The sequence below is a fragment of a genome, unplaced genomic scaffold (genome assembly GCF_019419815.1).
Source record: "Pyrus x bretschneideri cultivar Hongxiangsu unplaced genomic scaffold, Pyrus_bretschneideri_v1 Contig27, whole genome shotgun sequence".
NCBI lineage: Eukaryota > Viridiplantae > Streptophyta > Magnoliopsida > Rosales > Rosaceae > Pyrus > Pyrus x bretschneideri.
The window spans coordinates 2,644,279-2,713,962 of record NW_025999579.1 but is presented as its reverse complement, the minus strand read 5'-3'; the positions used below and the strand labels follow the sequence as shown (position 1 = coordinate 2,713,962).

The window sequence follows — 69,684 nt, the reverse complement described above, 5'->3', positions numbered from 1 at the left end:
ATTTATGACACTCAAAATGAAGTCAACAATCGTATGAGTTGTTTTCCTCATTCTGAAGCATCTTCAAAACTTGACGAACAAATTGTTGGTGGGCTCATTAAAATGTTAGATGAGTGTAATGAGTTGGTTCAATTATTTAGACTTGCAAGGGATAGAATTAATCAACAGTCAGCAAGTTCTTTGCGCTTGCGTTTGTATGGCACAATGAGCAACCATGATGCGCAATATAATCAACCAACATGCGACGGCATAGGAGGGTTAATTGTTGGGGATATCGGTCAATTTCACACCGAAAGAGATATTATTATTGAACACAAAGCCACTGGTCTACAAAGGATAACAAAGTTGCATCCTAAATATATGGCTCTTCAATATCCTATTCTTTTCCCGTATGGTGAAGATGGATACACCAAAGGTCTTCCTTGGAATCCTGCTTTTAAGGGGAAAAAACCCAAGACTGGTGGGGTGTCTATGAGAGCATTTCTAGGTTACCAAATTCAGGATAGACCAGGACAAGATAGCACCCTGTTGAAGGGTGGCAGATTGTTTCAACAATATTTAGTAGATGCATATGCCACACTTGAAGAAGATAGACTTGATTTCATTAGGACAAATCAAAGTTCTTTGAGAACTGAGCGTCTTAAAGGAATTCATGAGGCGTTAAAAAACGGAAATGCAAGTGGTTCAGACATTGGTAAAAGGATTATATTGCCAACTTCATTTACTGGCAGTGCTAGGTATATGATAAATAATTATCAAGATGCCATGGCTATATGTCGTCACTTAGGAAATCCTGACTTATTCATCACCTTTACATGCAATGCTAAGTGGCCAGAAATTATTGAAGATCTACGTGAAAGACCTGGTTGTAAGGCTGAAGACAGACCAGACATCATATCCAGAATTTTCAAAGCAAAACTTGATCATATGATTAAGTATATAAAATCAGGAAAACCTTTTGGCAAAACTGAATCTGGTTAGTTATTCACTTTTCCCAATTCTCAAGATTATTTGTTTGTTTTCTCTTATGAGCATAAACCTTAGGCGCTTCGTTTTCATGTTTTTGTCTTATTTTTCTCCGAACAGTTATTTACACAGTTGAATTCCAAAAAAGAGGTCTCCCGCATTGTCACATCTTGGTTTGGGTCAGTAAAGAGTATAAATGTCATTCTCCTTCTGATGTGGATTCAATCATTTCGGCTGAAATTCCTAGCGAAGTATTTGACAAAGATGGGTATGATGTTGTTGCACAGTATATGATTCATGGTCCATGCGGTCTTGCAAATGAAAAATCTCCTTGCATGAAAGAAAAAAAATGTTTAAAGAAATTCCCAAAACGTTTTGCAAATGAAACTACTTTTGAATCTGATGGTTTTGTCACATACAAACGTAGGGAAATGGAGAATTGTTTTGTTGTTAAAAATGGAGTCAAGCTTAATAACGCATTTGTTGTCCCTTATAATCGTGAATTGTTATTAAAGTATCAAGCTCATATAAATATTGAATCGTGTTGCCAATCAATGCTTATTAAATATCTTTTCAAGTATATAACCAAAGGTGTTGATAGAGCTAGAGCTGTTTTTGAAGATCAAGAGTTTAATGAGATTCTAGCTTATCTAAATTGCAGATATTTATGTCCTTATGAAGCAGTTTGGAGATTGTTACAATTTCATATTCATTTTAGAGAACCAGCTGTTCAAAGATTATGTGTGCATCTACCTTCTGACCAAAATGTTGTCTTTAAAGACAATGATAGTTTAAACTATGTTGTTAACCAACCTGATCTTGAAAACACAATGTTAACAAAATGGTTTGAAATGAATACTCAAGATCCTAATGCACGCCAGTTGTCTTATGTTGAATTTCCTTCGAAATATGTTTGGAATAGTGAGAATAAAGAGTGGACTCGAAGGAAAAATGGTAAATCTCTAGGTAGAGTTGCATATGTTCACCCTGCTGCCGGTGAATTATACTATTTGAGATTATTGCTTAATTATCAAAAAGGTAGCTTTTGTTTTGATGATTTAAGAACAATTAGAGGTGTTCTTCAACCCACATTTCAGGCTGCATGCAACTCGCTTGGCCTATTGGGAGATGACAAGGAATGGAACAATGCAATGTTAGAAGCGATGGTTACCGCATCATCGCATCAATTGCGACAATTGTTTGTTACATTAGTTTTGTTTTGTGATGTTGCTGATCCAGCAACTTTGTTTGAGACACATTGGAAAATGATGTGTGATGACATCTCGATAAAGATGATTAATGCTTTTGGCTTGCAAGATATGTCTAAGTATGAGGATGAACTTAAAAATTCTCTTTTGTATGAGTTAGAAAAGTTGTTTGTTGCTTCAAATAGTTCTCTATCTAAGCATCATCTCCCAATTCCAAGCAAAGATGTCATAGATAGACTTAAGAATAGAAGTTTAAGAGAGGAGTTAAACTACGACACTGAATCATTGAAAGAGCAACATTCACAGTTGGTTGCACAATTGAATAGAGAACAAAAAATTGTTTATGATAGTGTCATAAAGGTAGTTGATCATAATAAGCCTGGTATGTTTTTTGTTCATGGACATGGTGGGACTGGTAAAACTTTTTTGTGGACTACTATCATAGCTAAGATTAGATCAGAAAACCATATTGTTTTGGCAGTAGCTTCATCTGGAATTGCCTCCCTTTTGCTTCCTGGAGGAAGAACTGCACACTCTCGATTTAAAATCCCTATTAGCATTACAGATTGTTCACTTTGTGAAATAAAAAAAGGAACTCATCTAGCACAATTAATTAGTGATGCAGCTCTTATTGTTTGGGATGAAGCACCAATGAATCATAAACAATGTTTTGAAACTTTAGATAGATCTCTTCGTGATGTTCTCAAAGGTTCAAAACCAGGTTTTGACGATTTGCCATTTGGAGGAAAACCAATTCTCTTTGGAGGTGATTTTAGACAAATTTTACCTATTGTCCCAAATGGAACTAAGGCTGACATTGTTGAAGCTTCGTTGACAAGCTCTTATCTTTGGCCTTATTTAACCATTTTTTTTCTCAAAGAAAACATGAGACTTTCAAAAACAGGTTTGAATGAAAAGGAAAAACAAGAGTTGGCTGATTTTGCTAATTGGATATTACAAATTGGAAACGGTAGTGTCGCTAATTCTATTTTGTCAACTGATGAAGAAAATTCTTGGGTTGAAATATCAAAAGACTTTCTCATTGATTTTGAAGACAATCCCATTGAAAACATGGTTTCAGCAGTGTACACAGATTTTCAAAGAAATTTTCATGATGTGTCATATTTGAAAGAAAGAGCTATTGTTACACCGCGAAACGACACAGTGACTGAAATAAATGATTTTATGTTAACTATGGTGCCTGGTGAAAATCGCACATATCTTAGTTTTGATTCTGTGTCTTCTTCAACAGAAAATGTTGAAAATCTTGATATACTATACCCATTAGAATTTTTGAACCAACTTGACTTACCTGGTTTGCCACACCACAAGCTAGCATTAAAAGTCGGTATGCCAGTAATGTTGCTTAGGAATTTAAATCAAAGTTCTGGATTGTGTAATGGCACAAGATTGGTGGTGATGCAATTAACTGATAGAATTGTGGAAGCAAAGATCATAACGGGTAGCAACATTGGTGAAAGAGTTTACATTCCAAGAATCATTACTGAGTCATCACAAAATAAATATCCGTTTACTTTGCGAAGAAGACAATTTCCTCTCAGAATTTGCTATGCAATGACAATTAATAAGAGTCAAGGACAATCTTTGAAGATTGTTGGGCTATTTCTATCTCAAACAGTTTTTTCTCATGGACAGCTCTACGTTGCATTATCTAGGGTCACCTCAAAAAAGGGTCTTAAAATTGTGATTGCTCATGATTGTGATATGCCTTACGGATACACAAAGAACATTGTTTATAAAGATGTTTTGAATCGTTTACATGAAGGTGTGTTGGTTTGTGTTTATCCATTCATTTTTGTTTTTCTCTTTTTACCTATTTTTTTGAATTCTAATGTATTCTTTGTTTCATTTGTGTGTTGTATGATTTTAAAGTTTTTATTTGCTTTTAAATTTACTTTGTATAGATTGATGGAGCATATGCCAATTCGTCTTTTGTTACCATACAACCCAATAAGCAAACTACAAGTTAGGATATGCAGAATTTGGGTGACAAAAAATATTGGAGCTGATCGTCAACCTGCAAGTTTGGACTGTGTCTTTGTTGACAAAGAGGTTAAATCTTTACACTTTTTTTTTCATTATTAAATAGGTACAAATTTATATATGTCGAAATGCATTTATCATACAATTAGTATTAATTCAATTTTTCCTTCTCATTTATTCACATTCCATCTGGTTTTTTATTACAATTTCAATCTTTAATGCATATGAGAAAATATTTAAAATCTACATCATTTTATGCATATTTTTGTATAAATGTCAATCTTTAAATTTTCAAATCTATTAAATAGTAACTTTGTTACTTTGTATGATTTGCTTTTATGCATATGTTACTATATGCTATAGCCATACAAAACATGCTTTATACATTATTTGATATGTGATTTAATGCATTTTTTGCTCATTTAAAAACTAATCGATCTAATTTTGTTTTTCCCATCCAAAAGGGACATGCAATTCAAGCAACCATGAAACCCTGGGACATCCAATTCTTTTTGGAGCATCTAAAAGTTGGGATCGTGTATGAAGTAGATAAATTTCGTGTTATCCGCAACAGAACGTCAAGCAAAATTGTCCCTCACGATGCTATGCTTGAGTTAAACAAAAACACTAGCATAGTCCCTGTTGAGAAACCAAATCAAGTGATACCAATGCATTGGTTTAATTTGATTGAATTTGATAACCTTGACCAAAGAGTTGATAAAGATGTACACCTAACAGGTAAATCGTCTAATTTTCACGATTGTCGCTATTCTAAAATCATTGTTCTTAGTTTTTAACTTAATAAGCTGATTCTTATAACTGTATCGTATGTAGATGTTTTTGGTTGTCTAATGGCTTTACAACCAATTGAAAACATCACTGTGCAAAATATTAGAGTTGAAAAAAAGCGAGACCTGCAACTTCAAAATACTAGGTAAACCATACTTCTCTTAAACTATAATTACATGTTTATACATATATACCCATATAAAAATTACATAAATAGTTTTGACTCCGTTTTGCAATTGTAGAGGTGAACAAGTTACAGTTACCCTGTGGGCAGAAACTGCAACAAACTTTCAAGAAGATGCATTAAAATCACTTTCACCTCCTGTCTTCATTGTTTTGACTTCACTCAAAGTGAAGAAATATAAAGGTTATATCTTAACAAAATCTAAATGTTATCGTTTTTCTTTTGTATTTATAATTGTTTTCTTTGTATTTATAGGAAAACCTGTTCTGGGAACCACAGGCTCAACGGTTTGTATTTTCAATCCTGATATCCCACTACTTTCAGAATATGAACAAAAGTGAGTGCACAAATCTTATTTAATATTTATTTTCGTTTTTAATTTTATAGTGTATATTCTTGGACCTAAAAATTTGAAACTCAGGTTTGAATACCTCAAAACACCCATTGAAACTCTACCAACTTCTGCTGAAAAATATGGGAAAAGTACTACTATCGTTGATTCAGAACAAAAGACAATTGCAGAATTGCTTCTTCTTGATCCGACATTAAACAAGGTCAATCCACCATCACTAAATTATCTCATATTTTGTCAATTGTATTATGCAACTACTTTGCAATTGATTGGTTGTTGTAATTTGGAAATCACATTGTTTCTTAGTCTATACTGTGTTGTGTATACAAAGTGTCATGTTGTTTGTTTGTTTCTTCATTTATAAGCTTCAACACAAAAAATTAAACAATTTATATTTTGTGATTCAATATACATTTTCCAAATGTCATTTCATGACCAAAATCTATATTCTACTTTATATTTTGTGTGTAAATGCATTTTATAGGGTGCAAATGTCATGTTTGTGATTTTGTTCTCAAAATGTCATTTGTATTTGAAAATTTTATATCATACCAGAATACAAGTTTCATGTGTCAAGCAACAATTGTCGATTACGATCTGACAAATGGATGGTGGTACAAGTCGTGCCCGTATTGCCACAAAAGTGTGAGAAATACAAATGAAACCTTTCAATGCTTTGAGCATGGGGTGCTAAAAAAAATGCCTGAACCATGGTAATTTCCTAATTTCTTCTTTCTACATTGTTTACATCTCTTTGCAATCAATATTGTTTTTATTGCAAATTTTTTAAACTGCAAAACACATCTCATGACATTTTCATCTCTTATTTAGGTTTAAGATGAATTTTATTGTGGATGATGCCACAAATCAACTCAACTTTTTAGTGATTGGAAGGACTGCTGAAAAACTTTTGGGTATTTCTTGCCACTCTTTGGTCATAGAAGAAGGCTATGATGACTCTTCTGTCTTGCCACCACAGCTCCAAAAATTGGTTCACAGCACAAAAAAATTCCTGCTCCGTTTTGGAAATCAAAACAATGAGTTTGGCAACACCGACTTTGTTGTTCATGGAATAATTGAGGAACAAACATCAGTTGAACCAAAACTTAGTTCAATTGTACCACGTACACCTGCTAAGAACATTGGAAAACAAGTTATTGATGCAACAACCCCTCTCCCTTTTACTACCCTTGAATCTCAGACTCAACAAATCCAATCAGCTGCAATAAACAAGGGTGTAAAAAGAGCACTATTTGTTGAAAATGAACCTTCAAAAGCTCACAGGTTAATTTTTCCTTTTCAAGTAATGTTGGTATTTCATTAAACAAAAACATCATGTATGCACTTTATAATGCTCATTTCCATATTTTTTAAATTTGACATGTATTCACAGCAAACATGATGAGGGGAGACAACAACTGTCTACTAATTCAACCAGAATCTCAGCAGAATTCTCTAACTTGGTTGTCCCAAAAGTTGAACCTGCAGACAAAAGTCCGATCAGTGCTTTAAGAAGTAGATCACAGGCAAAGAAAATCAAAGACAGGTATAGTGACATATTGTTTACAATAATCTATGCCAACTTGGACAATTACTTACTTTTTTGTTCTATTTTGCTGCTCAGTGTTGGAGATGTTCATTCGCCAAAGAAATGAACTATGGAAGACATCGTGATGGACTACTGCAAAGGATCAAACATATATATTTTTTGCTCATCCCACTAACATGGACATATACTTTTTGCGAATTCGACTACTAAAGTCAACTAATGTACATACCATAAAAACATGTTTATTATGTTTTGCAACTGTTGGAATGATACAAACCCCTGCAGAACATGTATTTTGTCATGTTGTATGAACAAACAAAATATGTGTAAACTGCATGGTACTTCAGTCTCTAATGCAAAGACACTATATTTCGTCCTTGCAACTATTGTCAACGTAAACTTTCATTCAAGTAATTTTGATTGCATGCTGACTCTCAATATTGACTTAATACATAAGCAATGTAAATGAAATTACTTTTTCTATAGATCAATTCACCCATATCTTGCTTTTTCTTTCATTTGGAGCTAACTGTGTAAATATGTGATTTTGTAAACGTTACTCATGTTAAACATACGTTCTCTAACTTGCTACATTATTGAATGCAATTATATTACTAAAGCATTTTCAATCAATTTTCTATGAATATTATTCATCATCTAAAAACCCGCAGCAAAGCGCGGGCATTCATCCTAGTCTTATTCTAAACCAATTTGTATTTAATTTATTTCGACATTTCATTTTCCTTTTTATTTCGTACGTAGCTATTATTATAATTATATTGCAAGCTAAGAATTATACTATTCCCACGTGAAACATTACAAACTAAGGACTACTTTACAGGTCGCGTGAAGGTCAATTGTTTGTCTATTTATCTTAGAATTTACTTTCAAGAATAATAAAGTTAACGATAAAAGCCCCAAATATTTAAACCTTAACAAAAAAAGTACTCATATAACTTTGTTTAATGGTTATGACAAAATTCAAAATTTTCTGTTTTGTTTGTTTAAACAGAGTTTTTGCTTGGTTAAATGTTCATAAAATAAAATAATGTAGTATATTCAACAATGCAAAATCTATTTTTGAAAAAAAAAGAGAGTAAATTCATGAATTTTACTTGGTTAAAAAAATACATAGATTACAATATAAAATATTTTAGAAAATAAAGAATACCTTAATAAATTTATAAGTTATTAATTAGTTGAAAATTAATAAGGTATTAGTTAATTGATAAATTAATAAATTATTAATTAACTGATTATTTAATATTCTCTATATTTATAATTTTTTTTCCTATAGAAGTTTAATTATCGTAACTTGCGACTAGCTGATCTCTTTTGAATTAAAAAAAAAAAAAAAAAAAAAAAGAAGAAGAAGAGAAGTATTCTACCTTTTATCTTTTACAAAATTCAGGCATGTATAGATATGTTTGGCAAACAACAAGATCTACCTTTGTCTTCTTAGAGTTGAGTCTTAGAGTTGAACTCAAATTTTCATATATATGATAATTCATAAATTAGGAGATTGTTATTAGTATTTAGTATTCTAATAGTCATCCTACATTCTTATTCTAATAGTCATCCTACATTCTTTCTTCTTTTACTTTTTATCCTGGAAGAATGCAGAATAACTTTTTCAAATACTATTAAACATGGGGCGGATCTGTGACACCACTTTTTGTATAACTATTGACTCACATTTTTGTGGAACCTACTCTATAATGTGTTTTAATAATTGAAACCATTTATGTTTTAGAACATCATCAATAGATTATCCTTACAAAACATTAGATAAGTCGAAAACCATTAAGAAATTCATTTGTAGCGAAGAAAATGGATGAATACGGCTCTACAAAGAAACCCTAAACCCTTACTCCAACAGTTATATAGGTTCAGATTTAGGTAGTTTTTGGTAGACATGATATTTGAGGGGCAGACCTAAAACATAGACACTTAGTATCGTTGAAATATATTACAAAGTAGGCCCCACAAAAACGTGCGTAAAAATTAGTGTAAAAAAGTGGTGCCACATATCCCTCCCCAATAAGAATTTCCAGAAAAATATGTAGGGTTTACATTTTCATATGATTTTATATCCAAATCAAAAAACAGTTCTTTGAAGTTAAGTCAAGGGAAAAAAAAAAATGATGCTATCATCATGAAACAAAAAAACAAAAACAAAAAAACAAAAAAAAGTATACTTGAAGCAATCCAAAACAAAGGTTTCTTTCTACTCAAAATTTTACTCAAGAAATTGCCACAACATCCTCCTTTGTCCAATTACATTATTGGGAATTTGGAGATTACAAAGTCATAAAAGGCTCCAAATATTTCTTTGATGAAAACAATAGCCTTCCCAAACAACTCCACCTCTGCAAATTTGTTAGTTTTAGTTGTTGGCCAGTCCTTGCATCCAAGACACCAACCGAGAGAGAGAAAGAGAGAGAGAGACCCAATTAAAAAATTTGGGAAGAGAAGAGAACCGACATTTCTCTTCTAATACACACCCAAATCTGTGATTCACACACCCAGTTTCATACCAATTTCCTCTCCCTTGGAGTGCAAGAAGGCTCAAAAAGTTCTTGCAATGGAAAAGGCAGGCAGGATTATCAGAAAATCAGTCCACACATTCCTTCTAAACTACCAATACTTCACCTCAATTGCAGCAGTCATTGCCTTACCATTCTCAGCCTCAGTTCTCATCTCACAAGCACTTCTTCCGTCTAGCTCCGCCCTCTTGCCCGCCGTCTACAACCGCCTGCACAGCCTTTTTGATGCCGCCGGCTTCCCCCCCTCCTTGGAATTCTTCACCATTCTCAACAACAAGCTCTCCCAAACCATCACCTCCTCGATCTTCACATTCCCATTCTCCCTCACCTTCCTCCTCATAACCAAAGCTTTTGTAATCCAATCTCTCAGCCACCACCAAAAACCGAATACCTCGCCACACCCATCGTTTCTTTCCACAATTTCTCTCTACACCCCACTCCTCCACACTCATGTCTACAACTCGTTTTTGATCCTCTCTGCCAATGCAACAGTGTTTTCTCTCTTGTTCATCGCCTTCAATGTCCTCGAAGGACTCGGTTTCTCTTCTCGGAACACCCTCCTCTTCTTATCGGTATCTGGGGCAGTTCTGTACTCCATTGTTCTTGCCAATGCACTCATAATATGCAATCTTGCATTGGTTCTATCAGGTGCACAAAAGAGTGGCGGTTACTTGGCACTTCTCAAGGCTTGTCTTTTGATCAGAGGAAGAACTTCAACGGCTCTCTGTCTTGCTCTGCCTGTCAGCTTAACCCTAGCTGCAGTTGAAGCATTGTTTCAATACCGCATCGTACGAGCTTATCATTTCGCAGGAAAGCTTGGATCTTCCATGGCTATGGAGGGTGTTTTCATTGCTTATTTGTACTCAATTCTTGTTGTTCTTGATACTACTGTGAGCTTTATGTTCTTGCAAAGCTGCAAGCCTAGTTCTCGGCGGATTGAACACAGAGACGACGAAGAAAGTCGTGGAGATTTGAAGGCTGTCAAAAGTGCTTCCATGAAAGTGTTTCCATGAATTTTGGTTCAAGAAATTCAAAGGACCCTTCAAACTTCAAAGTTCAAACCAATCCATTTTTAGTTCTTTCTTTGTTTATACAGGAAAGAATATAAAAAAGGCATTGAAAAAAAAAAAGAAAAAGAAAAAAAAAAAAGCTTATTATTATTTTATTCCAATTTAATTTAGTTGCTTTGTTAAGTTAGACTGTCAACTTTAGCAGTGTGGATGATACATTTAGGTCTCTTTGTTTCTTTATACTTTTTTGTTATTCAAGTTAGTTTTGTGTTGATTTATTTATTTTCTTTTAAATTATGGACCAGCAGTTGACAGATGCTTATAAATCTTGATTAGTTTTGTGTTGGCTTAGCATTAAACGAATAATATCGGTCATATTCCAATGTAAAAGTACTGGAGTGATTGAGCAATATAAAATTTACATCTTGCAACCGTTTATAAATTCTTACAATTCATGCATGAAATTTCATAGATGTTTCGGCCTGCGTAAATTGTTCTCTAATTGTGTCTGCAAAAGATCTTGTGAAAACTCGCGATCGCATTTTTTATGGCATTTTTCCAAAAAATGTAGCGCAAGGATTTTTCATATTGATTTTGCGAAAACTACAAAAATCATTCGAAAACATAATTTGTAAGCATTTATCATTGTTTGATATTTTATAATTTCTGGTGTCTCTCGACCTCGCACCATTATTTTGTAATTTCTCTTTTCTCGGGCTATTATCCCCTTTATTTAACCAAAAAAATACATTTCATGAATGAAGTACACTTTTCGACTAACAACCATAAGGAAACAACAGTCAGTTTCTAAAACCAGCCTATACTTATTTTACAATTACCCTAAAAAATGAAAGAAATTCCCCGTCGTTCGTCTAGTTTCTTTCTGAACCTGATCACCTATACAACGCCTATCACGACGGGGTCTCCTATCCAAAATTTCAACGTAACGAGGAACTAAATTATATGTTACACGAACATGAATTGAATTCTAAACTACAGAGAGAGGGGTTAGCGTGATTTGTACAGGATTTAACGGTACAGCAGGAATGCGGGTGCTTTACAGATCCCAACGGCATCTTCCTTGGTGTGTGCTGTACATTTTATGCCAAACGAATGGTGAAAGCCGAAACCTGATCGCCTAGGCTGAACCGAGACTCAACTTTGCTCTCACAAGGATGCCAGAGGGGACAGATCCGACATCATGATGGCAGCGGAAACCAGATTGCCTCAGGGAACCCTTGCTTCTCAATTAATGGATAGAACTGTCGAGTGAAAGCCAAGGTCCGGTCTCTTTGTATGATATCCCGCATGATTGATCAGTTGGCGTGATCATCCGATTGAACATCTTGTCAAGCATGTATAGTTAAGATTCATGCATAGTTCACAACTTCGAATGCTGCAGGACTCGACCAGTTGCCCTTTCTGCCCTCATCCAAATAAATCTCCAAGGGCTTTCCGTTGCACAAGCTCTGAGAAAGGGATTCCAACCAGGGTCCTCCTTGCAACTAGTTAGGAACACTGCGACCGAACACTGGGTCCTAAAAGCAAGTATGGCAGGAGAGCTCAACTTCCCATGTAGCGATAGAGTGACTATAATCTTCACCTATTTTGGTGGTTTTTTTGTGAGGTTAATGCCCTTGGCCTTTTCCATTTCAGCTTCCTTTTCGACTTTCTTCTTCTCCAATTCAGCCTGTTTGACATTCTCTTCGTGTGCTTTCCGAAACAACTTAACGAAATTTATGAGAGTCACAGTAACTGCAGTCATCAAAAATGGGTTTTTAATATGATGATAGTTAGTTTCAGAATGTCAACATGAAAAAAGTTAATTACAGATTGTGCGCATCCAGAAAAAACCCCGTCCCATAAAAAACATAAAGGTTCCACCGAAAACATAAACTCTCTTACCAAATCCAAAATTTAAAAACTTAAAAAACCTTCACCCCCATCCACTACTAACCTTGCTCAAATGGACAGCGGGCGGGATCCTCACCAAAATACAATGCAAGTGCATCTGCATTTCTACCCTGTCCACCAAAAGCAAATGACAATGCTGAGATCATAAAATACAAAATAAGACCGGCCACAAGGACACAGTTGATAATTAGCGTATTACCACCACAGAATATAGGTTCGTCACAGATACCACTTCGGTCTCAGCAACAGTAATGAACTCTTTCAATGTCTAGAAATTCAACAATAAAAACAAATACCAAAAAAATTGTTAGGGAACCCATAAAGAAACCAGAAGAAGAAAAAACTGGCCTTTTAGCATTAAAAGGGAAAGATTTAATACCTTACGGAAAACCTCTGACACAGGGCCATCATTTTCTGATGCTGTCAGCTCCTGATTGAGCTTTTCCAACCCCTTGATTATGGCTTGCATTTCTTCTGCTAAAGACTTCAATTGTATCTGCATGGAAACAAGATTTGTCACATACAAAATTCAACTAAAATGCTTACAATTAAATTAACACCAAGGAAACAAATGGGCACCTTTGTTGCAGGTTCCAGGCTGACAAGGTCCTGGTGAAAATCAAGAAGTCCCGGTGATTTAGATGCAAGGATCTAAGACACAAGAAAGCCAACCCTTAGAATCAAAATTTGATGGTAAGTTCTGCTTACACAAAAGACACAGACAACATATCCATCTGAGAGAAAACTTGTATCCAAAAACATTTGGCAAGAACGAGAAATTTTGCACGCAATCATCTCTTATTTGTTAGTTCTCATCAGACAATAACGCATGAGTGTCAATATATTCACTCATAACCCAAAAAAAAATAAAAAATGAAACATACCTTACAAAGATAATGCATGAGTGTCATCTTACTAGTAGACGCACGCGTATCATAGAGCTTCAGTAGACTGTCTAACTTAAACCCAACAGCAGCACCTGTACAAATAATTTAACAACTCATATCATTTCACAAAGGCTACAAAAAAATAAAGCTAAGCGCAGATAGGAATTTAAAATGGAATACGAAATAGTTGGTTTCAAATAAAGGATGCTTCTGCCGGTAACTCTTAATTCTCCAGCATGTTTCACATAATTTATCTTAATACTTCCCAGTCTACAATAATACGTTATCTTAAAGTTCTTACTTTAAGCAACATATAAAACAACCTTCCTACATGCTCTAAAGTCAACAAACATAACAAATTCCAATATAACATACCCCTTGCAGTTCCTTGGTTCAATGTGTTCCCTAAAAAAAGAATCTTCTTCATAATCTCCTTCAACTTAGCAGAGTTCCGAACCTAATTTATCAGTAAAAGAGTAGCTGAGTTAATATCGGTATCTATATACTGCAGGAAGTGATTCATTATTAGTACTGACATACCTCCTCACATGCAGAGTTTACTGTGTTCAAACTTCTTTTAAATTCCGAGACCTGCAAAAGAGGTCAAAAATTAGATAATGATGCAAAGAGAAAAACATTGGGTCACATTTACTAACATCAGGAACAAAATAGCACATACTACCAAACCTGAGTGCCGAACTGAATCTTGAAAGAAAAAACTCTCATCTTTGACTCCACCCGAGGCACTTTCATCAACTCCAAAAAATACTGAAACATTACAAATATACAGAGACTTTAAATATCTGACAATTAGTTATAGCTGTAAATATGTAAGGGAGATTACAATCCAATATGCACTCAAAACATCTGACACATAACTGCTATTATTGAAATTCTCCGAGCAACATAAAACATAACAATATTCAAAAACTTAAGTTTATGTAATGCAGAGCACTACTATCACAAAAGTTGGGAATATCCCCAAGAAACTAATCTGAAATGATTCCACCTAACCATTCAATAAAGTTTATGTAGTGCCTCACTAATTTTCTTTGTGGTTTTCCTGTATCTAATTAAGACACCGATTAAACCAATAGAAGTGTAATTTAGCATCTTACACAAGGACAAGCAAATTATATCCCTTAAAACATTACAAAACATATCATTTCTTGGTATTAGATGGAAAAATTCCATATATTGTACGCAAAAAGAATTTGGTCCATCTCAAAATCTTTTATTTTTCAACAGTAAAGGGAAATCATTTATTGATGTTTACCGATTATCAGCCATCTTCAAGTCTTCCATTGCCGCCACATTTACAAGTGTAATAATATTGGAGGAATATTTTTAAATTAAACTGAATAAGTGGTGAATGGACTAATCTCTGTCTCCTTAATATTATAAATTAATAAAGCACAAGATCATGGGGACACAATAACATTTAAGTCATAATTTATAATATTCAAAATCTGGTCAAAGCTTTTTTATATGGCACAGAAAAGGCCAGCGACTTAGAGCATCTCCAATGGGAGATGCACAATCCCTTGAATGTGTAACATACATTTTTGGTTGGCCGGAAAGCTCCAATGGAGATGCAAAATATCCATCTTACCATTGGAGATGCTCTTATAGTCATTAATCTACTAAGACAAATACTTCGAGAATATACTATGATCTGGTTATACCTTTTCACACTTCCCCAGGGTCTCCTTGTCACCAGTGTAGTTCTAAACGACAGAAATCACAAGCAAGAAAATATATAATTGATGAGGAGATGGAAGTCATTTCAGATTGTAAAAAGGGACTATAACTGTGCAAAAGGACTATAAAAATAACCAACAAAATCATTAAAAAAAAAAAACAAATTGTAAAAACGAATAAAGGCCACACCTTAAGAAGTTCCATCTCTTCTTTAGTAGGACAAAATTTAATTAAATTTTCCACCTGATCAACATCTAATACTGAATCATCCATTGCTAAAACGGCAGCCTGAGAATGTGCATATAAATACATAATCAGCTAAGTATGAAAAGTGTTCATTTACAACATCAGCATTAAAAACATTAGGGAAGTAAAAGCCAATTGAGAAGACTCATCGGATAAGCAAATTATCTATATTCACGAACCACAAGTAAGAAGAAATTCAACTGGATCAGCTTACCATCATATCAGGAAGTGGCATCTTAACTTTTGTGAGCATAATTTCTGTGTTGTTTGCCCTTCTCAGGTCAATCTACAATGTGGTACAAAGAGAATCACAGTAAGAAAGTAGAGAAGTAATAGCATCGGACATTATATTGAAAAATGAAGAAAAAAAATATTCATCAGAACAAATCTCTGCTTTAACGAATATAGCCAACACGCAGCATCGTGCACACCCAACTTATTAATATAAGTGCAACTATACAACAAAAACTCTGGCGACATGGAGGGATGGATGATAGATGGTTACATTCTAACAGAATGATCAAATCCCATAACTGGTAGGAAGACCCAGAAAGTATAACAGGAAAAGAATCCCCTTTAACAAGCATAACTTTAAGAAGATATGATTTTACAGTAAAATAACCAATTGTACAAAATTACCAGTTGGACTTTCTCAGGTTTAGAACCAGCAGACTTGCGGCGCCCTCCAGATTTATCTGAGTTTGCAGGCTTTGGAACTATAGCAGAGAAAAGGCTCTCTATCTCTGACACATCAAATTCTGGCTCACTAGATTAAAAGAGAAGCACATTAGTGATTTGAAATGAACAATCCGAAACAAAATACAAGGTTGCATGTGTTAAACATGTAAGATCCATCAAATCGACAACATAACTTTATGGCAGAAAACATGCTGCTAATGGAATGATAAGTTGAAAAATAAGATGCAATACTTTTGAGTCTCTCCATGTCTTTGCAGTTCCTCCCACAGGCTTCCATGCAACGCCCTTGTCACCTTGCTCCAATGTAGTGGTTTACAAGAGGACCGTCGGGGCGCTGTGGCAGGTATCCCACGTCCGCGCCCTCTACCAGCAGTAGCTCCTCTGGCACCTAATGTGGGTGGCGGTGGAGGAGCACCACCAGGAAGTCCAGGTGGAGCAGGAGGCCCAGGAACACGACCTCCTGGAGGTGGTGGTGGAGGTGGTGCTCCAGGCAGTGAGGGAGCGCGACCTCCACTTGGAGGTGGAGGAGGAGGTGGTGCACCATGTCCTGAAGGTGGTGGAGGTGGTGGAGGTGGCCCCCCATGCATTGGAGGGGGCGGTGGACGTGGGGCACCATACATAGGAGGTGGCGGAGGAGGTGGGGCACCATACATAGGAGGTGGCGGCGGAGGGGGGGCCCCCTGCATTGGAGGTGGTGGTTGTGGTGGAGGTGCTCCCTGCACTGAAAATGGTGGTGGGGGTGGTGGAGGTGGAATTCCACATAATGGTGGTGCCGGTGGTGGAGGTGGAGCTCCTTGCATTGGATGTGGTGGGGGCGGGGGTGGCGGTAAAGCTCCACGTAATGGAGGTGGGGTTGGTGGACGTGGAGTTCCTTGCATTGGAGGTGGTGGTGGGGGTGGGGGTCGTGGAGGTGCACCACGAGTAGGTGGTGGCGGGGGAGTAGGTACTCCAACTCCAAAAGGCTTGGATGCATTTGCAGCAAAAGGAGGTGGAGGGGGAGGTGGCGGTGGTGAAGTTCGAGAACTTGCCACCATAACACAAGCAGCTGAAGAGTACCCAACCTTCCAAAGAGATGTAGAAGGCTGTGGCGAAGGGGCAGAGGGAGGTGCAGGGACCAAAGCTATACCAATATTCTGCGTGCTAGATGATGAGGCATAAGGAGGTGGAGGTGGAGGTGGTGGTGGTGGCAGGGGAGGAGATGGGAATAAGGACGAGGCTGAAGAGGACTTTGAGAAGACAGAGTTAGCACTTAGCAGAGGTGGCAGTGGTGGCGGTGGAGGAGGTACAGCTACCTGTGACAATGGGGTAGCTGGTGAAAAAAGCATAGGAGAAGTGTACAATGAAGATATTTGAGACATAGGTGGTGGAGGGGGCGGGGGAGGGGGAGGGGGAGGAGGAGGAGGAGGTGGAGGTGGAGGTGGAGGTGGAGGTGGAGGTGGAGGCGGAGGGGCCACTACTGGTGCATCAATATGTTCTGTTTTAATAGAGGAAGGTTGTGTCTCTTGGATTGGTGGTAGTGTTGATGGCAGGCAGGATGTGGATGCCTCTGTAAGTGTCTCTGGTGCAGACTTTGAATGCTTCAAAGGGTCCACCTTACCATTTTTCAGTTCAGTTTCCACATCCTTTGAAACCACAGTTCCAGAAGAAGCTTTCAATCTAGCATTTGCATTTGTATCTTTTGAAGAAGCAGTACTGGCAAAACCAGCTGGTGCACTATTATATCTTGATGGTGGATAGTAAACATGCATTGAATTAGTATAAGAGCCTTTGTTAGGGGGAATCCACCTAGATACCGCATTTGGTTTTGCTATTTTTGCCGAAGTGCCCTGAGTTTCTTGTTGTTTAGTCTTCTGTTTTGCTACTGTAGTTTCTGCACCTACTTTTGCGTTAAATGAAGGCTGTCTCTTATAAGCAGGTGGCTGCAATCTCTCAGATTTCAGTCTAGAGACCTCAGCACTTGGTTTTGATTGTGCAACCTTGGTCTCTAACCCCTTCCTTGGACAGCAGTCTTCTTCATTAATTATATCTTCCATCTCTTCCAATTTCAGACACCCCTCTTCTACCACTTCCTTAGATCCAGTATGACTCCGCACATCAGCAGCAACTGGGATGAAATTTGACTTCATATCTCCATCATCCACAGCAATGTCTTTCACTGCATCGACATTGGAATCCACCTCATTGAGCTTGTACTTCACATCGTCAACAGCAATGTCCTTCACCGCATCAATATTAGAATTTGCCTTTCTGTTCTTTCTGTGCTTCCCATCATCTGACGTACAGTCTACAAATGCCTGACGATCTAAATCCTCCTTCCAGATTTTTTTCTGATCTATGTCTTTAGGAGTATTGTCGTGAACCATGGAAGTGTCTAAATCCGCCTTCACTTCGTGTGACTCCAATGCATTGCTAAATATCTCTTCCACCTCAAAAAATTCCTCGGGTGATGCATTCCCTGCCTCGCTTTCTTCACTTGCCACAACTGTGGTGATATTAGGCACAACAGCATCAGCGTCCAGAAAAAGTACCTGATACAGATTTGAGTATGCATTTAACTCCTATAGCTTCAGAAAAGGACACCCATATAAGAATAAACAATGACATACCTCTGCTCTAAAGTCCTTTGGAAACTGATCCTTGGCATGCCAAAGAATATCAATATCATCACGACCCAGCATCAGTATATTTGATCGTACAAATGCTGTATGGAACATAACCCGGAGCATCATCTCCTCGCGAACCAGATCTTCATCTAGGTGGATGCATTCAAGAACCACATCCCCTCGAACACGGCAACGAATATCAATTTTCACCAGCACACACTCTGCCTGTGATTAGGATTCATAAGAACGCTAAAAAATATATCATCTTATTCATCAGATTTTGTTGCATGAAGTAGACATTACCTGTACATAGAGGTGGGTATTCTTTTCATTCCTTAAAGTTGGAAAGAGAAGCTTAGAGCTCCTGTTAGCTGGTGTAGAAGGATCTTGACCAAAAACACGTATAAAAGGCCTGCAACCTTTTCCGTCATCAAAAAGCGGTAGATTTCGAAGTATCAGACAATCCAAAAGTAGAGGTGTATCTGATGGAGGCCATTCAGAACCCAAATTTCGTCGCGAAATGTACTGAAGATATCTCATCTGCGAAGGCTGTGGGTTTAAAGGAGATAAAATATTGAGAAGTTCCCTAGGAGCCTGCTTGTAAACCATTTCAAGAGTCTTCTGCTCCCCACTGTATTGTTTACGGTACAACAGAAGACCCGCAAGCATAAACGCGAGAACAGGCCATCCTCCTCTTTCACAGTGCATCAACAACACATTCTGTTGCCCCTCCAATGACAACCAACTCTCACTCGAACGAAGGAAGTGATGAATCATCTCTAGTGGCAACAGCGGGCACCCCTCATATTGCCGAGGGTAATCCATTACTGTCATGTCATACTGCGTAAGCACGTCGGAAATTTGGCTCCTCTTATCCCCTTCTCTGAAGTTAAACACCATGAAAGAAGCATCTGGGAAGTAGTCTTGCAGCTGTGCTACAATGCCACCCAAGTATACTTTGTACTCATCTTCTTCCAACACATCGGTCGAGAAGCAGCAGTCGAAAACTGCAAAATTCGGAGCCAAAACAAGTTAAAATCAATCCACATTACACTAAAAGGTTCACAATTTTGAGCTAAGACAATCCACAAACATATATAATGAGCGAAAAAACAAAATTTGATCGAATTCTAAGCAAATTCAATCGCATTTCAACAAGAACCCCAAAAAAAGACTCTGAATTTCCATCAAATTCAACCGCATTGGCCCAAACATCAACAGATTGAGCACAAAAAGACCAGAATTTGGCAAAATTCTCAAGAAAGACGAAACGGCGACGTACCGTACACCCGCTCGGAGATCTCAAGAAGCCGATCCGGCGGCTTCCGATAGAAGAATCGTCTGAACAGCGCCATCTGATGGCGCTGTTTCTCCCCCGATCGGATCCAAAACGGTAATCGAAACCAGCTCCAATTGGATCACAATTCCGATCCCTAGCAATATACGCAGCCAGATCTCGCCGATTCTTCAACGGTCCAAAACCCGACCCGAACGAGCCAAACCCTTCCGGCGAAACGAAAATCCCGAAAGAAATCGCCAATTGAGAAAAAATCAAAGGGGGGAATTGAATTCCCGAGACGAAGTGAGGGAGTGGGGGTTTTGGGAAGGGAAAGCAAAGGGAATTCTAGAGAGAGAAAGAAGAGAGAGAGAGAGAAGATAAGTGGACTGAGAAGGAGAAAGCAGCTACAAGACCCGACCCGTCTTCTTCTCCTTGTCTCCGTGGGGGCACCTCTGTGTGTCTTCTGCAACTCTCGCTTTCTTTTTTTATTTTTTGTTTAATTTAATTTCCTTCTTTTTTTTGTTTTTCCGTCTTTCGGGTGGGGCAGCGCGGCGGAGGGGGGATCGGCCGGCAGCTGTCCGACGTGGCAAATACGATAGTGGTAAATTAATTAATTGATGAATAAAATTCGTTATGAGATAATTAAGACCACTGTCACTGTCTGAAAAGAGAGAAGATTACGTTTGTGTCGGAAAAAAATTTTCTTCGGATCTCTTCCATCAAATTCATCATATCCATTTAATCATTTAATTCAGATATTTAAAATTTGATCAAACGGTCAAAATTATTATAACTTTTAAAGAAGTTCCCTGTTTGTAGATGTTGGATCAAATTTCAAGGGTTCGAATTGATTGATTAGGTGGATTTGATAGAAGGGATCCGAAGAGAATTTCTTTTCGTTTCTTAGGTCTAAGGTAAAAACTTTTTTTTTTTTGGTATTTACAGTTTAGTCAAACTTATGCTTTCAACATAGAAATTATTATTCATCATGTAGTACTAAGATCTAATTATATTCATTTTTACTTATAAGTGAGAGGTCTTATATTCGATTCTTACTAAAGGCAAGTTTGAACCATATTATTATTAGCCCATTGTGAGATTAAGTTCACCCACTCCCCCTTAATGTAAATAATATCGTTTGTTCAATAAATAAATAAACATAGAAATTATTCATGATTGACAAGCATTGAGAAAGTTTACTTCCTTTTAAGAGAAATGTCAAAGAGACTCTCCTAAAGTTTTGAATTCTTCATAGACTCTTTGATATCTTACAATTTAATATTAATTTTTCTAGCAATCTTATAAAATAATGTGCTGAAAATATGAGACAACAAATTGCGTAAGAAAATTTATTTTTTAAAGAATCTGCTTAAAATTTTTCTCCTTTTATTGCAACAAATTAGTTGGGTTGGAAACTTAAAAGTGCTGCAAAGCAACGACTCAAGTTTATTTCGAAACAATCATTCTCAAGATAAATTAAGAATCACATAATTAATTTGTGTGATCCGAGTTTTGTCTTCTTTTATGTATTCCAACTATGAAGTTGTTTCAGAATGGGACGATTTACTTCGAAATTTCTAAGGTACATAATTATTTTAATTTGCTTTGATTTACCATCCAAGAATTTTCCAAAGTCTAAGTCCCAAATGTTCATCTTTTGAGGATAGTGGAGTAAAGAAATTATATAATCATACCACATAACGTTCCAAAAAAAGGTCATGTCGTCGAATAGCCAATCCCTATGTGCGCGCAGTGCGCTGACTCTCTCCGCTATCTGGGTGACTTTCTTTGTGCCAACATGATCCTCTTCGGATCGTGAAGATTTTAGAAATTTATAAATTGTGTTCGTTTATTATATATTATGTGATCAATTTTTATTAAGATTGTTTATTTTTAATTTTAAATAAAAAGATTAAAAATAATTTCTGACCTTACGATATACGATGAACTGAAAAGATTAACAAATTCTTGGAATCCTCACAAAAATTGACAAAATTAGTTGTGTCGGAAACTCAATAGTGCTGCAAAGCAATGACTCAAGTTTATTTCGAAACAATCATTCTAAAGATAAATCCAGAATTACATAATTAATTTGTGTGATCCAAGTTTTTTCTTTTTTTTTTTATGTATTCCAACTACGAAGTTATTTTCAGAATGGGACTATTTACTATGAAATTTCTAAATTCTGGTACATAATTATTTTCCAAAGTCTTAAGTCTCAAATGTTCATCTTTTGAGGATAGTGGAGTAAAGAAATTATATAATCATACCGCATAACGTGCCAAAAAAACGTCATGTCGTCGATTAGCCAATCCCCATGCGCGCGCAGTGCGCTGACTCTCTCTACTGTCCGGGTGCGACGCTTTTGACACGTCATCAGATCAGATGGCACTTGTCTCATCAAATCAAGACATTTCTTTTTCAGATCGGCTTCTCTGTCATTCCACTTCCCATACACTCTCATTTTCTTTTATTATTTTGTGTAATCACAGTTAAGGTATGTTAATATTTTATATTAATTTTTTTTATAAAGATAATAAGATAAAAAATAATATTAATATAAAATATTAACATGATTTAACCGTGACCGTACAAATAAAAGAAAATAAAATTGTATAAAAAATGAAAGGGTAGAGTAGCTAGGTCCTTCTTTTTCCTTCTTCTAATTGTACGTTTCCGTTTCCCGAAATGCCTTTTACTCGTTATCGACTGTACGACAGCTTTTCAGTCCCGAGGGATGTCGTTTAGCACTTGGAGCCGGAACCACCACGTGATTGCTCTCTCACGTGTATTCGTTTGGACCGTCTAATTTGTTTTCATTCGCGGTCCAATCACCGCCGTCCAATCTTTTACTTTCATCCAATTCAACCAATGGACGGTGACAATGAAATATAGGGTGGTGGTCAAGCAACTTTTGTTATATAGTAATAATCTAAGACACATCATGTCATAAAAAATTAAATCAAAAATCATTGACTGGTTGTTAGTAGCCTACTCTCCAATTTATATGCGCAAGATGAAGCAATTTATCTTGCTGAGCAAGATAAAGCTCGCACGTTATTTTGATTTGTGATTTTTTACCATAAATCATTGACTGGTGCTGATGGATGTTTACTTAGGGATCTCCAAGGCTTGTTTTGTTTGTTCGGATGTTGTTTCTTAGTTTTGTTTGGGATTTTTGACCACATTATTTACTTAAGTTGTTAATTAGAATGTTAATAACTTTAAATTTCCTTGTAACCAAAGAAACATTGTCATTACAGAAATCAGAGGCACATGTTGGGGTGAAAAGCTAGGACCACTAAGGCAATGAGATCCAGATCCAGATCCACGTGGCGTACATGCAATGCAACTGATTTATCAAAGGAGGCAGATTGTCTGCTCTCTTGAATGGGTGCCCTTCCTATCCATTCTTATTTGTGCGATCACGGTTAAGTCACATCAATATTTTATATTCCTATTGCTTTTTATCTTATTATCTCTATAAAAAAAATCAATATAAAATATTTATGTGATTTAACCGTGATCTCATAAAATAAAAAAGGATGAAAATAACACTAAACAGGACGGCAGACAATCTGCCTCATTTGTCAAAACATCAGAAACATGAACGGTGAGATTACAGTGATCATCTTAAAAGGGCCCCACGAAATGATTACAGCCACTCCGTGCATGCCATGTGCACCCTAGCATATTCTGAGAGAATATTTTATCAATTGGGGAGATGATTCGTGAAAGCGAGACCTCACCTTCTAAAACCTTCACCATCATGTGTTTGTCTTAAGGTAATTATTATGGTAACAGTAATCCCAATTGCTTCAATAACTATTTTTGATAACCACTTACTTTAATTCATTCGATGGTACTGATTAGGGATTCGTTTGAAAACGATTTTAGAAAAAATATTGTTGGGTTCTAAAAGTACTTAAAATGTTTCCTGTAAGAAGCATCAGCGCTTCAAGTACTTTTCGAGAATTCACTTGCATTTTTATTAAGACTTTGATTCTAAAAATACTTTCATCAAAAATATTTTTAATCATTTTAAAGATACTTTTAAACGAGTGCTAGTACTAATTATTAAGTAACAGAACGGTGTTTGTAATAAGGACTATTTTGGTGTTGAGCAAAGCAAGGGTGTGAGTGTTGATTGATAAGCCTCGCACATGATGTGCACTGTTAACGACCACGTAGAGGAGAAAAACTTTCATGCGACAAGAATGTTATGGTGATAATATCTTAAGTCAATCATTTTTATGTGATGAGTTTAACGTATAACAATACGTATTTGGCTTGAAATATTGTCATAGAGACAAAAAGATGCAGGTACATTTCTCTAACTAGCTCAAACAATTGTACGTTATGAATTGTACTTTCTTCAAATTAAGCTGTTAACATTGCTCAGCAGTTTCTCATGCGGAATGCGATCTTATTAGTGCCCGTTAGGTGTGGGTGTAAGTGACTAATCATGCATTGTATTTGAAAAAGTCAAAACACATAATAATACGTGATTAACTTAAAATATCGTTACGGACGTAAGTTTATCTTGAATAATAGACTAGCTCTGACAATGATTATGACTTGAAGGGTTTGAGTGGAGGAAAACCAGATAGACCCCTTTTTTATCTATGGCAGTGACAGATTTGGGCCATTGGTTCCTTTTCATGTCCCCCCCTTTACAATCATGGAGGTTGCAGAGCCCTTCACTCATGCTTTAGTTTTTCATCTTACGTTGTTTTCTATTTGTTTTCATCCAATTGATGCAAAGCTTACAAGTTGTAGTTGTAGCTAAGGTTTTGAGATATCTAGTAGAGACTTACATGAGATGGGGACACCAAAGACACATGCTGAAGGTGTCCCGAACTTATCATGTCTCCATATGTTTGAACTTTGTTACACGACGACACATAATTGATTTGAAACACCATCACCTTTACATCATTGTTTCGGTGAAGTTATTCCCTCAATCACAGGTTAAAAGCTACATGAAATCGAGTGCACTCCTTAAGTATTTGTCTCTTTCTTCATGTCTCACGTACGAAGTATATTGTATAGACCTGATTTCAGATAAGTCTCTCTCTCTCTCTCTCTCGTAGGACTTCCATTCCGTGACATGAATACACGGTGATACAACATCATGTAAGTTTTTATTTACATACGGTTGTTTTACTAACACGGAACACCACAACAGCAGTATACTCACGCCTTCGAGGTCTCCATCAAATGAATGACTTCCTAATCCACATGATAAAAATTGGATTGGACTTAAATGTGAAGTTGGATCAGTCTTAAATCTAAACGTGTTTCAGATTTTGGGCCGCCAAATGTTGTATGCGTGCAATAATCTGAGCCTGTCAAACGTTTAAATATGCAAACCTGCTGCGAGCTAAGAATCCTTCCATTTTTGCTGTTCTTTCACTTCAAGACTCTTCTGAAAGCTGAGAAGTTCAGAAGAACCAAAGCTATAACGATACGAAGAGAGGCCTGATGCCCTAACCTACGAAACAAGAAACTGTACATGGCTTTTCCTCGGAAACCATTGCTACGAATCTATACATTAGCCCAACGGGACTTTGACAAAACAGGAAACCAAGAGCTAATCAGGCAACAAACAAAAAGTTTGAACAAGAGAAAGAGACCATGCTTTCCTCCCCTCCCGAATATTCTAAGGTGGATCGGTAGTTTCTCTGCTTGCTTTGTCACCGAGTTTGTGGCGGAGATTTTCACTTCCTCAACTAGTATATGCAGCCACCTAGATGGAAATGCCAGCAACCAAGTTGAACTCTTGTATAATCTGTTTCTCGTCGAGACCTGTTTCCTTTTCTGGTTTACTCAAAAGTCTCTCCATCAGACATTTACTTCCCCTGCTTCTTACCTGCAATTCAAAAGTCACATTATTTAGCCAAAGACAGCCATTGCAATCATCACCTATATTTAGTAAGCTACATGATAATGTAGTAATGTACCCCTCTCCATCCCCGATCCACTAGGTCTGTGGGGAAAACCAGAAGATATATGGTAAGTTAGTAGTGTTAGTCCTGTACCTCTATGAAACCATGAGTTCCGGGTCGCCCTTCTGATGCGGCGCTCATGTCTGTCCAAAAATTCATCAACTCTATACGGTTGAGACAACAAGGGTCCAGAAAATTCAACCTTGTCTCCTTGATCTTGAACTTGAAACCCCTGTTACAAAACCAATATTAATGAGGTTAAAGACGCCAGGTGATCATATATAACATCACCAAAAAGAAAATTTGTTTGCCTTACAACTTGTATTCAACTCGACCAAAAAAATGAGTAACTACGAAAAGCTAAAAGATAAATGAGACGGTATTCTTGTGGTGTTCCAGGTAATGTGAAAACTGGGAGTTGTATGTCGAAAGTCATATAATTGTATCTGACTTCTGTATTTACAAACTTACTGTATCACTTTTAGCTGCCATTTCCTCTCTCTGATAAAGTGCCAATGATAATTCCTGCGAATGGTACTCCTCGGAAGCATCAAAGGAATCTGGATGCTCAAGCTTGCCCCATTGTTTCAGCATCGCAAGCTTTGCAATCTCGTATGAATCTTGCCCTCTAGAATCTGTGCACCCCTTGTACGTAAGTTCCCCATTTTCATGCCTTCTTGGGTCAAAGTTGCTCCTTGTATGCACTGTGATCGAAGATTCTAACGTGTTAAAAATGTGTCCTCTTGAAATAGACCGAGTATGAGATCTTCTAGCCTCATCTTTTCGTCTCTTTGCCCATGCAAAGCCACTTGATGTAGAAACCTCTAATGGACCGGTGAACGGAATGTCTCCTTGAGATGCATTTTTTACATGCGAAGAGTCTTCTGCTTTACCAGCTGACGGCTTTGGAAGCTCCCTACCTACTATTGAATTATCTTCCTTGAGAATATGTCCATTACTGCCATTAATTTTATAAGAACCTCGAGACTCAGCTGCCAAGTCCTGCAAGATAAGGTTGAGATTATCAATAAGAACCTTCAAATGGTTACCATTAAAACACACAGACCCGCGAACAACATACAAGAGAGAGACCTCTGCTGGTGCCAATTTACTAAACCCAAGTGACTTTCTTGCTGGCTTTCGTGTTTCAGATCCACGAACTCGCCCACCAATTTTTTTCCTGAAAATTCAGCGACCGCACTAAATTTCAATTTTCATACTTTGGTGAGGACTACACTAATTTTTTTCACACAAGAGAACGAGAACCACTCACCTATTTGCCTCCTCCCGGTTGTTCGCATCTATCTCCTTGCTAGGTGGGTATATAGGCAAGCTTGACGGATCGCATGCATGAGGCTTCATTTTGAAATACTGAAGTGGGAATAAAGAATACTGTATTAGGAAAACCTGAATGATGAGAACCAACGCATAAGGTACATATTACATTATTTTGCACGTTACCTCGGATGCAAGAGCGGAGGAGGCAGTCCCACGCTTGTGTGGTTCTACAGAAAGGAGAGTCTCTAGTAGGTTCAAAGTGGCTGCAGGAAAATCTTTAAAGGTATCCCGCAGAGAACTATCGTAAGGTTGTTGTGGTTTAAATAGAGTGGCGTGAGGAAGTTTGGACTTTTTCCAGTAATCTTCTGGCGGGGAGCCACAAAGCTTGAAAATCTTGTGTAATTGTTCAACCTGTCAGTGGAAAATGCATATAAGAAATCGAACAGGAGCACCAAAGCAAAGTATGGCAACAGCAATCCTTGTACAACTTTAGATGCTTACATAAAAGAGGACTAATTAACGCATCCGAAGAGAATCAACGTGTTAGTTCTCATAAAAATATGCACTAATTAAGAGAATCAGATCTTTAATTTTTCGATTTATGCAAGCATAACAGAGGACTCCACATTCTGACTATTTTTCCAAGACTGATAAAGAAAAGCAATGTATTTCGATTCGTTAATCACCTCTGTTCTCCCTTGAAGAACAGGTTTCCCCATTAGTAGCTCTGCAAACGCGCAGCCAACACTCCATAGATCTATAAAAGCTCCATAATCAGTCGATCCAAGCAAAAGTTCAGGAGGACGATACCATAGAGTTACAACACGACTGGTTAGGGGTTGCTTATGACCGGTATTACAGAAGTTTGCCAACCCAAAATCAGCCACCTTCAGAATTCCTTCATTGCTCACCAGAAGATTTGATCCTTTTACGTCCCGATGCATTACACCCCGCGAGTGACAATGCTCAAGTCCAGATAACAGCTGCTTCATGTAGCATTTAATCTACAAAATACAGCCAACATCACCAATTTGAGCTTCAACATGAACGGAAAGATAGACGACTACTGTGAAGTAGAACATCATGAAAGATGAATCCTACTAAACTAGCATGACAACTATTCATAAGAGAAATGGAAGCAAACCTGTGCCTCACTGAATTTGATGTCAGGGTTAGACAAGAGTCCGGTAATGTCATGTTCCATGTACTCGAACACAAGGTATATGCTACATGATAATCGGGAAGTAATTAAGCCCTCCAGTTTAACGACGTTTGGATGGTCAAGCCTTCTAAGAATCAAGATTTCTCGTGCCATAAACCTGACGCTTTCAGGCTCAAAATTGTCAAACCGCACCTTCTTCAAGGCAACTATCTTCCCAGTTTCGAGGTCCCGTGCTCGGAACACACTACTGTATGTACCCTGTCCAATCTATTCAAGGAGTTGCGATCGAATAAGAACAGATAAGAAGAAAGATGGTAAACTATCAAGAGTAACAAAACATATACCATGTAGATATAGTTTCTACAATTCACAATCAATTAATACTTGCAATGAAGAATACAAACAATAACAAAAGTTAGATTATAACGATCCTATCGAAAAATATATCATGTAGATATTCCGGGACAGCAAAATTAACCATGTCGAAGGTTTAGACAAGAAAAAAACAGTCACAGAAACACCAGTTTGGATTGGCCTTGCGTTTTACCAAACAATCTGCAAATGGTAAGTTGTTGTAAGCTTACTCCGATGCACGCCATCAATTTCAAGCAAGTGCTTAAAGTGTTTAGCTTTTTAACCAGTCGATATTCTAAACTACTCTAATTTAGACGGGATCAAACACAGGTTCAAAAACTACTCTAAACAAATATGCCAACTTTGTAAGTAAGTGTAAGAAGATGAAGTGTAAATGTCTCACTAGCTACATTGAATTTTAACGTTTGTGCTCAACATTTTTGTAAAATCCAAAACTTTTTTAAACAAAAACCAAACAATCAACAGAAAAACTCAAACTTCGCAAACAAAATCTAATAAAATGAGTGAGAGGGAGAGAGAGAGACTCACTTTCTCTAACTTCTCATAGGCATCGGCACGGAGTGGGACCCACCCTTGAATGGCTTCGCCGGCGACGGCGCTGAGCCAAGTAGGCCAGCCTGCGGCCACCTGCTCACCCTCCACATACTTCTGCAGATTGCTCAATCTAAAACTCAGAGACTCGGAATAATTATTATTGCTCTTGTGACAATTCCCGCCACCGCCGCCGCCGCCGCCATTCGAACTCGCTCTTCCTGACTCACCCAACTCGCTCCCGCTCAACTCAGCCCCCTTCTTACTCTTCTTCTCCGCCTCCCCCAGCCCGACCCGACTCCGACCCGAATTCCCCACATTGTCCCTGAAGGCCCCCGAGTGGTCGAACGCCGGCGTCACAGACACCGCTTGCTTCGAGCTCACGCAACCCATCGCCGGGCGCCGACCCAATTACCATGCACGACCCACCCGCCGAAATCTGGGTGTATCGGGAAGCCGCCGGCTCAGCTCGGGTTGGAAGTCCGGAGCAACCAACTAGGGAACCAACCAACTGGTTTGCTCAAAACATCAAAAATGGAAAATGTAGAGCTGGAATTGAGGAGCAAACAGAAACTGGGTTTTATACAAACAATCCAAAGATAGAATGTTCGTTTGTAATTATATTCATTTCATCACTTGCTTTCTCTCTCTAACTTTTTTTTTTTTGGCTTTTTTGAAAATTTAATTTTCCTTTTTTTTTTTTTGCGGTAATCGCGGGGATGGGGATAGAGGATTTTAATGCGCGGTTTTCTTCATGCAGACGGAACAAAATGTATATGTGCCCTCCTCGTGCTGCCAAAATTTGAGTCTTTTTTTGTTTTTTTTGTTTCTATAACACAGAACGATATTTTATACTAATTTGCGTTAAAGAAAATAAAAAAAATGTTTGAATCTGGAATGCAAGATGTTAAAAGATGAAGATTTTAACTATCAAAGCAATTTACATGCAGTTTTCTTTCGTTTTTTAATGTCGCTTGTACGTGGTATTTCTCCTCACTCCTTAAGGGATGAAAATGTCTTAAACTTAATTTAAATTGATAGCAAGTTTCGTATTTATTTATTATAACTAACTTATTGTGTAGCTTCACACAAATATCTCACTTATTCAGCTAATCATACCGTTGTCTAAAAAAAACGATACTAATCCACATTACGTTTTGATTATGTTTTTTCAAGACGTAAAAAATGTTACTTTTCTTTGCTTTTTTTGTAAACAAAATGAGAACGCGTCATGCGATTGCCAACGGGAGTTTTTGTGGGGACTGTTCTTGTTTTGTTTGCAACCATTTTATTCTCTGCTTTTTGTTTGCATTGCTATTTTTCTTTGTTTCCATTGCTAATTTGTGTGTGTTCAAAGTTATTGAGGTTTGTATTATGTAGGCCACCATTAGGCAGCTACATGGGGTTGCATATTGCGCATGGGAGGGAAATAGACTGGCATTACACAAGTGGGGTCCCAATCAAGTTTGGGGATTGGGAGCTAGTTTAGTGGTTGGGTCATGAGTCATGAGGTCATGAACTCATATATGGGGTAGTTGTTGTAATGTTGACCAATGGTATATGTAATGGGGTTGTGATTGTGTTTTGGGTTATATAAATTGATTTTGAAGCAACTAGTTCTTGGTTTAATGGTAGTTGTATTAATTTAGCTGGTAATGTTTTAGGCTCGATTCTTCTAGGTGCAAGAATAATACATTTCGTAGTTTAATTTAATGTTGATAGTTGTCTCTACTCGTCTTAAGTTCGACTGACTTACTTTATTAGTATTTGTGATGAATTCAATACCTAGTTGTAACTAGCTCAGTTAAAGTAGTCTCCTAACACCTGTCTTCACTTATCTCAAATTCAACTCACTTAGTTTATTAAGACCTATAACGAAATCAATATCTAGTTATTATATAGTTATGACTAGCCAAATTACAGTGACGTAATTTTGTCGCTGGTGTGGTGGCGGTAAAATATTTATACAAAAATCATATATATTTCAAAACCAAATATATCTTATTTTGTAAAGTCTGTTTCAAGCTTTGGCATTGGAGTAGGGGTTGGGTTTGTGGATAGATCCAAGAAAGGGGAATGGAAGGAAAGAAAGGGAGTTGATTAAAGAAGACTTTTGTTTTTTGGTGAACGATTAAAGAAGAATTGGAAAGCAAGAAAAAGGAGAGAGGAAAACTCGAACAAAAGACCCTTCCTTCTCCATGCTGTTCTTTTGCCCATCTCCCACTTCTAAGTTTCTGACATTTCTTATGAGGCCTTCAAACTTCATTAGTCTCATGGCCCCACATGTTGAGTTTGATGGTGGGATCCACTCAATAATTGGGACAAAGCATCTCTATGCTTAATCTTAGTTTAGGAATAAAAAAATGATAAGAAGACTCTCTCAAAAGTGAGATTTTTTTTTTTTATGAACTTTGTGTCATCTTATATTTTTTGCATAATGTTTTATAATGTTAGCACGAAAATTAACGTTAAATTGTTATGTGATAAAAGTCCATAAAAAATCCGACTTTGGAAGAGTGTGCATAACATTTCTCTTTGCAGTTGTAGCTCAAGTTGGTTTGCTGCATCTGCCCACCAAAATGAAGAAATGAATCATCTTAATTATATTATCTGTTTTTATCTCAGTTTGGTAGGAGTATCTAAGTCCCTAAATGTAAAATTTAATATCATAATATCTAAATATTGATGAGTGAGATTGACAACATTTCATTTATTGAAGGAGTACATTTTTTGGGTGCTGAAAATAAATGAATAGTGGGGTTTTCACAATTGACACTTTTCATATGATGATTTGAGGACATACAATTGATGAGATGTGAAAAAAGTAGTTAGCTAAAAAGTAAATATATTTAAGGGCATGTCTGAGAAAGTGAGGAGCAATGCATAAATGTAAAGTTGTGATCTACTCAAACCACATCTCAATCACAAAGTAAATCCAAAGCAATTATGCAGTACAATTGATGTTAAAAGTAATTTTTCTTAGTTTAATATACATTGTCGGCGTATTTTTTTTTTACAATTTAAGGGCTCATTTGAAAGCTTATTTAAAATAATTAAGAGTGTTTTTGGAGAAAATGTTTTTTGGTTCCAAAAGCAACAGGAAATACTTTTCAAAGTTTCACTAACATTTTTACTAATTAAAGATTGGTCTAAAAAACATATTCATCAAAAGCGCTTTCAGCTATTTTAAAAGTACTTCCAAATTAGCCATAAAGTTTCGAGTCTAATATGGTATCAAAGTTTTAGTTTTTTCATGAGGTTTCGTTGTGCCGTGAATCTGTCTCTACTTAAGCTTTTGAGGCTTAGTAGTTATCTAATATGATATTTCATGAGTTTTTGTTGCGTTGTGTATCTTTCTATGGTTAAAACTTGGATTCCATGAGGTTTCGTTTTGCTGTGCATTTTTCTAGGCTTAAGTTTTTAGAGCTTAATCTTATGGAGCACGGCAGTTGTCTAACAATGCTAATCCTTGATTTTCAAGCTTCCCAGTTACAAAGATAGCGAAGCCGACCTTCTTAAGTCTGTTCAGCTGAGGTTTAACAAATACTTGTTGAAGTGAGGGGTCTGCTGCTTTGGTAATCTACGTGCAAAATACGCAATATGTTAGCTTATTTTTTGGTTTCCACCAAACAATATATGCATGGAGTTTCGTACGTTCATATGACATACACAAAAATAGTATAATCTATATCAATTTTACTATTATAATTAGCTAGCTGTGATGCTACAACCTGGACCAATCCATCAATGGGATGTATGTATTAGCTATGCATCAGGATTCTTTCCCCTCGTATTCTCCTCTTCTCCAGTCTCCCCTCTCCCTCTTATTTTTTCTTTCTTTCTCGCTCTATAATGAAGACAACATAAAATGTTGTCGTGGTTTAATCATGATCATTTAAATATGAACAGACTCAAGAAGAGGGAAAATGGAAGAAGAGATAATTCTACTTCATGGCTATAACCTTCTAATTAGTTGGTTAATAAGATTATGATAATCCAACTTTTACGTACTTAAATTAAGAAATTGGCATGTGATGTGTGTGCATGCCAGTTGCCACCACTACCTTGAACTCTGACCCTTAAGGTATGATTGCTGCTTCCCATGATCCAACCAAAATCTCTAGCCACTCATCGATAGCACTCACGCACCAGAAAATATAAGAATTTGGTTATCATATATTTTTTAATTTACAAAAAAATAGGTTATCATATTAATTTGTTTTTATTAATTATCACATTGAGGCAAAGAGCACCACTAGCCCTAGAGCTATTTTTACATTGACCTAAGGCTTACTTTTGAATATTTCTTGATGACCTTGAAACCTACTTTTCGTAAGAAACCCCAAACCCTAATTCTGAAACTAGAATCTTCTTTTGGATATATGACCAATTTTTCTTCAAATGTCTGAAATTTCTAAGTTCAGAAATGAACGGTAAAGTTTTACTCTAAATGAATCAAATGATAAAAATTACTTAAAAAATTAGACTACTTGTTAGACTTGAACTATAAAAGACAAATCCGGAAACCAGATTGCACAGTTAACCTTAAAGAATTAGGGATATTTGATGGGGTAGTTGAAGGTAGGTCTAGTTGCATGTGTGTCACTTACAAAGACCATATAGTTCAACGACTTCACTCATATATAATATGATTAAGATCATGGTGTAAATATATTAAGAGGAGCTAATTAATCAACAGCTATATTTGTCCTTCTTTGGTGAATACATTTTTAATATCTTATTTATAGGCAAAAGATAGAAGAACCAGTAGGACAGGTCCCAGACTAACAACGACAAGACAAACAAATAAGTAGATGTGTGGTTTTTTGGTTCAGTTATTTAATTATGCTTCTGAAACTGTTCACTGTTAATCATTTTAATTATCTTGTAAAAATAATTTTGTTAAATTGAAGAAATCACTAGTTCAAATGGAGAGGTTCATTTGACAAAAATACTCTTAATTTAACAAATATTTTTCACTGAAGGATTCAATTGATTTACTGTGGACAATCACATGGATCACTACTATCGATTTTAAATCTCAAGAATCAAACTAAAGAATTATGCTAATCTCAGAGACCATTTAAGTTAAAAAATATATTTAAATTATTTTTTTACAGATATTTTTGACTCACAAATAATAAAAAAAAAAGAAGAATATATATTCACGAATATGCTTTTAGGTTTGGTTGCATGGACTTATCAAATAATAATACGCTTTTAGGCTGTTAGGTTAGGTTAATTATCATTGTTATAATTAAAGTTACTCTATATATAATGTCAATTCCAGTAGAACATAACGAATATATATATATATATATATATATGACGGATCCGTGATATCATTTTTTTACACAAATTTGGCATACGTTTTGTAAGATCCACTTCATTATGTATTTCAACAATCAAAATTGTCTACATTTTATAACATCATTTATAGATCATCCTTATGAAAAATTAGAAAAATCTAAAACTATTAAGACGTTTATTTAATACCCAAAATTGATGAGACACATTATTAATGCATTCTACAAGTTTTAGTAAACACAAGATTGAGAATCATACTTATTCACATACATGACGAGTAAACGTGCCCTCAATTGCGCCCAAAATCAAGTTATTTTGGTAGTCTGGTATAATCTAGTATCAAACTTGCCAAAAGATATAAGGTTCGCTTGAAAGTGCTTTCAAAACAATTGAAATCATTTTTGATGAAAATATTTTTAGAACCAATTCTTAGTAAAAACGCAAATGAATCTTGAAAAAGCATTTAAAATGTTTTTGAGATTCAAAAATATTTTATTTAAAAACGATTTTAATCATTTTAAAAATATTTCTAGCTCATGCTCTAGTCTCTCCCTAAAATGAGCTTTAAGATTCATGATTGCTTGGAGCTAGACTTGTACCGCAGTCGATGGGTCAATGAAGAAGGTAGGTCTCAATGGAGACATGACCCATTATTCTATTATGTCCCCTCTACATAATGTTCCTACTATTTATTTGGTTTAAACTTTATTCCAACAACCTTCAATGATTAGACGGTGGTGTAGCATCAATCGTGCATGCTTAGATTTTTTATTTTATTTTTAGAGAATTTTTTTTGACAATTTCTTGATTTATGCGTGTCATCTTTGCGGAAAGGCTATGCTAATTTTCTTTGTATCGTTCCAATTTTATCAGATGTCCCTAAAGGGACTGCATGCTTAGACCTTAGAAATGCTTGAATTAGTAATGTCCCATTCACTAATCATGTATGCTAAGATTTTATTTAACTAAGTAGGAAGTTATCTCATGTATGTTAAGAGGCGGAAACACACATGAAGGAGAAAACAAACTTTAAGAAAATATATGGAGTATTTAGAACTAACAAAAGATATAACGCAAAACTGAGTGAGTGGTGTTTTATGATTCATACAGCTGACCTCACTTAGTGGAATAAAGCTTGGTTGTTAATTGTTGTTGGAAGAGACGGAAGTAGACACGAAGGAGAAAAAGAGATGTGTTGTAATCATTTTCGTAAAACAATGAGTGATACTTCAACCGTTTCCATTGACTTAAGCAAGATAAGAAAATTGCCTTGATGGGGGAAGATAAATTCCAAACATTATGTCAATGGCCATGATGGTACAAGGAAAGTTAAAATTTGATTAACATGTCTAATCAGACATTATACAAGTTGACCCAAATTTGTGTGCAGGGTCACAAGTTGAATTGATGAACTCACTTTAAGTCTTAAAAACTAGTAATTGGGTGCTAAAGAGCCCAACCTATGGCAACTTGCAAGCAGCTGTTTGGTCTTTCGACTTGTGCTGTCCAAGCATCTCGGCTACAGTTCTGCATCGGCATTGGTTTCCTGGGCGGATCACGTCACCATATACGGCCATTTCGATTATGTCAAGCGCCTTATCTGCAAGTAAAAGAGATGTGTGATCATGAGATACGAGTCTCACCAGTTCTAATAACGAACTAGCTTCCAAGTAGGCCAGAATGAACACCAAAATACCACTAGGTTGAAAGCAATGTGCCAACAAAGAAAATCACAACTGTGTTGACTCGGATAGAAAGGCAATCAGAAGTTCGCACAAATGCTTTTTGAATGCTGAAAGATTCAAATTACTCAGAAGGTTCCTCCTCTTCTCCATCATTTTATGAAGTAAATCTTGCAATAGCTGGGGTCTTGGAGAAAGCGGCCCAAGTTGAAATTTTCCATTCCCTTTTCTTTAAATTTGGAATTCGTTGAATGATTTACTTTGTATAATGAACAAATAATCAAATCTAGGTTTATGAAAATATTCCGATAACAAGATCTGCTGCTCTTTATGTTCAAAAACAAGCACTAGGAAGTCAAGGATATGGGGAAGGATCAGGGGAAAAGGTTTTTCTGAGAATAATTGCAGAAGGTAATTATGAAATTAAGTGGAATCGTCGTTATCAGAAAAAGTTCAGAGCAAAGGTATAGCCTAAACTACAGTGTGGCATTTTCACTTTGAATATAAGCTAGAGACAAAGTGCATCCCGCCCTTCTGCTTAGATAATTGATCATGAGTTAATGTCTCTAGACATAAAGCTCCGACCTTTTTCCATAACGAAAGGCATACTAGAACAGTAGTACGAGTGAACCTGGGTAATTTGTATTTCTGATTTCATATTTACACCAATAAGAATATGATATGATGTCAATTCTCAATCGGGAAAAATGATGAGGTTATGTAGCTCAACAAAGACCAAGCTAGCCAAACTTAACCCTTCAGTCCATCCTATAAACTAACCCACAACCCTGTTAGCACACCTACATTGTGAACAGTGACCCCCGACTGGAACATTTACAAAGCATTGGACATACTGAGACATAAAGTCCTAGTACCATGACTAAAACCAGTATTGTACATATGGACCTAAAACATATATTCTCATTGCGAATCTTTGGACACTTTAGATCAGAAAAACAGGTTATAAGAATTGTTCAAAATGGTGACAAATTCCGGATGACACCCATAATTGTTATCAATGGAACGTAGGAGCATCAGGTCACGTAGATTCACGAAACACGTTCTAAACTTTGATTATAGTCATGTGCACTTGACTTGAAAACAATCACCCCTAAAATCATTAGATACGAACAACAATGATGAATTGTGTTTATGATTCAAAGACAAAACCATTATGCTCGACCCAATAACCACAATTCTGGGTTCCAAACTAAATAGATCAGAACTCCGAATCTAATATTAACAGTGAAGAAGAGAACGCGAAAAACTTACCTGTAAACTTGACATCACAAGAGTAACCTTTCAATATATTTGTATCGATTTTGTCTTTGTCGGATTTGAATCTGTTTACCCTTGTTTGAAGAATCTGACAATTTTCTTCTGTGGATTCACCACCTACAACACAACCCCAAATCTCGATTAACTCAAACACCAAATTGGCTGACAGATTAAAGCCCACATTTGCATGTTTACTGCTGAGGAACAGCAAAGAAATAACTTCCGAAATTTTTTGCCTCATAAAACGCCACGATTTGAATTTGAACAATTCAAAAAGTGAAAAAATAATGTAAATTACATATCAATTAGAGTCAGCTAAGAGGGCAAGTGATTTTCAAAAATAAAACCCAATAAAAGCACAAATAACAATATCGAAATTCAGCTCAATTAAGTAGTATATGCACTAAAATGCTAAATTTCAAAATACCCAGTTCAAAAATCATCAAAAACCAATCAAATTATTGAAACTTTGCAATAAAATTGCTAAAATTCAAGATACCCAGTTCAGAATTCATGACAATCAATCAAAAAATTGAAACTTTGCGGAGAGAATTTGAAACTATCTAGTTGAAAAGAGAGGAAGTTCTGACCTTTGGAGAAGGGAACGATGTGATCGTACTCGAAGCAGAGGCAGCCCTGGCAGTTGCAGAAGCGCTTACAGACGACGTTGCCGGCGGGGTCTTGCCGCCACCGCTCAGGGTGTCGACCCGGCACCACATCCGCGTTTGCCCAGCACTTGCTCTTCGTTTTTGAATCGAAGAACCGTGGTCTTTCGTCACCCTTGCTCTTCGGCGAAGAACTCATCCCCCCCTCTCTCTCTCTCTCTCTTCTTGAACCGGAAGAGACACAGAATTTGAGAGTTTCTACAGAGAGAATTTTTGCCATGTCAGATCGCTGACGTGGTCCCGGCCGCCAATCATATTGTACCACTTGTAATAACCTCCCGTCACTTTCTTAGTTCAGATCTGATCCAACGGTTAAGGATGACACCCTCAGTCTCTCCCCTCTTTTGCTTTTTCACTTGTTTAGAGCAACTCCAGCGTTGGAGCCCTCCCTCCTGGCAATTCACTATTCAATCCACCTAATGAACAGTAATTGCCCTTAATGAACAGTAAGTAGCCCTGGCAATAGATTTTGCATCTCCACCGTTACACTTCTATAGCCCTGGCAATAGGCAATAAAATATTAGTATTTTTTTTATTTATAAAATTAATACAAAATAATTTTAAATGTAATATCGGATAAGATTTTTAATCGTTGTCGGTGCGCCACGTGTCATTATCCTAAGTATTATTAAATAATACAAAATAAATAATTATAATATGGATTTCTGATAAGATTATTAACCAATCACGTCGCGCCACGTGTCATAATCGGTTCACAATCTTTGAGGATAGATTTCCATCAGATTTTAAACGAATGACGGCATGCCACGTGTCATAATCTGTTAACAATCTTGAGACAAAGAAAGGAATGTGATTGAAAGTGGTTGAGAAAATATGAAATTGTTGTGAAGGTAGATGATAATGAGAAGGTATTTATAGAAAAGTAAAAACAATTTTTTTTACAATTTTTTTCAGATTTTTTTTTGAATTTTTTTGAATTTTTTACATTTTTTTTTGAATTTTTATTCAATTAATTAATCTCTGCCGTTGGATATAAAAAAATTTGAATTCCAACGCTCCAGATTGTGCCACGTGTCACAACGGTAACTTTTCAGATTTTTTAAACTATTTTTTCATTTATTTTTTAATTTATAAAGCATTTTAATATCCACCGTTGATCTCAGATCGAACGGTGGATATTAAATCTGACAGTTTTAAAATTTTTTACCGTTGAGATCTAACGGTCCACATTAAGTGATCGTTAAGATCTAACGTACCGTGGGAAGCCACGTGGCTTCCCAACGGTAACAGACAAAACTTTTTTTTTTTCTGATTAAAGTGTCAGGACGCGCCCCCACGCGCGGGTGGGGTGCACGCGCCTGACACAAAAAAAATTAAATAATAGGCTGACGCCACCCTGGCGTCAGCATGGCGTCACTCCCACCCCGGGCTCAAGGCCTGTCAATTCCTCACGGGCTTGGCCCTCGGGCCTTCCCCTTCCCCCCGGCTTCCCAACGCTGGAGCCGATCCACCTTCACTCGGGCCTCCGTTTTGGAGCTCGTCCCCCGAGCTAAACCCCACGCTGGGGATGCTCTTAGGGTATGTATTTACTTACAGAGAATAAGAACTGAAATCTGATTAATTCTTGCGTTTTCTGCGTTTATTAAAATAGAGGTAAGTGAACCACTCCTTAATTTTTTTAGTATTTACTTACAAGTGTATCATAAAATTTTAAGTTTTTTCTTGAAATCCCTAATCACATACTTAAAAATTAAGAATTAAATTGACAAGAGATGACTAGTTGATTTGAATCTCCTTCCTTACTTCTCCTATTGTTTGCAAATTTTGTTGCGCAACGTGATTTCTGCACATACTTTTTACCGATAGTTTGAACATTCTCTCTTAAATTCTTGTCCAATCTGATGAAAAAGCTAGGAGTCTGCATGAATCATTTTCTTTTTATTTTATTTCTTCAGTTTCGTTTTGTTTTGTGTTCACAAGTTTTGCATATCTGAATAGTATAAAAAGAATCGCCTGTCACAATTCTTTGTTTAAGATTTTCATATTTTCCAAAATATAACGAGTGTAAATTCGAAAAATTTCGCACATCCTCAAAGTTCTTCTACTCGAACGGCATCACTGATTCACTGGGCATTTCACAGGCATCTTTCGGCCTTGGTTTCTTCACACCGTCACCGAACCACACTACAAACGTGGATAATGCATATCTAGATGTGAGTCACATGTTGAATTTTTAATGTGTGTATATATATGGAGATGGATCCATGATACTATTTTTTTACACAATATTTTGACCCAAGTTTTTCGAGTTTCAATAATGTATTTCAACAATCCGAACCGTCTTATATTTTAGGTCTCCCTAAAATACCATTTCTACAAAAAATCATTCAAATATGACACCATATAACTATTAAATTAAGGGTTTAGGGTTTCGTAGAACCGTATTCGTCAATTTCTTCACATTAAATGAATGTCTTCATGATTTTGAATTTGTCTAATTTTTTTTGTAAGGATGATTTATGAATAACATTATAAAAAACAGAAGGTTTGGATCGTTGAAATATATTAAGAATTGGGTCATTAAAACTTGTGTCAAAAGTTGTGCAAAAAATATGGTGCCACAGATCCATTCCCGTTGTATATACCATTAATTACTAAGAACAATTGGACTTAGCACATAAGTGCGCAGGCATATTCTTGTTGTCCATCTATATGTCACATTGTCCAACTACATTTGTTGCTCCCCATCTTTAGAACACAGAAGTGTTTAAATTCTGCCGAACGTTTCTGGCGATCAATCCAAAGCACTGGCGGAACATACACAGGAGAACCTTCGCCTTATTCTGCAGCGCATCCTCCAAAGCAAATAAAACAATGTTTCATTCCATCATTAATCCCCAGAATTCACATCAACTTTTCAGGAGATATAACTGACTGGGAAACATGGGGGAGACTGATACAAAACCAATTGAACCAGTCCAGGCTGCATTGTCCCTGTTTGAAGAGAAGAACGATCATCGGAAAACCCGGCTTTCCGGCACAGATGTAAGTGATCGTGTGTGTACACATGAACTGGTATGGTAACAGCCTAACAGCTCAGTTCTATAGGAAGATCCTTCCCTTTAAGTTTGAGTTGTAAAATATGCAGATGGTTTCCTAGTCCAAACTCATAGCTTCATTTTTTTTTTCTGTTTATGCAATTATGCTGTGTAGTTAAAGATGTGATGGCATAGTCAATTTGGATATAGCAATCTGCTCGTACTTTTGTAACTAAGTTTAAATCTCACTCTTCGTCATTGGATTACATTAGAATATTGCTCGAATAAAATGAAAACAAGTGATGCATGATCATTATTAGGTAATTTCTAGAATTAGTAGGGTTCCAAATGTGAGGATAATTCGCATCGGAAATTTAAAAGTCTTGCAAGAGTTTATAAGGAGCTAAGCTACTCCCACTATTGTCAATTGTTAAGGAGTTGTGCTCTATGTCACCCCAGTAAAATTATTCATGTATTAAGCTTGAAATTTTTCCACGCGGGAAAGGGGATGTGAAAGATTTGAACGATTGTCAGACATTGCAAGGTTAAGAAACTTTGCAACAGTAAAACCTCAACTTTCTTTACCAAATTTGATTTGGTAGTGCTTATGGAAATGTATATTTGAAGATGGTAATTAATACCAGAACTGATTTACTAAATAAATAAGGACAATCTGGTAGTTTGTATGTAACCATACTCTTGATAGGCTGTTTTGGCATGCAAATATTGTTCTTAAGTTTGTTGATTCCGACAATATTTTGCAGAAGGATAGTGAGAAAGAAAGAGAGCTTGAAGGTGTGTTGAAGGATTTGGCCAATTACAAGGTGAAGCTGGAAGCAAAAGATGCTTCCTACATGCAAGCCCTTCTCAAGCTGCAACACCACGAGTACACAGCGGACGAACTCCCTGCCCTCCTTGAAAACATCGAGTTCGAGAGAGATAAGTGCGTCGAGGAATGTAAAGAGGCTCGGGCGCAGATATACCATCTTGAATCCAAGGTAAAGGAAATGGGGGATCAGCTAACTGAGACTCAAAAGGTGAGAGAGCACCTCATGCATGTTTTTAGGGAGTTGAAGGCTACACAATCAGAGCTGCTTGGCATGGAAACAAAACTAGCGGACGCTAGAGATTCGGAGCTAAAAGCTCTAACTCAAGTGGAGCTAATGGAAACAGATTTCGTGATGGAAAATGAGAGGGTGGAAGAGCTTCTTAAACATGTCTCGGAGCTAAGTGAAGCCGTGGTTAAGTCAAAGGTTGCTGCTAGTGAGACAGATAAAGAGAAGTTGGCGATATTATCTGCGAAGGATACTGAGATTGAGTTAGCTACACAGGCTGCTCTTCAAGCGCAGGAGCAGCTCGAAAATTCTAAGAAACAAACGGTGAAGATGGAGGAGTTGGAGGATCAGCTACTCGCCAAGTCTTCGTTCATTGAGATGCTTCAGCTGGAGATTAAACAGGTGAATGAGAACCTTAGTTTCTCTGAGATGGCGTCTTCTGACGCGATGAATGACTTGAACCAGCTGGAAAAAGAGTTAGAAGAGAAGGAAAGAAAGATCTCGGATCAGGAAGGTTTCATCGAGGGGCTAGAAATGGAACTGAATCAGTTAAAATTGGAGCTTAGTGATGCAAATCAAGTGGCCAACAGCCTGAAGCACGACATTGAAGTTCTTACTGAGGATTTACAGAAAGCTAAAATAGAGCTTGATGAGATGGCGGAAAGGGAAAACAATGCGCGGGTTGAGATAGCAATGCTGGAATCTGAGCTGCATAGAGGGAGGTCAAAAATTGCAGCAGCAGAGGCAGCTGAAGCAAGAACCGAAAATGTTAAATCGGGGTTGTACCTTGCGATTCATCAACTAGTAATAGAAGCCGAGACTGCCAAGATGGAAAACAGAATGTTAAAGCAAGGAGCAGACAGCGCAGACGAAGAAACTGACGAACACTCTCCCCTTTTTTATTCCAATGAAGATGCTGAGGTTTCCAAAATTGGTGAACTTAAGGAAGAAGCTGAAGAGCGAAAGGAAGAGAATGATTCCCATGTAACAATTTCATTGAAGGAATACAAGTACTTGGTTAAGAAGGCTGACCAGGCTGATCAAATTCCTTTGTCATTGGTGGAAGCCTTTAGTCGTCAGTTGAGCTTCAGCACCGCAGGAGATAAGTCTGAGTTGGAACATTTGAAGAAGGAGTTGGAAGCTGCAATGGAAAAAGTTGCGCAATTCAGGAACCGGGCTGAGCAGGCTACTACTAGGGCTGATCTTGCCGAGAGAGCGAAAGAAAGACTAGAGGACCGGATAAGGATTTGGCGAAAGGTGAGGCAAAAGAGAAGAGCTGCTCTTGCTGCGCTTAGGGAGGTGTCTCTTCCTAAACAATTTAGCCCTCCCGCATATGAATCTCCAGATGAAATTAAGCCTCCTGCATATGAATCTCCAGATGAATTTAAGCCTAATGCATCAGAAGAAATACAAAAAACATATCCGCAATTGTGTGACGTACTTAAAATGAAATTCTAGCTGTTTTTCTTAAGATTAGACTTAGCTAAATAATTGTTCATGTGAGAAGCACATACTGCTTGTTGAATTCATGTATTCAGTTATCATTGTTAATTACCATTTGCTTGTTTCTAATGTGCTTTTCCTTTCCAAATGTATTCCTTACGCTTCCGTTTGCACGCGTTCGTCTTCCTTTCTTATTTTTAAGTGATCCGTTTCCTATGTCAGAAGGTTCATTCAAACATTTCAAACGATTGACAATTTGAGTACTCCGTGAACCCGGCTGCTATTGAAGCCCGAATGGAAGCAAGCCGAATTCGGGAACTAGAAGAAAGCAAGCGTGTTCAAAACATAAGCCAGTCGGAATAGTTACATTATTGTTCCAACTTTGTACAAAACCATTGAAGATTATGATTACCATCACAGGTCAACATCTGCAAATATCAAATCGTACTTGTGACGTGCATTCCCCTTTCTCGAAGTTTGACTAGAGGTTCGTTTCCTTGAATCCAACGTAATTTGCAGAAAAAATTGTAACCTCAGTTCATCTTCACAACCTGTCACATTGATAAAACCTACCACAGCATCTTTTACCCTATTAGGGAAATCTAAGCCGGAACGGATTCAATCTGAGGATTAGGAATTGCGAAAACTTAAACCCAAAAGTGAGTTAATAGATTTGGGCTTAACTAAGTTGACTAGAACAGTGCACTTACTTTTACACCTAAATTCTGATTCTCCTTCTCGTAGTTTACATGAATTTAGCGTTCTATCATTTGTCAAAAAAGGAAAAAGTCGACGTGGGTTTTGGGTTTCGGGTTTCGAGCTGTGACTAGCAGCGTAGCAGGCACGTAATTGGTAGGAGCCCTAGTGTGAACCTGTGAACTTAATTTTTCTCCATATACTACTACTGACGTCAAGTCTTATAGAAAGTTTGAACTTGGAAGGATTTGGAATGCAATTTTTAGACCAGAAGGGTCTGAAGTTTCTGCACACGGGTAGTGTGGGATTTGTTTTACATGCTTGACCATACTAATTACGTTGTATTTTGACTGGGATAGTCGTGACCCCACTGTCGTGGTAAGGACCAAGGAAAAAGGATGCATTAGCACTCTTCTTTTCTTTTTCTTTTTCTTTTTTTGTTTTTAAGAAAACCTTGACCAAATGACAGAAATTTTATCAATAACAAAAAAAAAAAAAAAGCTGCACTTAATCATGGGGACATGAACTTAACTTGTCATGGTATAAGAAAAAATATAAATAAAAAAAATAGATAAGGAGGACATAAATTTACCCTTTTCGCTCCCTATGTCTCACTCTCCATCTGTATCTCTCCCTCTCTCTCTCTCTCTCTCTCTGCCAATCTTGTAACAATCCATATGCCTCCTCAAATCATCACCATATCAGCTCTAATTCAAGCTCCACTGTACTGATTTAATTCAACAATCAGTCATCAAACCATTGAGTGTGTCTGTGACAACTGGGTTGATTTGTTCATTGTATTTTTATTTTTAATTAATAGTTAACAAGGTTAAATCGCGTTAATTAGTTTGAGGACATGTGTCAAGCAATGAGTTAAGACACGTGGAGATCAGAAAGAGTTTTGGAGGCCGAAGGTTTGGACTCGTTGATTACCTTGTAATTTCATTTTCCATAATTAATTAACAAATACCTACAACTTGGGGGTGCATGCTGTCACTGTAAGCGTGTGAGATTTTAGTATAAATAAATTTACTTTCTGTGATTCTAATTTCTATGACCTTTGTCTCCTGTTGTATTAGTATCTTTGTTGATCTTTCTTTTGGCTTTTATTTTTCGACCTCAGTCCAAAACCATATTTTTGCATGGAATTATTAAATGGCCAATGGCCGGCCATCAAAATTCAAAACCCAATTAAATATTTTCTGGAACTTTTGGCCGAGAGCGTAAAAGTAAATTGAGCTGCAAATATATATGATTCAAATCTCTAAATTCATTAAATATAAGAGAAAAATAACCCATTTCTGTATGTCCAAATTCTATTACATCATCATCTGTAGAGGATAAGTGCTTCAATTTTATTTTTATTTTTTATTGTGTTGTTTTCATACCCTTAATTTCTTTTTCTTTTTCCATGAAAATTTATGCAGGCAAATTTTAAAAGAGCTTCCTTATGTGCAACAAATGGTTCTCTTATTTTTATCAGACTTATTATATGCTTGAGCTTGACTACATTGTGCTTGGCATTTTCTTTTATTTAACTTATTTATTTGAATGAGTTTGCGATAGTTGCAGTGATGACAACATAATTTTTTTACTTTATAACTGAGACGCGTCCAATATTAATGAGTAATAAAAAGTAATATAGAGTAATAATATCATTTACATCGGTGAAATCCTTGTGTGAAAGGAATATTTTCAGTTATATAAAGATTTTCCAAACCACAACACGTGTGACTAGATCGGAACAAAGGTTATCTGATGCTCTTCGTGTCACACCATACAAAGATAATACATAGTTGACAATAAAAGTCTTCACTTTGACTATGAACTTGTTAATTACTCAACTAGAATATGATAATCAAGCAAATTAGGGACCACCCCACGTCCCTTTAAGTACATGACTATGCTGTGAATCCAAATCCACGATCACGACCGCTGGCCGACCCACAGATGCCTTTGAAAACCTCCAAGCACGAGAAATTGTTCGGTATCTTGAGAAGATAGTCTGGCATTTCAAATATCAAAATACAATTGAGTGAAATTTTTTTTTCTAAGTTTTTAACAAATTGTGTTATAATATTTGTAATATCAAGCTGTATTCTTAACACACTAAAAAATCTCCCTAAATACATGGGCTTGTTTTCGTAGATTCCGACCGCGCCCTGGCTTAGATAAACTAATTAGCCCATGAAAAATGAAAAAGTAGATTAAAAAAATGTCCTTTGACCGGTCAATTTTATTTCTATGGATTTACATTAAGGAATTAGTTTCCCTTTGGATTCTCACACCGGAGATACCGGAGATCAATTAATAACAATCCTATCATCAAAGATCTTGCAATTACATTTTTTTTCATTTATATTTTTCAAGCAAAACGAGCTTGCCTTGCTATTAAAAATATAAAAAATATTTAATTGTGATCATACGATTTTTGATGAACAGTTGGTATTAATTGAACTCCGAAATCCCTAATGAAAAGATTTGGAGAGTATCCAATTCCTTACATTACGTGCAAAAACAGTTTATAAGAACCCTAGCTTTATGTCGTTTTCTTATTAGTTTTCTCTAATCTATATGGGAATTTTTGCTTGTTTTGTACTTAGTACATGTAATATTTTTGTTTTATAATAAAGTACTGGTATTAGGACATTTTGGTTTTGATATTTAATCCCAAAAACGCGAAACGAGCATATTTTTTTTTCCACACAAATTGTAATTCGAGAACCACCACATTGTGGTTGGGAACGAATTTCATATTCGTATTCTATACAGAAGTCCTGAGTTCGATTCCTAGTACTGATGTATCACACGATCGTGGTTAGAAAAAGCTGAAATACTATGTAAGTCTTTCTTGTCTCTGAAAGAATGGACACTGGTGACGAAGCCACCTGTTATTATTATTATTTTTTTAAAAAAAAAAAAATTGTAATTCAAGTCTCATCTTCAAAAGCGTTATAGCCTACACGAAGTGAAAAATCAATGAAAAGTTTGTTCTAATCTCTTATTTATAAAAGTAAAATAACATCCCTAATTGCCCAGCTCTATCAGTGTCTTGAAAAAATTTTTCCCAGACTTGGATTGTCACATCCCGGCCTGGGCCCCTACCACATCCTGGGCTCGACTCCACCGTAGCACGATATTGTCTGCTTTGGGCCCCGACCACGCTCTCACGGTTTTGTTTCTGGGAACTCACACGAGAACTTCCCAGTGGATCACCCATCCTGGGAATGCTTTCGCCTGAACTCGCTTAACTTCAGAGTTCTGATGGAACTCGAAGCTAGTGGGCTCCCCAAAAGGCCTCGTGCTAGGTAGAGATGGGAATATACATATAAGGCTTACATGATCCACTTCTTTGGACGACGTGGGATGTTACAAGGATTGCATGAGCAAAAAGACCAACAAGCATATATGTGCTCCTTCTCACATTGTAAGGGTCCCATATATTAGATCCCGAAGTTGTTGGGAAATACCTAAAAGCTTAGGGTTACGAAAAAGAAGGTATTAGTTATCTCATAATTAAACAACCAAAGGTTCTGGTTTTGAGTCTTTTAACCATACCATTGTTGGCTTCAAGTTTTGGACAAGGATCTCTCAATGGTTTTGGGACTTCATCATTTAGTCTTGCTGGATAGTTGAAAATTTTGAGTGCCCAGTGGGTCTTTTTATTAAATTGATTGATCGAACGACTGCTCTCACATTCCATAACTATCTTACAAGATATGCATTTGAGAAATCATTGTTTCTATTGCTACCACAAAAGAAAAAAGTGTAAACCATTTCATTTTCTTTTTGTATATTAATAAACTAATAATTTCATGTTTATCTTTATAATTTGTTAGGTGAGCCACCACCATAGCACACGTTAGTTGTAGCCTTTTGTTAATAAAGCTCCAATCTGCATATTCAAAGTTTTGTCCTCTTAGCTTGCAGTAAAAAAAAAATTATTTCAAGCCTTCGTGTGGAGATGTCCCCAGCTATAATTGTTAATTTAATTAACATTAACTAATACCAACTTTCGTTCTTTTGCCAACATCATTGACCAATGCAAACAGCTTATGGTACGCATAGCAGATTGCAAGTTGGTTCATGTCTATGGGGAGAAGAATGTTGTTATGGATTGCCAATTGGAATTATAATATAAACCTTGAGTATTATTATTTTGAGAATCCATCCGAATGAATTGAAACTCATTTATTTAATAATATGATCAGAGTCTCTGGAACCTGAATTGTTTGCAATAATTTATTGAGTTGGTTTTAGGGTCATCTACCCCTTATGTTACCTAAATTTTTTTTAGAGCTTAATCAACAGTTAGGAACCGGGTCTAACTCGACTTCTATATGGATAAAATTTGAGAGTATTAAGGGGGTACTAATTTTGTAGAAGGTTTTGCATCAAATTCCAAAACCATGGGTGCCCTTTTGACTTTGAAAAATATTATTCCCTTTATTAGTAATTTTGCTTGGATTATTAAAGCAAAACATGCCAAATGTCAAATCTTAGTATCCAAACAAACGAATGATTTTTCAATGCATTCGTAATATAGGGTCGGGCATCATATGCTACTATGGTAGTATTATTTACATATTTCTTTTTACTTTTCACACACATCTGTTAATTTTTGTCAATGATTTTCTTCAATTTTTTTTTCATCTCAAAAACGGAATTTGAGAGCGATGGTTGAGAGGTAAAAATAGGCGTATAGATAGCACCACCTATGTTATTATCCAAGTGGACGGAAGTTTTTTTTTTAAGTATCTCTTAATTTATGTATCACAAATAACGTATGTGTCCGTATTCTAGACATTCTGAAATCTCAAACAAACCAACGTGAAAGCATGTAGACATGGACTAATGGACACCTGACCGGACTCTTCTTTCCGTCCATCTTTTTCTCTCCCGAGTGAAATCCCAAAGCCGGTTTAATCAAACCGGTCAACATGGGCGGCTCAACGGCCCCCAGCAAACTGTATTAGCAGAGAGATTTTAAGCTAATCAACGCAATCAAGCAACGTCGTTAATATTTTTAACCAATAATTAATTGTTATATTAAATCACTTAAATATAAAATAAATACAGAAGAAAAATTCTTTGTTTCAAATTCTGCTTTCGCTTGTATACGTATTGCAGACTGTGTGCCTTCAAAGACATTCCTCCGACATTTTCAACCTTCATACATTCTTCACCTGTAAATAAAAAAAATATTCTTTAATCTCTACGAACACATTTTTCATTCGATTCTAGCGCCTAATCAAGATTCAATATCAAAGTTTTGCAAGTAGCGAGCAGCGCAGAAAATAAAAAAGTTTGCATCATGTACTCATCGATCACGAAAAATACTTCATGGCGCGCAGTGTGTTCTATATTCTTGGTCTTGGTTGTGATCATGATCACAGGTACTTACTCCAACATGTTGCAGACTATTAAAAAATCATTTTTTTTGTGGTAAAATTTTAAAAGAATCTTTGTCACGGGTACTTTTGTTTTTTGATTTTAAATTCACCCGTTTTCCAAGGATGATTATGTTGATTTAGTTTTTCGAGAATGATTCTGTCATGTGTAATGAAAAAGTGTTTTTCGAGGACGATTATTATTTAATTTACTAGTTGCTAGCCCGACTTTGAAATCTTAACAGTTTTATCGTTTTTCGCAGGTGCTTTCATGGTAGCCGGAGATTCTCTGGACACAGACAGAGAAGTTCTGCTGAGCCTCAAAGCATTTCTTCAGCAAACCAACCGCGTCAACCAAGGAATATACTCGCAGTGGAATCAGAATAGCAGCAACCCGTGCGAGTGGCCCGGAATTTCGTGCAACCATGACAGCAAGAGAGTCAGCGGCGTTCAGCTCTCCAACCAACAAATCACCGGTGAGATTTTCCTAAACTTCTCTGCACTGACAGCACTTTCGCACCTCGACCTCTCGAAAAACACGATAACCGGAGCCCTCCCGGAGGACTTGAGTCAATGCCACAGCCTCAAATACCTCAACTTGTCACATAACACTATAGACGGTGTGCTGAACTTGAATGGTTTGAATCAGCTGGAGGTTCTTGATTTGACTGTCAATAGATTTTACGGCGATCTGGAGATGAGCTTTCCCGGAGTTTGCAGTAACCTAGTGGTTGCCAATCTCTCAGCGAATAATTTTAGCGGAAGGATTGATCACATGTTTGATGAATGCTTCAATTTGCAGTACTTGGATTTGAGCACCAACTATTTTAGTGGTGAGATATGGAGTGGATTCGGTAGGCTTACGGAGTTTTCAGCATCAGAAAACTATTTCAATGGCGCTATTTTGCCTTCTGTTTTTGCGAATAATTGTAGTCTTGTCGATTTGGACTTGTCCGAAAACAGTTTTTCTGGTGCAGTTCCTGCAGAGATTTCGAAATGCCAGAGGCTGGTCAAATTGGATCTATGGGGGAACAAGTTTACGGGGCCAATCCCGTCTGAGATTGGATCAATTTCGAGTCTGCAGGCCTTGTTCTTGGGCAAAAACAGCTTTTCAAGAGATATCCCGGAATCCCTTTTGGATTTGAACAGCTTGACATTCTTGGATTTGAGCAGGAACAATTTTAGCGGAGATATACAAGACATTTTCGGGAGACTCAGACAGGTGAAGTTTCTTGTGCTGCACTCAAACTGGTACACCGGTGGGATCTATTCCTCTGGCATTCTCAAGTTACCTAATGTTACAAGGTTAGACCTCAGCTACAACAATTTTACTGGTCCTCTGCCGCTTGTTATTTCTCAGATGCCGAAGTTGGAGTTTTTAGTCCTCGCTTGCAATCAATTCAACGGAACTATACCACCGGATTACGGAAACATTCCAACCCTCCAAGCCCTGGACCTTTCCTTCAACAGCCTAACGGGAGCAATTCCAAGCACCCTCGGAAACTTGAGCTCTCTCTTGTGGTTGATGCTTGCGAACAATTTCCTGACTGGTCCAATTCCACACGAATTGGGAAATTGTGGTAGTTTGCTGTGGCTTAATCTCGAGAACAACAAGCTCTCCGGGCCAATCCCATCTCAACTGACAAAAATTGGGAGAAATGTTAAGCAAACATTCGACAAAAATAATCAGGACTATGATAAGGTCATAGGGGGATCAGTAGAGTGCTTGGCGATGAAGAGATGGATTCCTGCAGATTACCCACCATTCAGTTTCGTGTACACGATCCTCACTAGGAAGAGTTGTCAAAGCATATGGGACCGGCTGCTTAAGGGAAACGGCCTATTTGAAATATGTGCGGCTGGCTCTTCTGTACGGACACAACAAATCTCGGGTTACATTCAACTGAGTGGGAATCAGCTTTCGGGTCATCTCCCACCAGATATCGGAACATTGCGCAATTTTAGCATGATACATTTGGGTGTCAACAGATTCCAAGGCGAACTCCCTGCAAATATCGGTCAGTTGCCACTTGTAGTGTTCAACATCAGTGCGAACAATTTTTCGGGTCAAATTCCGGAGGAGATTGGGAATATTAAGTGCATGCAGAATCTTGATATGTCATACAACAATTTTTCTGGCACATTTCCTTTGAGCCTAAACGGCTTGACTGATCTAAGTAAGTTCAACATTTCGTACAATCCGCTCATCTCCGGCGTAATTCCTTCGAGCGGGCAGTTGGCAACGTTCGAGAAAGAGTCCTATCTCGGTGACCCCCTCCTGAAGCTTCCCATATTCATCGACAACTCCACGTATCCAGCTAAAAAACCATACAGGAATCCGAAAAAGCCTAAAAAGCTTGCTGCATATGTTTTGGTCTTGGTTTTGCTATTTGCTGTCTTGGTATGTGGAGTTTTGTCACTTGTAGCGTGCCTATCCGGAAAGAGCCCGCCACAGCCACCAGGATACTTGTTGCAGGACATCAAATACCGGCACGACTTGGCCTCGAGCTCTAGCAGTTCATCCCCGTGGTTGTCGGATACTGTTAAGATCATTCGTTTGGACAAAATGGCTTTTACACATGCTGACATTTTGAAAGCTACACGCAATTTTTCGGAAGATATGATTATAGGGAGGGGAGGGTTTGGGACAGTGTACCAAGGAGTATTGCCGGATGGGAGAGTAGTAGCGGTGAAGAAGCTTCTAAGAGAAGGACTCGAAGGTGAAAAGGAGTTCCGAGCTGAAATGGAGGTTCTTAGTGGGAGTGGCTTTGGCTGGCCTCACCCGAACCTTGTCACTCTTCACGGCTGGTGTCTCTATGGGTCCGAAAAAATACTAGTCTACGAGTACATGGAAGGCGGGACCTTGGAGGATTTTATAACTGATAGAGTAAGACTGACATGGCGAAGGCGAGTTGATGTGGCAGTTGACGTGGCTCGAGCCTTGGTGTTTCTACACCACGAGTGCTTCCCTGCCATCGTGCACCGCGATGTGAAGGCGAGCAATGTGCTGCTAGACAAGGATGGAAAGGCGAGAGTTACAGATTTCGGGCTGGCTAGAATGGTCGATGCAGGGAATACTCATGTGAGCACAATAGTGGCGGGGACTGTTGGTTATGTCGCGCCCGAATATGGGCAGACATGGCAAGCCACGACAAAAGGAGATGTGTATAGTTACGGAGTGCTGGCAATGGAGTTGGCAACCGGGAGGCGAGCGGTGGATGGAGGAGAGGAGTGCCTTGTGGAATGGGCAAGAAGGGTAATGGGAAATGGACGGCAAGGATTCAACCGGTCTGTGATGCCGGTTATGCTTATGGGATCGGGGCTGGTTGATGGGGCGGAGGAGATGTGCGAGCTGCTTAAGGTTGGCATAAAGTGCACGGCCGAGGCACCACAGTCAAGGCCAAACATGAAGGAGGTTCTAGCTATGCTACTCAATATATATAATGACGAAATGTTACATATATAGTTCACAAATAAATTAACTTTTCTACTCGGATTCGTTTATGTAAATTCTTCTTGTAAAGAAACGAAAAATCCAATCAATTTTGCCCCTTCTTAGGTTATTGGATTTTTACCCATGCTTTGCTGGTTCGAATTCCCCTTCTTTAAATTATTGTAATAATTTCAAACTCTTCCTCTTGTCTTAATAATAGTAAAAAAAAAATGGAAAAAAAAAAAGAAATTATCTTCCCCTACCTGAAAAATGCAATGCATTGACCAAATAAATAGCATACCTGGAGTGAGTCGAGTTAGCTAAAGCAATGTACTCCCTTTCTTTGCATTCAAGTTCGAATTGTCCTATAATTTAAAATATTTTAGTGTAAATTATCCTATCGTTTGTCAGGAATCTACCTAATAAGTAATGTTTGATGAATGACTTGTTTACTTGCGTAAGTAATATGGAAGATAATGTCTTGAACAGAAACAGAGCACGCTGAATTGCCTAGTAACAGAATTTGCTACTCAATCAATTACCCCATATATAATTTAGATTTATCACCGGCAGTTTTCACCTTCAGATAATATGATCAATGCTACTCAATCATGGGTTAAAGTGGTGCAGTCTGCCTTTTCACCAACTTCCAAACTATATTCAATCAATACTACGGTTTAGTGAGAGCATTTTTAACAATATTAATTAAATTTTTGTTATTGTAGATAGCCAAATGACTCAAATGTTAACTTTTCTTTTTCTTATTTCTTGTTTATTATTTTAAATGCTTCGTTCAAACTTGGTAAGTGACGTTATTTACTTTGAATTGATTTGTGCTTTGTTTGTTTACCCTAATAGAAGGAAAATATATGTTAAGATTATATATAAGGATGTGGCATGCGAAGTTATAAACAAATTTGGATCCTCTTTGGACCTTCGTACTTAGAGTCTAAGGATCAGGAAATTCGAGTATTTGGTTTGTGTGAAAGAGAAATCGGAGCCCTTAATCTGTGTAAAGTGAGTCCATGGAATGAGTTAATAAAATTGTCGAATCCAATTAGAGTGGTCCGAATTGCTTGATCCTTGAACGTAGGATAGATCCGAGGAGGATCTCTGTCCGTCATAAACTACCTTGTATAGGCAGATAATCTGACATGCCAAGTTGAATAATTGGAAAGGGGCCCTTCACACTTTCTTCTCCTATATATACAAATCCTCCTTATTAGTCCTCTCCTACAAGAAACTCATTGAAACAAAGCCAGTCATCAAATTACATAATTTCCAACGACGCCATGGCTGGCAAGATCTCCTCCTTCTACTCCTCCTACGGCGATCCCTGCCTTGATCTGTTTTTCCATGTGACACAAAAATACTTCAAAGATAACACCGAGCAGGCCTCACATAATTCCGGTTTGCTTAACAATCTGAAGCAACTGCTGCCCTTAGCCTGGTCTCACAATCCCTTAATCACACTCGACTCAAGCTCATCAGCAACCTTGACTCTGGAAAACTTTATGATGAAGCGTTCTTCTCCGCCGTGTTTTGGCTCCACCCCAACCACCCACAGACTCTACTACGTAACGTTTCGTTTGAAGACTCGTATGTCCTTATTGACATTCTCTACAGCCTTCTGCAAGGCCAAGACGCCGCTGAGAGGCTGCGCAGCAATCCGGATTACAGGTTGTTGCAAGACCGGGTGATGGATCTTTTCGTGAAGAGGTTGAAATCTGATATTGGAAAGTTGAAGCAGAACAAGCTGAAACTTAAGTTGAATGATGATGTTGGCAATGATAGTGATGATGATGTTTTCGTTACCGAGGCTCAGCGTGGTGAGTTAGCGCATACCCCTCGGTATCCAAAGATACCTGCGCTGGTTTGCTGCGTGAAAGCGTTGAGAGGAGGCTTTTCCCGCATCAATCATCAGTTCATTCACAAGAGTGGAAGCGGCTGGCGAAGGAGGTTTTGGAGCCCTTGACCAATTACTACAATCTTCGAGACATTGTCGGACACTAGCGCCCTGATGATAAGAAGTATTTGGGGGCAATTGCAGCAGGAAATTTAAGTGGCATAAAGTACGATACTCTCCTTCCACATCAAGTCATACTCTACGCCGAAGATGGCAGTGATGTCAAGCAAGCGGCTGAGCTTCAGTGGAAGACAATGGTGGAGGGCATGCACCTGAAGGGAAAATTCAGAAACTACTTCACTGTGTATCACACCACCAAATACGCGGACAGGGGAGTTGGAGGAAGGATGATGCTGGGATTGGCACTTTTGCTGTCTCAATTGAGCGAAGGGCCATGGAAAGGCAAGGTGATCGTTTTTGGTAATTCGGCCAAAGATCAGCCGCTGCTATGTCCGATACAAGGCAAAGATCTCAAGTACAAGTGCGAGTTTATGACAACAATGGAGTCCGACTTGTTTGTTGATTACGAGAAGTTGTTTGATATTCCGGAAGTGGCTGCCATTGCAAAGGGGAGTGTGAAGCCAGAGCAGATGATCAAGACGGTGTTTGTATTCAGCGAGTCCCTAAGATTTAGCCGCATAGACGAGAGCCAGTACGACAATACGGAGAAAGTTTAAGGACAAAGGGTACGGAGATGATACGGTGCCACACAGTCTGTTTTGGATTTTTGGGGACTTGGAAGATCCATCGATGCCTCCTAAACAACATCCAGGAGTTTATGAGTATAATTTGGTCAAGGTCTTCTTGGACAATGGTGGGGAAATTGTCCCACGCCATCTCAGGGAGGCTGCCCTCTCGGACAAAGATTACCAAACTCTCGCTGTTGTCGACCGAATTTCAACTGATCAATTAATCCTCAATCCATTGGATTTGGGTTGGATTGGTCTGATCTCATTTACTGTTTTTGTTTTTTCTTTTTTGTTGATATTTCGTCACAGATTACATTATTTATAGTCTCGATATTCATGGTTCTCTAAAATGAAAACCCCAAAACTTTTTAAATTTTGCTTTCGTTGTGGCTTGTTAATTATACAGCAGTCACTTGCCCTTCAATTCGTCTAGAAATTACTAGCAATTACGTTCACTGGGGAAGTAGATAACTTTTACAAGTTTATTTCTTAACATGAAAGAACACTATTTGGTTGTAGATTACATGGGAAAATTGACAAACGAATCATTTTTTCTTGCTTTTAATAAATGTGTTGTAGCAAAAGGAAAAGCACTTAAATTTTTGCCGAAAAGCAGAAGGAGAAGCACCTAAATTAGCAAAAAGTCGCCATTCTTGTCTAAGATGACTGGTTCTATCTTTTGCAACGAATATTGACGATTTTATGGCCTTCAGTAACTAAAAATCCTTTTAGAGGCGATTTATTTCGTTGCTAGCCGCTACAAAAGGTCTCTTTAGCGACGACCTCTGTTGTTGCGGCTAAAAGTATTCTATAGCGACGATAATTGATTCCGCCGCTAAAAGTTGTAAAAGAAAATTAATCTTCTCCCGTCCCCGTACCAATTAGGTTTTTTTTTCATACACAGTGGGAATTTTGGAATCTCCACCGGTATGAACAAGAACACAATTTCTTAATCATTCGTAATTACAAACTTCACATTACATTTTTACACTTCGAATTGTTTTTGGGTTTTTGCAAAAATTCGTGAAGATATCTAAAAACAGTCCCTATAAAGCCAGTTAACAGCTTCCCAAAAAGATTCTTGACGGTTGAAACGCAAAAGTTTCAGTCCCGTGATATATTCTGCTGCCAAGCTGCATCGAAAACATTGATGTAAGGGATGGAACACCATGGAAGTGAGAATCAAATTGTAAACAGAGAATCCACTACAGTTTATATTCGAACTTGCTCTCCAGCAATGTTATGCTTTTTAATTTCTCTTGATGGTAACAATCTACCGATAGCATACTTAATGAAGCGGGGTTTTTCTGACCTTGGGCACGAGATCAGTATAGCATTAATGCATTGGTCACCAACTGTCTACATTATAAGATCGTCTCCACAAGAAAGGCGGCAGCTTAAACCTGCTAATCAAAGTCAAGGGAAAGTAAAAACAAACCAAAAATGAAAATCTTCACCAGAAAGCAAATGAATGAACTCATAGGTCCCAAAACTGATGGAACAAAAAAAGACAGGAGATTCGAAAACACATACATCCCTTTAAAATGAAGAATTGCACAGCTTCGTAAAGGCGTAGACAACGTTGAATAAGCGAGCCTATGTACCTAATGTCCCTTGCACCAGGGGAAATGACAGAAAAAAATAGAGAAAAGCATCAAAAGCAGGACTGAAAATTGTATAAAGCAAGACAAAATAAATTCATACTATTTAAACAATTGAAAACAATGATAAGATTACTGAAATTTCATGTCGAGTTCAACAAAGAAGGCTCTCATACAAGTTGACCATTAAAGATCAACATGATAGATACGGCATGGGCAAACACAAAAAAATCCAGTAACTGGAATAATTCATTACGGAAACTCATCAGGAGACCGAGAAAAATAAAATAGGAACTGAGAGTCAGATTCAGTCCAGCATAAGCAGATACCTAAAGTTGGTTGGAATTGAGTTCTCACTTATATAACTTAATATCTGTGTTGTTGAGCGCCACCAGGAAGTGATAATGCATGACTAGTGGTCTTGTCCTCCGCTTTTCCATTTCCTCATCCAATTCCTCTGTTGATCCTCTTAACTCCTCCTCCACAACCTCGCATGTTCGTTTCCTCTCTTTCTTAACTGAATAATCTTCATCACTCTTCGTGATCAGCCTCTCAACTCCATCATCCCTATGTCTATCTGACCTGCTGCTACTCCTTTCTCACTTTCTCTTTACGTTATCCTTGTGATCTTTCTTACACCGTTTCCTATCACTCTCCTTATCTCTAGTCCTTCTATGACTATCTCTCTCCCTATCTCCTCAATGCCGCTTCTCTACATTGTACCTCTCGTCCTCAGAACAATCACAAAACTTGTCTCTCACGGAACAACTATCACAATCTCTCGTATTTCTATCTTCCCCACTATAACGCCTCCTCCTCCCATTTCCTCTCCTTTTCGCCCTCTCTATCTTGAAAACCACTTATCCTCTTCGATTCTCACTCCTTCCTAGGTTTATATTTGCCCTCTACCATTGCAGTTCCTCCTACAATATCAATAGTCCTCTGCAATTCACACATAAAAATCACTCCTTTTTCTGACTTCTATACAATTCAGACCTACCCAATCAAGCAACAGGAATCCAATTCGAACAAGAAAACACTAAACAAAACGAACCCTAAATTCAAACCGAGTCAGAAGTAAAACAAATTCGTCTGTTATTTTCCAAATTTAAGAAATTTCGATACAGGAGAGATTTATTACCTGATTGTGATAAGGGGGTAAACGCAAAATTAGGGCAGATTGATTTCTTCGGCTCAACTGAATTTGATCGAAACCGGGTCGGGTTTTTTGTTGGGTTACTTAGTTGGTAGGCCTATTTTGGGTTAACAATTTTAAATGACTTCACTGTTCCTCTCTAGTCTTTCCTATAGAAAGTTAGTTTTTAGTGACGGGATGTAGAATTTGAACTTATATTTTTTTTTTATGGAAATGGATTCTCTGAATCTTTTTCTCCTAATTCACTAAGTTTGAGGATTCGGACCATTAAAATTTGATTAAATGGTTACAAACAGAAATCCACTTTAAAAATTATAATAATTTTAGCGGTTAGATTAAATTTCAATAATCTAGATCCCCGAACTTAATAGATTAGAAGGAAATGATCTGGAGATGATCATTTTCCTTTTTTTAGCATATTAGAAAGAAAAGCCACTTAATATAACGATTTAGTAGTATTTTGTACTAAGTGGCTTTTCTTTTTAATATGCTAAAAAAAGGAAAGAGATTATCTCCAGATCTCTTCCTCTTAATTTACCAAGTTCGGGGATTCGGATCATTGAAATTTGATTAAACAGCTACAAACAGAGATCCACTTTAAAAGTTATAATAACCTTGGCCGTTGAATCAAATTTCAATAACCTGGATCTCCAAACTTTGTGAATTAGGAGGAAATGACCTGGAGATGATCCCTTTCCTTTTTTTAGCATATTAAAAAGAAAAGCCACTTAGTACAACGGTTTAGTGGTATTTTGTACTAAGTGGCTTTTCTTTTTAATATGCTAAAAAAGGGAAATGGATCATATCCGGATCCCTTCCTCCTAATTCATCAAGTTCAAGGATTCGAACTATCACGCGAGAGCATTCCCAAGATGAGTGATCCATCAGGAAGTTCTCGTGTGAGTTCTCAAAAACAAAACCTTGATGACGTGGTTGGGACCCAAAACGGACAATATCGTGCTACGGTGGTAGAGCGGGCTCGGAAAGTAATCTGCTCCGGGTCGGGATGTGAGATTTACTAAATTTTCAAAATAAGTATTACAGCGTAAATTAGAATGTTTATTCATGATAAGTGAAACCGTATGTAAATTCAAACTTAGTATGACAAAATAGCATTAACATGTATATCATGCATGCATCTTAAAACAAAAGTTGTAGTAAAGATGCATGAGATATATGTGAGATATCTGGCAGAAAAATGTCGGTTCCAAAATTTAATCAAGCGGCTACAAACAGAGGACCACTTTAAAAATTATAATAACTTTAGTCGTTGAATCAAATTTCAATAACCTGGATCCCCAAACTTGGTGGATTAGGAGGAAAGGATCTGGAGATAATCCCTTTCCTTTTTTTAGCATATTAAAAAGAAAAGCCACTTAGTACAATGATTTAGTGGTATTTCTCTTCACTTGTAAGTAAAAGGTTTTAGGCTCGATTTTCATCAAAGGCGAATTTGAACCACATTATTGCTAGGTTATTGTGAGGCTAAGCCCAACCCCCTCCATGTTAGTTAATGTAGATAATATTGTTTGTTATAAAAAAATAAAAATAAAAATAAAAAAAAAAGATATCATCGTATCAACGATTTTATATTCTGAAAGAAAAGAGTTTCCCACCGAAAGCCAAATAAGACATGTCACAAATGTTAAGAAAAATGTGGGGTTGAATAGCATTTTACTATAATTAGACAGTCAACGAAATTGTCAGTCATTTATATTGAACAACTGCTAGACGTCGCCATGGATGAAACATTACCATTTTACCGTTTAATAATTTATTACTCTTGATCCCACTATTATTGAAGGGGTGCTCAGCAATGTGATCGATAAATATAACATAAATATTCACACAGTTTCTCAAGTTCACAAATTAGTGGCTACAAATAAAAGAATCTTAAAAATAGAGAGCTCCAAAGTAGTAGTGGAGCTAATATGGGATTATTGGTTGCCCATGATCCAAACAACTTAACAATTGCTATGTATATTGACTGTGTAGTTGTATTTGATCCTTATAAACTGTCATGACAAACTAAATCATAACTTCCGACTTATTTTCATTTTGTTTTCGTTTATCATCCACGTCTTCCTTTCTCTCTTTTTGTGTGGAACTCTTTTGTGCGAACCAAGTGCTCAATGAAATGCTTCATTTGACAAGCTATGGCGATCTTCAAAGTTACTCGACAGTTTCCTACAGCTGCCCTTGAAAAGCCTCTATATTCATAGTATTTGTCGACATACATTGGTGTAAACTTTTGGCAAATGTCGGGAGGAATTGGCAACTACCTATCAAGTGCTTGAGAAATGGTCCAATGAAGTATTTTTTGGTCAAAATTATGATTTCATTATTTGAAAGTCCTGACTCCGCCACTGCTCCGAAGTAAAAATCGTTTAGCCAAAACTATAGTTAACATCAGAAAACGGCCAGAGAGAAAAGGCAAATAGAAAGGTAAAGGGAAGAAAACCCAACCAAAAGCTAAAGATGAAGGATGATGATGAACATGTATCCAGCATGGGCAAATCAATCATTAATTTCACTGCACCAAGAAGGCAAAAGAACGGCAAAGCAAGAAGACACAAAGAACACTTTCGCCATTTCATAGTTAATGAACAGTGTCGGGAAAAACTGAGTTTTAGTATATGTAATATTTCATTCTGTATCTTTCAAATCATAACTCGTTTAGTTATGTAATTATGACTTGATAAAAAATGATCTTGCAATATTAACCTAAAAAAATATTGGTTTAGATTATGAAAAATATTTTGGAGCAGGCCGAGACAAGTGGTTAGCATCATATTAAATTGCGAACTATTTAGCGTTTTGCACATGTCAGTGAAGTATATATATAGAATGAAATCCTTAGATTTCAGTTTCAATTTATGAACACAATTTTATTATGAGATCGAAAACTAAGCCATATGGTTTCATCTTGATCTTCTAGTTGCATTGCGTGCATCATCTCATCAATCATCACCATGAATGAAAGTAGAAAAGCTACTTCTACAAAAGCACTTGTGGAAAGATGAATCAGAGATGATAGGGTCTACCACTACATTAATACCAACCCTATTGGATTTTACAGACAGCAGCTGTTCTTAAAATGGCAACACCTTTGGAGCACGAACGTGATACCAACAGTCCCTAAAGCCTTTCGGAGATTCGCGATCATAGTAGCTTTTCCTGCAACCACATTATATATTTTTCATTTTGAAATATTTTAAATAACATATGTTAAAGGCTTCACAGAAACTGAAATTTGTTGAGAGTATCAATACCACATTGGAGAAATGAAGGATCATGCATGTACTTACAAGTAGTTTGGCTATTCACCATATTGCCAATTTATTTTATGGTAGAACTTGAACCCTATTCATGGTATCAGAGCAGGTTGTCCAATATCGGAAAAAGGAGGGAGGAGGGGTTTTGCAAGCGTATTGAGAGTATATATCAATCCCAAATCGGGAAATGAGGTAGAAGGGATCTTGCATGTTCTTATAAGTAGTTGAACTAGATTTTGTGAGCATATTGAGAGTATCAATTTCATATCCGGAAAAAGAAGTAGGAGGATCCCACTTCGGGGATAGGAGGTAGGAGGGATATTGCATGTGCTTATAAGTTTACTTAGAGCAAGTCCAACGTTGTTAAAAGCCATGGGGACCGGCTGCTCAGCAACCCAAATCACCAGCCTTCCTTGCTCCAGCCCATGCGGGCAATTGGGCTAGGGGCGGGCTTGTGGGAGAAGGGAGGCACGAAACTTAATGAGTCTTGCATGTTCACCGGCAAAAATTAATTACGTTAATAAAAATTTAATAAAAAATGTCAAAAATTAATAAAAATTCCAAAAAATGTTTAAATTTTAAAAAAAAAAAAGATTTTTTTTTCTATAAATACCTTATCATTATCTTCCACCTTACACCACAATTTCATATTTTCTCAAACTCCTTCAAACACATTCCAATCTTTATCTCAAAGTTTCTACATACTTTTGTTTCCAACCTAATCCTTGATAGAGCACTAGTGGAAATTGAAACAAGCTCAAGAAAATTAAGTTCATTTAGTGTGTTTTTTTTTTATTTGGTGTGTTTATGTAAATTTAGCAAAATCACGAGACGGATTAAAAATCCTATCAGAAATTATAAATAAAATTATTTTTTATAATTTTATAAAATAAAAAATATTAATATTTTATTGCCTATTGTCATGACTATTTAGTTTAATGGTGAAGATGCAAAAGGCAATTACTGTTTATTAAAGATAGTTACTATTCATTGAAGGGGACTCAATAGGCAGTTGCTCTGGGAGCCTTCCAACACTGGAAGTGCTCTTATGAGTAGGACTAATGGGTGGGCGCCAACGCTTAAAGCATATGCAAGCAAAAAACTTTTTTTTTTTTTCTCCCTTTTACACGTTTTATTCTGCAGAATAGGCAATAGCTTTGCTGGTTGGGTTTTTTGTTTTTTCAACTTAGACACGAAATGACAACCATAGAGGATTTTGACAACAACAAAAAAAACAAAAAACAAAAAAAAACAGACAACCATAGAGGATGATATGAAATATTCCAATGCTTTGTCTGGATGCCTTTCAAGTTTCCGATTCTGATGTCGTAAATTGTCCTAGTTCTTATCGCAATTTCCGGATTCATATAACAAACACACAACCGATGATGTTTTTGTGTTTTTGATTCCACAAAAGAGTGAGAAACCAAAATATTTTGTGATTGTTATGAAATCTAAAAATATACTAGCTAGTGAAATTGGTGGAGGATAAATTCAAAACGCCATGGAACAAAGTTATAGATTCTAAGGATTTGAGACTAGCTAGATTCTATAAAGAAAGATTGCCTGCCATAGCCATAGGTCGGGGATTTCTTGTGTGTAGACCGGTCCCTATATTAGTATCTCTCTTATCACGTAGTAAAAGAAATATTTTCTTAATTATAATTTTAAAACATTCCCATTATGTGACACACGATATTAGTATCTCACTCATCACCTCCCGATTTTTTATTAGATTTCTCGCATTATAAGAGCCAGGTGATTTGGACCAACTAATAAATAAAGGATAATGTTAAGGTGACCAAAACTTTAAACCTAATGATCTGTCACTAATAAGAAATAAACATGTTAATAAACACATAAGTAATAATTCAATAATCAACCATCATATCATTTGGTTTACAAATTTAGTTTAAAAGCTTTGATCTCACTGACATTACGTATAAATAAAAGTTTGTAGATGGGAAATGTAAGTGATTTCACGTCATGGATGAGAAGGTTGGGAACTTGGGACATGTTTTGTGCCATACCTGAAATGATTACTGTTTTGAGGGGAACACTCAAGTGCCCCATCCACTATACCAAGTTGTGCTTTTAAAAATAGGTAATACTAGAGAAACTAAATTTAAAGACAAAATTTGTAAATTAAATTATGGTAACACTCAAGTACCCCATCCACCATACCCTTCAAAAATCTCTCTCTCTCTCCCCCTCTCTCCATTTGCTTTAAATTTGGTTGTGTTGCATGAAAGCCGAAGTGTAGAGGAGAGCCAGTAATATTGAAAGAGAAATGGGGAGTTCTCATGAGCTTGCAAGAAATGGTCATAAAGATGTTTCACTTCAAGAACTTAGTGATAGGCTTGCTGAGTTTGCTCAAGTAAGAGGATGGGAACAATATCACAGCCCCAGAAATCTCCTTCTAGCACTAGTAATCACCCTCACCCATTTAGAATCTTATCTATTTATTTACTTTCTTATATGCGATATTTTTTTTTCTCTCATATCAGACATGAGGTAGGTCAGTTGCCAGGTCAAAGTAGTGAGTCTACCGCTTGCCTGTAGACTATAGTAGTTTAGAATATCGTCATGTTAAACAGATAAAAGAACTTATATATGGCATGTGTTTGTGCAGGTGGGAGAGGTTGGAGAACTGTCTGAAATTTTCCAGTGGAAAGGTGAAGTTGCAAGAGGGCTGCCTGACTGGACTTCTGATGACAAAGAGCATTTGGAAGAGGAGCTCTCTGATGTTCTGCTCTACCTGATTCAACTCGCAGACGTTTGCGGACTTGATCTTGGACAAGCAGCTCTCACCAAGATTGTCAAGAATGCAAGAAAATACCCCGTTGCCGAGCAAACAGCAGCTTCCACCAACTAGCTAAGCTCAAAATTAAGAACCAGCTCTATATGTTTGGATCCTCTCTTTTTTTTTTTTTTTTTTTTTTGGGTAATGTTAGGGAGACCAAAATTTTAAATCAAATTTGCAAGTCAAATGATGTGTCATCAATAGGACATAAGCACATTATCAATGCTTAAGTAGTAATCCAATCATCAACAATCACATCATTTGATTTGCAAATTTGATTTAAAAAATCTGGTATCCCTACCATTATCTCTTTTTTCTATATGTATTTTGGTAAACTCTTGCTGCTTATATTTTCTCGAGTTAGATTGTCAACTATGATCAAAGTTTTGTATTTGGAGGAATCTACTTCCTTATCCTTCTTAATAATATCTGAGCTGGACTTATTTTTTATACAAACAATATTCTATCATAAACTCATCTAAACTATGGGGAGGGAGATTGAATATGGGTGCGGAGGGAGAAACACATTGATCCAGCCAACTTGAATAAACCTACGTCTGCTAAGCTGGAGTTTAAACCCAAGTGTGCCAGATGGATTAGTTGGACATTGTAATGATTTCATTTTACTGTTATTATATATATTGGTTAGGGTTGATAATCTGCAGTGCAAAACTGATGATGCAGTATTTAATCTCGGCCATTACTTTAAGCTTAGCAGAGTAATTAGCAACAACAACAACAACAATAAAGCCTTTTTTTTACTAAGTGAGATTGGCTGTATAAATTTAAAACACCATTGCGCTGAAAAATGTGCCACATCTTCCGTTAGATCCAAGTAATCTAAGTCTTTTTTAGAATCTCTTCCAAAATCTTCCAAAATCTTCCTCTAGAGTTTAGATTTCCTTCTTTATCCAAACGGTATGTGAGCGCAACTTGACAGATTGTCCTTGTGGTCATTTTAGTTGCCTTTTGATTAAGGGCCAACCATCTAAAGTGGAGCAAATATTACATAGGTTAGGCTAGCTTATGATCACAGATTCACAAGCCACAACGTGTGTCTACCATGTTGTGATTAGTGAAAATACATAGATTATGATCTTATCCCAATATAGTTAGTGTGTGGTGGGCTTCGATTTTAATTAGTTTATATTGTTGTGACAGTATTCCAAATTAATAATGTAATGTTATGTGTTTTAACTGTCTTATGTGATAATAGATTATTAATTTGAGATACTGTTATAATAGTGTACCTAGTGTAAAGAAGCCTCCCTATTTGCCAAGTGCCAAATAATAGGGAACGAGCTTTGCGGCCTCAAAACAAAACGATCGTCATCGTCCCTAACCCAATCATCCCAAGTGAAGCAGGTATATAGGTCATTGACCATCGCTTCTTAGTATTCTAATCAACGCATTATTAATTTGAGATACCGGTCTAATAATGTATTTGGTGTAAGTAAGCCTATTTGCCAGTGGCCAGGCCGATCATCCAAAGTGTAGCAAATATAGGTCGTTGGCCACCGCTTCCTAGTACTCTAATTAAAAGGGTTGTCTACGATTACCATGTTGTGATCATTGAAAGCCAGTGGGATAATGAAAACCTTAGCCAACAAAGTTAGTGTCTGGTGGGGAAAAAACTTAGGTTAGCTAGTCCCACTTTATCCCACCTTGCTCACTCACATTAATCTCATATATGTTGTGATTCATCCAACCCCGTATTGACTCCATTCGTGATAATGTGAGAGCTTGTTGTTTGGCAGTCACACAAGTTTGATTATATAATGTCTTTACTAAAAAAAAATTTGACTTGACGGGGTAAAATTTGGATTGATTTCTTTGGAGATACAAAACTGCAAATCTAAAATTTAAAGTGCAAGTGTAAAAGAAAAAAAATTGTATTAAAAAAAAAGTGTAAAAGAAAATTAAAATCATAAAGTGTACAATCTTCTTTTATATTATCTATAAAAAAAAAAAAAATTTACATTGTCATTTTTTTTTTTTTTTGCTTAAATGGGGAACAACCGGTGGCGAACTACATTATTCCAACCTTTTCAGGCCCAGAAGATGCTAGTTGGGAATTGCATTTTATCCATTGCAACAACTAAACAGATTCACAGCTTACAAAGTATCGAACCTAAAACCTTTTTTTTTTTTTTTTAAGATAATTGTTTGCACTTTTTACTGAATCACTTGTCGTGGTTACATGCTGACAATTTTGAGCATACTTAAATTTTTCCGACCACGAAATGATAGAAAATTGTTGTTTGTCACTTTGAAAAAGTCATTACACAGTCTTTTAAATTTAAACGCGGTTAGAATGCCGAATGAGTATTTCAAAACGTTATTAATAATTTCCAAAAATTAAAGCTTAAAATATGATTTGCTTAGGGTGTGAGTTTCAAAAGGCTTAGAGCACTCCCACCGTTGCAATTTGCTCGGGGGACCGGCTCCAGAACAAAGGCCCGAGGGCCGGTGGAAGGCGTCCAGCGTGACGCAGGCCGGGGGACGGGGGAGGCCCGAGGGCCAGGCCCGTGAGGAATCGACAGGCCTTGAGCCCGGGGTGGGAGTGACGTCATGCTGACGCCAGGGTGGCGTCAGCGTATTATTTTATTTTTTTTGTGTCAGGCGCGTGCACCCCACCCGCGCGTGGGGGCGCGTCCTGACAGTTTAATCAGAAAAAAAAAAAACTTTTGTCTGTTACCGTTGGGAAGCCACGTGGCTTCCCACGGTACGTTAGATCTTAACGGTCACTTAATGTGGACCGTTAGATCTCAACGGTAAAAAATTTTAAAACTGTCAGATTTAATATCCACCGTTCGATCTGAGATCAACGGTGGATATTAAAATGCTTTATAAATTAAAAAATAAATGAAAAAATAGTTTAAAAAATCTGAAAAGTTACCGTTGTGACACGTGGCACAATCTGGAGCGTTGGAATTCAAATTTTTTTATATCCAACGGCAGAGATTAATTAATTGAATAAAAATTCAAAAAAAAATGTAAAAAATTCAAAAAAATTCAAAAAAAAATGTAAAAAATTCAAAAAAATTCAAAAAAAAATGTAAAAAATTCAAAAAAATTCAAAAAAAAATCTGAAAAAAATTGTAAAAAAAATTGTTTTTACTTTTCTATAAATACCTTCTCATTATCATCTACCTTCACAACAATTTCATATTTTCTCAACCACTTTCAATCACATTCCTTTCTTTGTCTCAAAGTTTGAATCCATTTTTTTTCAACAAAATGACCACTGGTGCAGGTACGAATTGGTCGCTTATTGAAGATGTTGCGTTGTGTACTAGCTGGGTTGAAGTTACTCATAGTTCGCTTACGGGTAATGAGATGCAGTTGCGAGAAATGTGGAGTCTTATTCATACCAATTATCTTGAGAAAATTGGTGGGAAAAGAACCAAAGAATCGATGTCCAGTCGTTGGAAATTACTTAGCCAATCGTTTAGTACGTGGAGAGACGCTTTGGCACAAGCTAGTAATAATATTCGAAGTGGGGAAAATTACTCGGATATGGTAACAAGATATTATTATTTATTGTTTGTATTCTTTATTTGTTACGTACAAAATTTATTATTTATTGTTACTTATTTGTTACATTATAATTATGTTGTTTGTTACATTATAATTATGTTATTGTTACTTATTTGTTACATTTATTTGTTACATTATAATTATGTTGTTTGTATTATTTATTTGTTACTTATTTTCATTAAAATTAATGTATATATATATATATATATTTGTTAATTATTTTCATTATTTACTAAACTTGAAGCCTTCTTATTTGCTTTGTTACTTATTTTCATTATCTTTGTTACTTATATATATATATATATGTATATATTTGCTAGTTACTTATTTTCATTATAATTATTTATTTGTATTATTTATTTGTTACTTATTTTTATTGTGTAGGAACTTCAAGCACAAGCTTGGTATGCTGCCAAAACCAAAGGCAAAAATAAATCATTCAACCGGTGGGAATGTTGGAATATTGTCAAAGATTGTCCTAAATTTAGAGTTGTGCCAGTTGGTCCAGAAGTGCACATGAACAGCACCCCTCTAAACTCTACACCCGATCATGTTCATGAAGATGATGCAGAAGAAGTGCCCGAAACGCCCCTCCCTGAACAAGCGTCGGGTTCGACCCGTTTTCCAATTAGGCCTCAAGGTAAGAAGGCTACAAAGAGAAAAGGGAGTGCTTCCAAGAACGATTATGCAAAGTTCATGGAAGAACTTACTCGCCAAGGTGAATTGACTTTGGCGAGGGAACTGGCGAAAGATGAGGCTGATAAGGCTGATAAGGCATCAAAAGCAGCAGCTGTTGAGAGAGAATTTTATGCTAATGAGAGAGAAAGAGAGCTACTTAGGCAAGAAAGGGAACATGTTAGAGAAGAAAGACGAGCTCAACAAGATCGTGAGATTATGAACATGTCTTTAGAAGGGAAGTCTCCAAATTCTAAATTTTTTTGGAAGTCAGAGAAAGCGGACGTGGTGCGAAGGAGGCGTGCAAGAGAAACAATAGCAAGCCAAGGTGGTTCTAGCACCGCAAGAGAAGATCATCCTAGCAGCACAAATTGGTTAAGTGATGATGAATAGAGTACTTTTTGTAATCGGAGCCCATAATTTTCCAATCACTTTGGGTTGTAATTTATTATTTATTGTTTGTATTATTTATGTTGTTTCCATGTTCATGAATATTTATTCAAATTAATTTGGTAAGTTATTTATATTAAGAATTAATTTGGTAAGTTATTTAATTTGGTAAGTTATTTATGTTGTTAAAAGTCCATTAAACATAAACATAAACATACTAAGAATTACATAAACATAAACATAACAAAATTACATAAACATAAACATAAACATACTAAGAATTACATAAACATAAACATAAAAAAATTACATAAAAAAATTACATAAACATAAACATAAAAAAATTACATAAACATAAACATAAACATATACTAAGAATTACATAAACATATACCAAATTCAAAATAACACACTAAAATGAACTTAATTATCCTCAGCTTGTTTCAATGCCCACTGGTGCTCTATCAAGT

General features: G+C 36.9%; 8 protein-coding genes, 1 long non-coding RNA gene and 1 other non-coding gene across 16 annotated transcripts in view; 5 read left to right on the top strand and 5 right to left on the bottom strand.

Moving 5' to 3' along the window:
* LOC103962959 overlaps positions 1-7,537 on the top strand; it is a 13,991-nt gene extending 6,454 nt beyond the window's left edge. Inside the window, exons 3-12 of the mRNA XM_048587639.1 lie at positions 4,100-4,247; positions 4,643-4,916; positions 5,013-5,112; positions 5,210-5,334; positions 5,407-5,488; positions 5,573-5,705; positions 6,059-6,216; positions 6,335-6,787; positions 6,897-7,049; positions 7,128-7,537. Of these exons, the coding sequence (XP_048443596.1) occupies positions 4,104-4,247; positions 4,643-4,916; positions 5,013-5,112; positions 5,210-5,334; positions 5,407-5,488; positions 5,573-5,705; positions 6,059-6,216; positions 6,335-6,787; positions 6,897-7,049; positions 7,128-7,158 (1,653 nt within the window). The 5' untranslated portion in view covers positions 4,100-4,103 and the 3' untranslated portion in view covers positions 7,159-7,537. The remainder of the gene's footprint in view (positions 1-4,099; positions 4,248-4,642; positions 4,917-5,012; positions 5,113-5,209; positions 5,335-5,406; positions 5,489-5,572; positions 5,706-6,058; positions 6,217-6,334; positions 6,788-6,896; positions 7,050-7,127) is intronic.
* Positions 7,538-9,636: 2,099 nt separating this feature from the next.
* Positions 9,637-10,611, top strand: LOC103931867. Its single transcript, XM_009341409.2, has one exon. The coding sequence runs from the start codon at positions 9,637-9,639 to the stop codon at positions 10,609-10,611; it is 975 nt and encodes a 324-aa protein (XP_009339684.2).
* Positions 10,612-11,358: 747 nt separating this feature from the next.
* Positions 11,359-20,527, bottom strand: LOC103931860 (formin-like protein 20). 6 transcript variants are annotated; one of them, XM_048587496.1, is made up of 17 exons: positions 19,941-20,518; positions 18,962-19,665; positions 18,662-18,883; positions 16,287-18,583; positions 15,996-16,122; positions 15,571-15,642; positions 15,300-15,398; positions 15,095-15,136; positions 14,097-14,177; positions 13,950-14,000; positions 13,785-13,866; positions 13,407-13,501; positions 13,102-13,173; positions 12,902-13,018; positions 12,722-12,790; positions 12,566-12,632; positions 11,359-12,363 (listed from the first exon to the last, which is right to left on the bottom strand). In XM_048587496.1, exons 1-17 carry the CDS (start codon positions 20,011-20,013, stop codon positions 12,212-12,214), a joined length of 4,422 nt encoding a protein of 1,473 aa, XP_048443453.1. In that variant the 5' UTR covers positions 20,014-20,518; the 3' UTR covers positions 11,359-12,211. The 6 variants fall into 6 exon arrangements, 2 of the variants coding, with proteins under 2 accessions (XP_048443453.1, XP_048443454.1); XM_048587497.1 differs by lacking the exon at positions 15,095-15,136 and having other exon boundaries at positions 19,941-20,520; XR_007259624.1 differs by lacking the exons at positions 11,359-12,363; positions 12,566-12,632; positions 12,722-12,790; positions 12,902-13,018; positions 13,102-13,173 and having other exon boundaries at positions 13,441-13,501; positions 14,092-14,177; positions 19,941-20,526.
* A 4,774-nt stretch (positions 20,528-25,301) lies between these two features.
* Positions 25,302-30,018, bottom strand: LOC103931137 (protein IMPAIRED IN BABA-INDUCED STERILITY 1). The gene is made up of 9 exons (XM_009340552.3): positions 29,229-30,018; positions 28,308-28,592; positions 27,850-28,167; positions 27,347-27,574; positions 27,159-27,256; positions 26,978-27,065; positions 26,357-26,887; positions 25,979-26,117; positions 25,302-25,809 (listed from the first exon to the last, which is right to left on the bottom strand). Exons 1-9 carry the CDS (start codon positions 29,622-29,624, stop codon positions 25,790-25,792), a joined length of 2,103 nt encoding a protein of 700 aa, XP_009338827.2. The 5' UTR covers positions 29,625-30,018; the 3' UTR covers positions 25,302-25,789.
* A 5,306-nt stretch (positions 30,019-35,324) lies between these two features.
* LOC125479061 lies at positions 35,325-35,427 on the bottom strand. Its single transcript, XR_007259769.1, has one exon. It is a non-coding gene; the product is annotated as a U6 spliceosomal RNA (small nuclear RNA).
* Positions 35,428-35,785: 358 nt separating this feature from the next.
* On the bottom strand, positions 35,786-38,398 carry LOC103931130. The gene is made up of 3 exons (XM_009340542.3): positions 38,089-38,398; positions 37,493-37,615; positions 35,786-36,138 (listed from the first exon to the last, which is right to left on the bottom strand). The coding sequence occupies exons 1-3, from the start codon at positions 38,381-38,383 to the stop codon at positions 35,999-36,001; spliced, it is 558 nt and encodes a 185-aa protein (XP_009338817.2). The 5' UTR covers positions 38,384-38,398; the 3' UTR covers positions 35,786-35,998.
* A 1,344-nt stretch (positions 38,399-39,742) lies between these two features.
* On the top strand, positions 39,743-43,789 carry LOC103931851 (myosin heavy chain, clone 203-like). Of its 2 annotated transcripts, none has more exons than XM_048587574.1 (3): positions 39,743-39,777; positions 40,879-41,169; positions 41,927-43,789. In XM_048587574.1, exons 2-3 carry the CDS (start codon positions 41,068-41,070, stop codon positions 43,673-43,675), a joined length of 1,851 nt encoding a protein of 616 aa, XP_048443531.1. In that variant the 5' UTR covers positions 39,743-39,777; positions 40,879-41,067; the 3' UTR covers positions 43,676-43,789. The 2 variants fall into 2 exon arrangements, with proteins under 2 accessions (XP_048443531.1, XP_048443529.1); XM_048587572.1 differs by lacking the exon at positions 39,743-39,777 and adding an exon at positions 39,840-40,337.
* Positions 43,790-49,469: 5,680 nt separating this feature from the next.
* On the top strand, positions 49,470-53,441 carry LOC103931120 (probable LRR receptor-like serine/threonine-protein kinase At1g74360). The gene is made up of 2 exons (XM_009340534.3): positions 49,470-49,752; positions 50,010-53,441. The coding sequence occupies exons 1-2, from the start codon at positions 49,671-49,673 to the stop codon at positions 53,210-53,212; spliced, it is 3,285 nt and encodes a 1,094-aa protein (XP_009338809.1). The 5' UTR covers positions 49,470-49,670; the 3' UTR covers positions 53,213-53,441.
* Positions 53,442-56,629: 3,188 nt separating this feature from the next.
* LOC103931115 lies at positions 56,630-58,583 on the bottom strand. The gene is made up of 3 exons (XR_664812.3): positions 57,308-58,583; positions 57,087-57,177; positions 56,630-56,907 (listed from the first exon to the last, which is right to left on the bottom strand). It is a non-coding gene; the product is annotated as an uncharacterized LOC103931115 (long non-coding RNA).
* A 5,453-nt stretch (positions 58,584-64,036) lies between these two features.
* Positions 64,037-65,065, top strand: LOC103931104 (dCTP pyrophosphatase 1). Its single transcript, XM_009340518.3, has 2 exons — positions 64,037-64,234; positions 64,439-65,065. Exons 1-2 carry the CDS (start codon positions 64,097-64,099, stop codon positions 64,679-64,681), a joined length of 381 nt encoding a protein of 126 aa, XP_009338793.1. The 5' UTR covers positions 64,037-64,096; the 3' UTR covers positions 64,682-65,065.
* The last annotated feature ends 4,619 nt before the right edge of the window (positions 65,066-69,684 follow it).

Coding starts and splice junctions, on each gene's coding strand:
- LOC103931867 (XM_009341409.2), top strand. CDS start 9,637: ATGGAAAAGGCAGGCAGGATTATCAGAAAATCAGTCCACACATTCCTT.
- LOC103931137 (XM_009340552.3), bottom strand. CDS start 29,624: ATGGGTTGCGTGAGCTCGAAGCAAGCGGTGTCTGTGACGCCGGCGTTC. Junction 27,257..27,346: donor CCTCCGCTCTTGCATCCGAG/GTAACGTGCAAA, acceptor TTCCCACTTCAG/TATTTCAAAATGAAGCCTCA. Junction 26,888..26,977: donor GTAAATTGGCACCAGCAGAG/GTCTCTCTCTTG, acceptor CTTATCTTGCAG/GACTTGGCAGCTGAGTCTCG.
- LOC103931120 (XM_009340534.3), top strand. CDS start 49,671: ATGTACTCATCGATCACGAAAAATACTTCATGGCGCGCAGTGTGTTCT. Junction 49,753..50,009: donor GGTTGTGATCATGATCACAG/GTACTTACTCCA, acceptor CGTTTTTCGCAG/GTGCTTTCATGGTAGCCGGA.
- LOC103931851 (XM_048587574.1), top strand. CDS start 41,068: ATGGGGGAGACTGATACAAAACCAATTGAACCAGTCCAGGCTGCATTG. Junction 41,170..41,926: donor CCCGGCTTTCCGGCACAGAT/GTAAGTGATCGT, acceptor AATATTTTGCAG/AAGGATAGTGAGAAAGAAAG.
- LOC103931130 (XM_009340542.3), bottom strand. CDS start 38,383: ATGGCAAAAATTCTCTCTGTAGAAACTCTCAAATTCTGTGTCTCTTCC. Junction 37,616..38,088: donor CATCGTTCCCTTCTCCAAAG/GTCAGAACTTCC, acceptor GTTGTGTTGTAG/GTGGTGAATCCACAGAAGAA. Junction 36,139..37,492: donor TTGTGATGTCAAGTTTACAG/GTAAGTTTTTCG, acceptor TTTTACTTGCAG/ATAAGGCGCTTGACATAATC.
- LOC103931104 (XM_009340518.3), top strand. CDS start 64,097: ATGGGGAGTTCTCATGAGCTTGCAAGAAATGGTCATAAAGATGTTTCA. Junction 64,235..64,438: donor GAAATCTCCTTCTAGCACTA/GTAATCACCCTC, acceptor GTGTTTGTGCAG/GTGGGAGAGGTTGGAGAACT.
- LOC103931860 (XM_048587496.1), bottom strand. CDS start 20,013: ATGGCGCTGTTCAGACGATTCTTCTATCGGAAGCCGCCGGATCGGCTT. Junction 15,137..15,299: donor AAGAGATGGAACTTCTTAAG/GTGTGGCCTTTA, acceptor TCTGTCGTTTAG/AACTACACTGGTGACAAGGA. Junction 13,502..13,784: donor GAACCAAGGAACTGCAAGGG/GTATGTTATATT, acceptor TTATTTGTACAG/GTGCTGCTGTTGGGTTTAAG.